General features: G+C 38.6%; 2 protein-coding genes across 3 annotated transcripts; one reads left to right on the top strand and one right to left on the bottom strand.

Moving 5' to 3' along the window:
• The first annotated feature begins 33262 nt into the window (after nt 1-33262).
• On the top strand, nt 33263-38857 carry LOC110868535 (protein disulfide isomerase-like 1-4). Its single transcript, XM_022117729.2, has 11 exons — nt 33263-33951; nt 35528-35657; nt 35805-35970; nt 36053-36171; nt 36274-36354; nt 36439-36525; nt 36640-36783; nt 36869-36949; nt 37505-37639; nt 37722-37778; nt 38556-38857. Exons 1-11 carry the CDS (start codon nt 33359-33361, stop codon nt 38697-38699), a joined length of 1737 nt encoding a protein of 578 aa, XP_021973421.1. The 5' UTR covers nt 33263-33358; the 3' UTR covers nt 38700-38857.
• A 697-nt stretch (nt 38858-39554) lies between these two features.
• Nucleotides 39555-49054, bottom strand: LOC110868536 (4-hydroxy-3-methylbut-2-en-1-yl diphosphate synthase (ferredoxin), chloroplastic). 2 transcript variants are annotated; one of them, XM_035975265.1, is made up of 21 exons: nt 48857-49046; nt 48623-48625; nt 46947-47179; nt 46577-46734; nt 45602-45708; nt 45428-45528; nt 45276-45352; nt 44418-44537; nt 44100-44330; nt 43863-43979; nt 43080-43154; nt 42925-43002; nt 42767-42826; nt 42611-42673; nt 41772-41916; nt 41537-41675; nt 40981-41058; nt 40712-40871; nt 40229-40327; nt 40012-40116; nt 39555-39863 (listed from the first exon to the last, which is right to left on the bottom strand). In XM_035975265.1, the coding sequence occupies exons 3-21, from the start codon at nt 47152-47154 to the stop codon at nt 39762-39764; spliced, it is 2223 nt and encodes a 740-aa protein (XP_035831158.1). In that variant the 5' UTR covers nt 47155-47179; nt 48623-48625; nt 48857-49046; the 3' UTR covers nt 39555-39761. The 2 variants fall into 2 exon arrangements, with proteins under 2 accessions (XP_035831158.1, XP_021973422.1); XM_022117730.2 differs by lacking the exon at nt 48623-48625 and having other exon boundaries at nt 48857-49054.
• Between the last annotated feature and the right edge of the window lie 23035 nt (nt 49055-72089).

Here is a 72089-nt window from a genome sequence, read left to right as displayed (position 1 = left end):
TCAATTTTCATTAACATGTACTGTCCAATCAAATTTCGTTAACATGTTTTATTCTACCGTACTACTGTCGAATCGGATCAAAACATAGAAATTTCAAATATTCATAACATCTCCAAACAGTTTATCATTTAGGGTTTTCATAATTTCATCCAACATATTCATTCTAACCACTACGATACTAGCACTGTTTTTAATAAATCAAGGCATCACAAATCAGAATCATATGTTGTCAAACTCAGGGACCCCAAATCAATTAAATCCACAATCATATGATCAGGTCTTAAATAGACAGTTTGTTCTAGGAATACAAATGCAAAACAAATTTTTTTTCTATCTTACACAAACCAACAATAACAAATTTGTACCAACATACTACTGATATCATCATTATTATGACACACACTGTGAATCCATCAACGCTTAATATTTTTACAATGCAGATTATAAACAAAATTTGTTAACCCAAATATTATGCAAAACTTGGTTTTCGTTTCTCATTATATCATTTCCAAACAAATCTCTAATTAAATAAATTACAAACATATTTGTGAAACCTAACAGTTTCTTAAATCAAGAATCACAATGAGCTCTTAAACAAACATTCAGCCCCAAAATAACTTTCAGTTTTTATTAAATCAGTTTATCTCGATGAATTCATACTTTAACAAAACAATTTATATTATCCTTCGTATTCTATTTTCCTAACTCCAACCACTTTCATATCCAAAATATACAACCAGTAACAATTATATAGTTTTTCATGAACCAAAAATTCACGATTCAACACTATCCCTCAAAAACAACTATTAGCAGTTAATATCTACACAAGAACACACTTCCATTTTGTTCAACTAAAACCACAGAGGATTCAAGACAATAAATAACAAGTTTATACTAACCGAGTGGTTCATGGGTTGACAGAAAATCTGCTGTCGTGGCTGCCTTCGTCGCCGACACCGCCACTGAAAACGTGGTCGTCACCACCAGCTCCGCCAGTAATTCTTCGTCGAGTGCCGGATTTGGTTCGGGATTCTTGTCTGCTTTTGTGTGAGTTCAGGGAAGGTAAGGAGGGAGAATAGGATATGAGGATTTGCCGATGAGTGTGTGACTGTGCATTCGCCGGAGGTGTGTTCCGGTCGCCGGAGATCTGAGAGGGAGGGGAGGAGATGTGCGGCTGCCATCTTTCAAATATGGTTAGGGTTTTTGTTTTAAGAAAATGAGAGGGGGGAGGGGTTAATAAGGTTTTATAGGCTAGGGTTTTAGGAGATGAGTTTTTGGGTTGGGCTTGGCCCAAGTATACTAGCCCGCAAAATATCGTTTGTGTGACTTTTTATGAAAACGGGTTCGTTCCAAAACGCGTAACCAAATATGCTATTTATTATACGTATGTGACGTTAAATATGTTCGGCTCTAAAATGTTTGGTTCTGGTTGACGGTTTAAACGGCACGTTCCTCTCATCGTGGTTATTTAGGTAAATAATAATAATATTAATAACAATAATAATAATAACAATAAAATAATAATAGAGTGCTCGTCTCTCGACGATCAGGGTCAAGGGTTCGGGTTGTCACTTTCTCCCCATGTTACAGGAATTTCGTCCTCGAAATTTAAGCTAAGACATACGATTCGCTCCAATTATAGACTCGCTGATAACCTAGTGTCATACGTACACATACAGTTCACAAAATTTCACAAAATAAACATGTAAGCCACATAGCACATAAGATCACATCGCGTAGATGGTCAAGTAGCATAAGTTTCCAAGAGTTTGTACGTATTTCAAAATTAATTATAACATCCAAGAAACGTACAGGAAGACCCGAAGTGTCACATTATCCCCAAGTTCAAGAAATTTCGTCCCGAAATTTTGCGCGCAGCCACTGACAAGCTAGTGTGATTAAACGTTTTCGTGGGGTGTCACGTCATCCCCTTATTGGCTTGAAATTTCTTCCCGAAATTCAGTTGTAGCTTCAGTGCTGGAAGTAATGTTTGTAAACAACTGGGGATACATGCGCATCAGCTGGTTTTCCGGTTCCCAGGTAAACTCTGGGCCACGGCATGAGTTCCAACGAACTCGGTCTGTTGGTTACACTACGCTCGAGGGTTTTGATTTCTTGATCCTTGATCTCAACCGGTCCCTCAACAAAGCGTAGTTTGTTGCTGATCACTAGTTCCTAAAAAGGAACAACGAATGTTTCATCTGACAGACACTTCTTCAGATTAGGCACGCGAAAGACGTTGTGTACCGCATTTAGTTCTTCAGGCAGGTTTAGTCTGTAAGCAACCTTACCGATCCCCTCGGTAATTTCGAACGGTCCAACATATCGCGGATTAATTTCGTCCCGTTAGCCAAAACGTACCACACCCTTCCAGGGTGAAACTTTAAGTAGAACCCAGTCTCCGACTAGGAATTCTAGAGGTTTCCTACGCTTATCCGCGTAGCCTTTCTGACGGTATGGAACTGCCGCCATGCGTGATCTATTCTGGGCAATCCTACCCGTTGTGTCAAGTGCAAGATATGGGCCGGTAATTTGGCTTCCGCCCAACGCAAAGGTGACTGGCATCTGCGTTCGTGCAATGCCTCAAATGGTGTTGCCTGAATGTCAATGCGGTAGCAGTTGTTGGAAGAGGATTCTACAAAAGGGAAGTGTCACTCGTGTCCAAGGACGATAATACATGTTCTCAGCATGCGTTGGAGTGTTTGGATGGTGCGTTTGGCCTGACCATCTGTTTGCAGGCGATAAGTGGTGCCCATGCCTAACTGTAAGCCAAAGGTTTTTGTATTCAGTCTTAGACGAATCGGATACAGAACGTAGGTTTCGATCAAAAGTGATAGAAGTTGGCACTCCGTGCCCCCACAGCTACTTCTATTAAATAGATGGTTGTAGGTTCGGAAACTTATCGGTTTCTTTGGTTGCGTGTCGTTACTAGCAGACATTTCACCAATGCCTTGGATAGGATAAGATAAGATAGAAGCACCTCGTAGAATATCTTTCAATTGCTGGAGTTGCGGATTATTGTGCACCTTCGTAATGTCAGGTGATACTCTTTCGGGTCAAAATCGTGAGGGGTTTCGTATATGGTCGAGAAAAGCGGGCTTTTGCGACGTTAAAAGGCTGTGCGTTGGAAACCTAGCGCAAGGCGGTTTGCGTTGTAGAAGTACCAGGGTAGAGCCTAGGAGTCGTTCTGATTCCCACTGGTTTTCGGAATAGGTTCAGACGTCGTCGAAAGAAACAATTGTAGGATGGAATAAATTTGAGTGTCGTAACTAGGTGTTGATCGTATCGAGTTCGGAGATCAGTGCTTGTGATACCCGTTACCCCCAGGGTATCCTTGGCTCGTTGCTCCAACAAGTAACATTCGCAGGAAGTAATTCGTCCGAACAGAGATTTGTGCAAGGTAGGATAGGATAAGGATCATGGAATTCGTGAAACATAACACAAGTAGCGAGAATTTGCAAGAAGGATAGTCGCAATCGATGCATTCAAACTTGAGGCAAAACACGAGAGTTTTAGGATCGGCAAATAAGGATTCATCTGATGCCGACGAGGTAGCTGGTCATACACAAGTTGTATGCAGTTAGAATTAAAGAACGTCGCTTGTCGATAAGGAGTGTTACATCGATGTGGTTAGTACAATAAGAAGCAGTTAGAGAGGGATGGTCGTCGTGCGGGTTTGCACGTTTAAGAGTCTACTGAGACGTCTGGCAGGATGTGATTCCTCAAATCAGTAAGAAACCAAGTTCGAGTGGATTGTTCTAAGTCATGCGAATGAGTTTGAAGTGGTGCTTGTGTTGTCGAGGGGTTTCGACGTGAAACTGCGAAAATAGGTTTTCGAGAAAGTACGATTGAAGTAACACGTTGCTAAATTTCAAGGGCTAAAAAGTTTGTTGGCTAAAGGTCGAGTTTGCTGAATTCACCAAACTGAAGAGAGATCTGGTCAAGGTTTCTATACGAAGAAACGTGGATGTCGTGATAAATAAACAATAGAAACGAGGATACCATCTGAGGAATAAACGCGGATTCGTACGAAAGCTAATGAAAGGATTCACGGAATCAGATAAGTCGTCAAGGAATAATGGTTCTGGCAAATGGAGGATAAGGTAAGCATCTAGATCACTGTACTCGTCGGTGGGTTGACTGGCTCGTGTCTTCGTCTTGCCACGCTTTCAAACACACCGGTTTGTAAGAAAGATATCACTTTGCTGGGTTTCGGGGCGTGCTATGGTATAAAGTTCAACTTGAATAAAGATTAACCATGTAACGAGGAATTAGGGGGGAAATAGCTTCATGGTCGACGGAAAGGTGATACGATTGTTGGCACTGCAATGAGAGGCATACACCGCGCATGCTTTTCGTGTTCGATACGTGCAAACAGAAACCCGAAAAGTGTAGACTTACTAGAACGCTTCAAGAATCCAGGTGATCAGTCGGGTGAGGGAACAAGTCCCACTACTTAAGGCGGGAAAAGAAATACGCAAGTAAAAAGGATGCGAATGACGTCGTCTTTCGTTCTAATATCCCATGATGTATGTCACACCCCAACCAATGGCGGAAACATCGGGATGAGACGAAGTGTGAAGATTGCTAGAGACATCATAACGCTATTTGTGACAATATTTAGAAATTCCAAATTTCATTTCATTTCATAACTTCAAATAGTCAACATTACAAGAAATTCAAATACAACAAGTTTAACATAACAACATGATAACATAACAAAATTTGATACAACATATTAAACCCTAACGTCTATATGTGTATCTAGGCATCAACGCTACTTCTTTTCTTAGCATCGTCCTCATCAACCTGTAACATGTTTAATATAATTCAATGCAAAAGCAAAGGCGAGTATACAAGTTTGGTACATACATAGCATAAGATAAAAGTGTGAACAATTCCTCATAGCAAGCATGCGATCAAGATAAACATTAAATATGGCATGTGTCTAACATATCAAACCAAGAAAACGCAACTTGCTCATGACATAACCAAAGTTTCAGTAGAGGCGGGTCGTTAATCCTATAGCGCTACATATGTCAAGGTTTGGCTCGTACGAAGTTAATGATAAGTTCAACACATAAGAATCACCCAAATTTAAAGTATCAAGCCATCACATATACAAGCATGTTATAGGAATGTTCATGTGTTTAGACAAAAGTTCATGTGTAAGTTTCAATAGGTAAACATGTTACGCCCCAAAAGTGGTAAAAGTAAAAAGGGGAAAAATGCGAGTATACTCACAAAGTTTGCATATGTTTTCCGATTATCCAATTGTTGACGAGTAGAGATTTAGAGTCCGAATGTATAAGGGTTAAGGTTCAAGTATGTTTAGAGTCGAGATTCGGTGTTTAAAACAACATAAAAATAAGATATGAGAATAACATGGAAAATAATCATTTAGTACATATGATGCTTGTTCTTGACACTAGGAAACTCGAAGGAGTTTAGATGTTTTCATGGAACAAGGTTCCATTAGAATCGTGACAAGTTATCATAGTCTAGGATGATGTAATCTAGTACCCCGACATATGAACACTAGTTCATCATCAAAGATTCGATTATTCGAATAATATATTTAGGTTATATAATATATGTCCAATAGTTCAAGCATGAGGTAGAAGATTAAAATCTTCATTTTGGTACCTCTAAATGTCATAGAAGTCATGTAGGAGGTAGGAAGATCAAGTCTTCCATTTAGGCACCTCTATGTGTTCACCACTACACTTGATGTAAAAAAAACAACCAAGGAGGGTCATGAACATACAATAAAGAATAAGAAATATACACACTAACTAAGAGAAATCATCAAATCATGTGAGGATTGTATGTTTGGACAACCCAAGTTGTTCCATAATCACTCATGTATCAAAGACAAAGTTTGACATGACTTGTGGGTTAAAAACCCTAAACAAAACACCAAGTTTATGAGGTTTAATCCTCTTATTTTAAATGTCTCAACCTTGTTTTTAAGCTTAACCAACCATGGGATAAGTTGTAAGCATTAGGACATAGGTATGAGATGTGTTAGACACAAGTTGCATAGGTTTAAACAAGTTTTTGATGAACATAAAAACAAACAGAAAGTTTATGGACTATTTCGGGGCATTTCCAGGTCTGATTTCTCCAAGGAGAAGTCTAGGAATCGAACCCCATGATTATACAAGCAAGTAGGAAAAAGAATCGAGTGAATCGGATAAGAATTGAGTGAGTTATGCTCATTTTCGTGAAGGGGTGTCAATCTACTCGAACCCTTGCTTTCAGCTACGGTTTGGTGGATGTTTTGTGAGTTTTTAGGGTTGCAAAAGTGGTAGGGAGGCTGGTTATAAGTGGTATTTATAGGGGGGAAGGATTAGGGTTTCAATGGGTTGGGCTTTGGAAGTGTTTAGAAGGGGTTACACCTTGAAACTAGCCCACAAAACCCAACTATATGGGGCTGAATTTTGCTGAATTGGGCTGCCATATTTCTTTATTTTTTTTTATTTTTTAAAACATTATAATGAGTAATTTTGTTAATTAAGTTGTGTAATAATATGCAACAATGTTTCCCCTAACTTGTAACAAGGTGAAATATGAAATAAAACATGATTTAACTAGGTAAAAAGTGTAATGTACAAGTTTTATTTACGAAGCAAGTTCCGTATTTTACAACGATTACGATGAAAGAATGGTTATAAGAACACAAGATTTCCAAAGATAGAATTTCACGTAAGGTTTCTAAATGTAGGATGTTTGAAAACGCAGGGCGTTACAGTCTCCCCTCCTTTAGGAAATTTCGTCCCGAAATTTATTCAAGAGGAAGGCTTGAAAGAGTTTTTGGCATAAAGGTGATCATTAAGAATTGAAACTTGGGAAGTTTGAAAGTTTTGAAAAGTACCAAATTTTGGAGAACGTCAAGGTAGATTTGCAAGGGGAAGTTCTTAAGGATAGTATAAAAAAATCATACTTTTGTAAAACCTGTTTATTGAGAGGAACGAAAAGGTTTGTTACTTTAAATAAAGCAATAGAGGTATACTAAGTATAGTTTCACAAGAATCAAGAATAGGGAGGCTATTTTATAGGTAACGAGGTAAGTTAGGACTCAAATGTTTAAACAAGCTGGATTGCGAACGAGTTTTGTATAAAATAATACGAGTATAGAATGAACGAATGACTCTTAAAGAGTACAAGTATGTGAATAGCATAAGTGTTGGATAGATGAACGTAGTGTGTTAAGGATGAAGTCTCGTCATGAATAATCGGATATAATGCGTTTGTGAGTTGCGTGAAGTTGTATTAGGTCCAAAAGGTCTGCAACACACTGAATTTCTCATGGCACGTTTTACGAAAGTTTGGTAACATGGTGAAAACACTTATATATAGGAAGTACCAGCGGCGTATCCACCATGTTTTAACCACATTACGTCCGTTTCGTTACTTGGGGTCATGTTACGTTCCGTGTCTTACCATACACAGTAGTACACTCTATGGTTCTCATACGCCTATCACTATAATCCCGTGTGCACCCGCGATTATACTGATTGTCGCATGATCCACATAGCTTGTACTAGTTATGTATGAATCAAGGTATACATGAATTTGAAAATAAGAATGTGTACGTAGAAGAATGTCGTATGTAAGCATGTTTATGTTTAAGCATGTATGGGACCCACGTAAGCGAATCCCTCGGATTACGCTCGCGTATAGGTACGAATGTACGAATCATGAGTAAGGATGAAAGTATGAGCATAAGTTTAAGTATGAATACGCATGTATGTATGAGCATAAACATAAAACGTGTAAGTAGTATGTGTATAAGAAGAAGCGTAAAACGTATAAGTAGTATGTGTATGAGTACAAGCATAAAACGTATGAACATAGGTGTAGGTATGAAAAATAAATATTGCGTATATGGTGTACGTTGAGACATTGTAGAGAAAAAAAAAGGTTAAGTATGTAGATACGAACGATATAAATGATGTTATCGCGAGATATCGACTAAAATGTGTATGATGATGTGCATGTATAGTTGTTTAAACAAAACGTTGAGTTTGTCGAATCAAAATTAGATTGAGCTTGGTTTGAAAGGTAGAATATAGTTTGTATATGCAAAGGAACATAAAGTACTCATTGGTCATGCTTAACGTATTTTGTAATGATTGAAATGCTACTTTTGTTTAAAAAAAGGAGTTCACGTATGTTGAAAATTGTCGGTCCCCATGAAGTCTTCTAGCCCACGTGTTTTGAAATTTGGATGACGAGTTAAGCGTTGTAGAGAAGGTTTTTTTTTTTTTTTTAATAACGGGTTTGTTTCATTTGCATCAAAACATGAAAATTTTGGACTTTGAAAGTTCTTGTGAAAACGTCGACCCTTAGAAAAGAAAAGAAATTTAGTAAAAGAACTTAGTGATTGTTTAAAAATAATTTTAACAAAGGATTTATTGATGTTGGAAAGAGTATTTGGTAAACGGTCATATAACATCTATGAGGTCTTATAAGTAATTGAGAAAGGTTAGTTTGATTTCGATTAAGAGTGGAAGTCTCTAGTATGATGATATAATGTGAACGTGTTTCAGTTAATAAATCAGATGTGAAGTTCGTGGGCAAGAGATTCGTTAGACCGATTAAATTGATAGGTAGCATTTCGTAAGGTTTGGAAATTCGTGTAGTAAAACGGTAAAGACATGATTAAGAATCTCGTGTATATGATTTGAGTGAAAATGGATGGTAGAATAAGAAGTACGTTTGATAAACAATGTATTTTGAAATCGGTATAAGTAGGTATTTTGAATAATGATAAATGATTTAGGTATAAAACATGATCGGGTTTGCATAATAAAATATTTTGAAAGATAAGTTTTGGGTAACGGTCACCTAAGTAAGGGAATCACCCCTAACTCGTTGGTGAAGTCGTTTTAAGGGAAGAGGGGTGGAGTCAATCGTCAAGGTAAGGAAGTCACTCCAATCTCGATGATACATCTCCACTAGTTGTTACAAGGAATATGAATTTAAATTATATGAAAATCATGCGTATATATCGAAAAGGTTCGATATGTTGTGCGTGTGAAAAGAGAAATCAAAGGTAAACTCGAGGTTGAAAGATTGCATCGTGTATAAAATGAACAATAGAAACACATGTTTGACCAAAGTTTGGAGTGTTCCAAAACGGAACTTTGACTAACCAAAGTGGTCGAAAAGTCTTTTGAATTTGAGGAGCATGTTTTGGCCTAATAGGTAAAATACTCTCGCCGACAAGTCGGTTAACGGTATTTACCCTTCCGGTTACTACATGTCCCAAATCAATCGAAATTTCGAGACTTGGCGGGATTTATGAAAAAATTGCCAAGGAGTGGAACTAGTCGACAAGGTGCGGGTTTCACCCCTAACTTGACGATTTCGTATCCTAAGTGTGGTTGGTACTCGTCGGGTCAAAATTTAATTTCGACGTGTTGACGAGGGTCCACTAGAACTTGAAATTTGAGATTTACCATTAAGATGTGGATTTCACTCCTAGCTTAATCGCGATATCTCGTGTAAAAAAAAATAGGTAGATTGAGAGTCGTTCACCAAATTGTGGGTTTCACGCCTATTTTGGTGAATTCGTCTCATTTGTACAATATGAGTGTTGTCGGATTTAGAATAATCGAGTAAAATGCATGAGGGAAGTGTATGTCGAAGGAGATACACAAACAAGTATAAACACATAAGAAAGCATATCAAGGATGATACTTAAATAATGAAATAAAACAAGTATTAACACATAGAGAAATATGTCAAGAATAACACATAAAGAATCGAACAACGAAACAAGTGTTAACACATAATAAAACAAGCATTAATGCGTAAGAATAACATGTCGAATATTACACATGAGTAACATACATGTTTAAAAGAGCATAAATAAGTAACAAATAAAGTATCATGTAGTAGTCCAAGCAAAGCATACGAATAAGGTTCTAAAACTATAGACTAGGCTAAAGCATTCCTACTTTTCCTAATTCCCTATAGTTATGGCTCTGATACCAATCTGTCACACCCCAACCAATGGCGGAAACATCGGGATGAGACGAAGTGTGAAGATTGCTAGAGACATCATAACGCTATTTGTGACAATATTTAGAAATTCCAAATTTCATTTCATTTCATAACTTCAAATAGTCAACATTACAAGAAATTCAAATACAACAAGTTTAACATAACAACATGATAACATAACAAAATTTGATACAACATATTAAACCCTAACGTCTATATGTGTATCTAGGCATCAACGCTACTTCTTTTCTTAGCATCGTCCTCATCAACCTGTAACATGTTTAATATAATTCAATGCAAAAGCAAAGGCGAGTATACAAGTTTGGTACATACATAGCATAAGAAAAAAGTGTGAACAATTCCTCATAGCAAGCATGCGATCAAGATAAACATTAAATATGGCATGTGTCTAACATATCAAACCAAGAAAACGCAACTTGCTCATGACATAACCAAAGTTTCAGTAGAGGCGGGTCGTTAATCCTATAGCGCTACATATGTCAAGGTTTGGCTCGTACGAAGTTAATGATAAGTTCAACACATAAGAATCACCCAAATTTAAAGTATCAAGCCATCACATATACAAGCATGTTATAGGAATGTTCATGTGTTTAGACAAAAGTTCATGTGTAAGTTTCAATAGGTAAACATGTTACGCCCCAAAAGTGGTAAAAGTAAAAAGGGGAAAAATGCGAGTATACTCACAAAGTTTGCATATGTTTTCCGATTATCCAATTGTTGACGAGTAGAGATTTAGAGTCCGAATGTATAAGGGTTAAGGTTCAAGTATGTTTAGAGTCGAGATTCGGTGTTTAAAACAACATAAAAATAAGATATGAGAATAACATGGAAAATAATCATTTAGTACATATGATGCTTGTTCTTGACACTAGGAAACTCGAAGGAGTTTAGATGTTTTCATGGAACAAGGTTCCATTAGAATCGTGACAAGTTATCATAGTCTAGGATGATGTAATCTAGTACCCCGACATATGAACACTAGTTCATCATCAAAGATTCGATTATTCGAATAATATATTTAGGTTATATAATATATGTCCAATAGTTCAAGCATGAGGTAGAAGATTAAAATCTTCATTTTGGTACCTCTAAATGTCATAGAAGTCATGTAGGAGGTAGGAAGATCAAGTCTTCCATTTAGGCACCTCTATGTGTTCACCACTACACTTGATGTAAAAAAAACAACCAAGGAGGGTCATGAACATACAATAAAGAATAAGAAATATACACACTAACTAAGAGAAATCATCAAATCATGTGAGGATTGTATGTTTGGACAACCCAAGTTGTTCCATAATCACTCATGTATCAAAGACAAAGTTTGACATGACTTGTGGGTTAAAAACCCTAAACAAAACACCAAGTTTATGAGGTTTAATCCTCTTATTTTAAATGTCTCAACCTTGTTTTTAAGCTTAACCAACCATGGGATAAGTTGTAAGCATTAGGACATAGGTATGAGATGTGTTAGACACAAGTTGCATAGGTTTAAACAAGTTTTTGATGAACATAAAAACAAACAGAAAGTTTATGGACTATTTCGGGGCATTTCCAGGTCTGATTTCTCCAAGGAGAAGTCTAGGAATCGAACCCCATGATTATACAAGCAAGTAGGAAAAAGAATCGAGTGAATCGGATAAGAATTGAGTGAGTTATGCTCATTTTCGTGAAGGGGTGTCAATCTACTCGAACCCTTGCTTTCAGCTACGGTTTGGTGGATGTTTTGTGAGTTTTTAGGGTTGCAAAAGTGGTAGGGAGGCTGGTTATAAGTGGTATTTATAGGGGGGAAGGATTAGGGTTTCAATGGATTGGGCTTTGGAAGTGTTTAGAAGGGGTTACACCTTGAAACTAGCCCACAAAACCCAACTATATGGGGCTGAATTTTGCTGAATTGGGCTGCCATATTTCTTTATTTTTTTTTATTTTTTAAAACATTATAATGAGTAATTTTGTTAATTAAGTTGTGTAATAATATGCAACAATGTTTCCCCTAACTTGTAACAAGGTGAAATATGAAATAAAACATGATTTAACTAGGTAAAAAGTGTAATGTACAAGTTTTATTTACGAAGCAAGTTCCGTATTTTACAACGATTACGATGAAAGAATGGTTATAAGAACACAAGATTTCCAAAGATAGAATTTCACGTAAGGTTTCTAAATGTAGGATGTTTGAAAACGCAGGGCGTTACAATGTAGGGGTGGCTCCCCTTCGTCGATTCGTTTTTGTAACTTCTCTATGTGCTGCGTAGAAGGCTTTTCCTGGGCAGGTCTATCGAGTGGACGTCCCTTACGTTGATTTGCAGTCCAAGGATGATATCAGGAAATACGTGGACGAGGACTTGGAATAACTAGTTCCTTGCCCTTAGTGTGTCGTGGTTTCGAATTAGGTTTAGGAGGACTCACTCCTGTTTAACACGTAACATGCTAGACTAGCCTTTGTATGATCCACTGTATTAAATACTAAATATACGCACATATATGCTAATTATACACATACACACATGCGTGTTCACACACATAAGTTATGCATAAGTAAATGTCGTTAGCCTACCATTACCAGGTGAGCATCTGAGGTTGACGAACCTTGCAATCCGGAGTGTGGTGTAGTTGTGGTTTCCATTAAAGAACGGTTATAGTCTGGTTTATTATAAAAATATTTTATTTCCCAAACCAAAATATTTTATATTTAAAACCTAGTTCGCTATAACCAATGGCTCTTATACCAATCTGTCACACCCTCAAAATCCACACGCGGGGTATTACCGCGAGGCGTGTGACGACCAGGATCTTAGCCACTAATTATTTTGAACGGATTAGTTATTGTTAAAAACATTAGCATAATTAGTGACCTAATTTAAATTTTTCAAAACATAGTTTAAGTTCACAACGGAAAGGGGAAGAAAACGCATCATAATTGAAACCACAAGTTTATTAACATGTTACTTACGAACCACGCACTCCATCCGACTGCAACGTCCGTCCAAAGCTGTATCGAGCAACCTGCAAAGCATGCAGTAGAGTGTCAACATAACGTTGGCGAGTTCACGTGTTTGCAGTTTTCCAGTTTTAAATCCAAAAACTTGATTTAACCAGTTAATTTACTCATTTATACATGCCATGGGGAGCTACCCCATAAGTAAGCGACTAAACTGTTTTTCCAATACCGAATACTCATGTGACCGTACGTTTCCGTAAAGTGCCCTGTTTGTCAATGTTCTATCATCATTGACGGATTGCCAGAGTCTATTAGTTCACTCCCGATCCCATACACGGGCACGGTGTGAGGCTGGTAAGACCTAAATAGCGCTATCAACTAATAACCCGTTCGCCTGGCCTCGGCGACTAATCGGTATTAAGTAGTAGGGACTTAAGTGATAGAGTTTCGTTTAGTGTTGCTCGTTGCATTTCTGTATAAACAGTAATTAACTAAGAGTCCCGCACAAGGGGAGAAAAGTAGGTTTGTATCCCTCACAGGGGATAGTGTTGTTACCCGTATCCCACACAAGGAGATAGAAATACCGCATCCCGCACAAGGAGATAGTAAGCAATTCCAAACCAGGAAAAGTTATTTCGTTCCGTTTCCCAACCTCCAGGAACGCATACTTTAAGTAAAAAGTAGTGAACTCACCTTTGCTTTGCTCGGTAGTTAATTTACTTGTGTTATGTTGGTCAACCATACCCTATTATGTTTATTAAATATTTATTAGGTTCGCATGCAAGAAATGTCACGTATAATTCACATGTATCTAACACATAGCACAAATGTTACACCGGTACCCTTTACGTTATTGGGCCTGTCCTAACATACTAGCAGTTAAACAGTTAACAGTAACACACAGTCCAAAACATGATACCACATTGTGCGGCCCAATAACTAAGTAGAGTGGTCCAGTCAAAACCAGGTGGTCTTGACTCGAGATCATGAGGTCTCGAGTCGCAACCGAGAGGTTTCGAGTTGCAAGTAGATGGTCTCGAGAAGTGCATACAGGAGTCGAAACCTTGGGGTCTCGAGTCAGGTCTCGAGTCGAGATCATTAGATCTCGAGTTGCAACCTAGCGGGTCTCGAGTCCCCTGATATGCATGCCCTGGTCTCGAGTCGCAATCTTGGATGAAACAGCTGCTGAGTCGAAACCGCTGATGAATCCACTGGTCTCGACTCGCAACCACTGTGGGATCTTTCTAGAACCCTTATCCAGATCAGTGCCATCCAATCAATTTTCATTAACATGTACTGTCCAATCAAATTTCGTTAACATGTTTTATTCTACCGTACTACTGTCGAATCGGATCAAAACACAGAAATTTCAAATATTCATAACATCTCCAAACAGTTTATCATTTAGGGTTTTCATAATTTCATCCAACATATTCATTCTAACCACTACGATACTAGCACTGTTTTTAATAAATCAAGGCATCACAAATCAGAATCATATGTTGTCAAACTCAGGGACCCCAAATCAATTAAATCCACAATCATATGATCAGGTCTTAAATAGACAGTTTGTTCTAGGAATACAAATGCAAAACAAATTTTTTTTCTATCTTACACAAACCAACAATAACAAATTTGTACCAACATACTACTGATATCATCATTATCATGACACACACTGTGAATCCATCAACGCTTAATATTTTTACAATGCAGATTATAAACAAAATTTGTTAACCCAAATATTATGCAAAACTTGGTTTTCGTTTCTCATTATATCATTTCCAAACAAATCTCTAATTAAATAAATTACAAACATATTTGTGAAACCTAACAGTTTCTTAAATCAAGAATCACAATGAGCTCTTAAACAAACATTCAGCCCCAAAATAACTTTCAGTTTTTATTAAATCAGTTTATCTCGATGAATTCATACTTTAACAAAACAATTTATATTATCCTTCGTATTCTATTTTCCTAACTCCAACCACTTTCATATCCAAAATATACAACCAGTAACAATTATATAGTTTTTCATGAACCAAAAATTCACGATTCAACACTATCCCTCAAAAACAACTATTGGCAGTTAATATCTACACAAGAACACACTTCCATTTTGTTCAACTAAAACCACAGAGGATTCAAGACAATAAATAACAAGTTTATACTAACCGAGTGGTTCATAGGTTGACAGAAAATCTGCTGTCGTGGCTGCCTTCGTCGCCGACACCGCCACTGAAAACGTGGTCGTCACCACCAGCTCCGCCAGTAATTCTTCGTCGAGTGCCGGGCATTTGGTTCGGGATTCTTGTCTGCTTTTGTGTGAGTTCAGGGAAGGTAAGGAGGGAGAATAGGATATGAGGATTTGCCGGTGAGTGTGTGACTGTGCATTCGCCGGAGGTGTGTTCCGGCCGCCGGAGATCTGAGAGGGAGGGGAGGAGATGTGCGGCTGCCATCTTTCAAATATGGTTAGGGTTTTTGTTTTAAGAAAATGAGAGGGGGGAGGGGTTAATAAGGTTTTATAGGCTAGGGTTTTAGGAGATGAGTTTTTGGGTTGGGCTTGGCCCAAGTATACTAGCCCGCAAAATATCGTTTGTGTGACTTTTTATGAAAACGGGTTCGTTCCAAAACGCGTAACCAAATATGCTATTTATTATACGTGTGTGACGTTAAATATGTTCGGCTCTAAAATGTTTGGTTCTGGTTGACGGTTTAAACGGCACGTTCCTCTCGTCGTGGATATTTAGGTAAATAATAATAATATTAAGAACAATAATAATAATAACAATAAAATAATAATAGAGTGCTCGTCTCTCGACGATCAGGGTCAAGGGTTCGGGTTGTCACACATTCTCTTTTCTCATCGTTTTATTTCCTTTTTGTGATTTACCCAAAACTATTATTTATTATTATTATTTTGTAAACAACTCTCAATCAAAAGTCATATCTATTATTTTATTTACCCAATAGGAAACCCTAATTGAGACACCCAAGTAATCCTGCACAACTTCTAAAATTTTCATAACAATCAGAATCAGGATCAGGACCCCTAAAACTCAGGGGGGATATTCCCTACTTGACGTTTATCCTTATATCTCGCTGTCTAAATTAAAAATTATCGTTCCGTTGACTCAGCAGGCCTAAGTAGGTGACGAAGCAGGCCTAGCCTACTTTGGATTCCCCCGCGACACGCAACAGATCCCGGGGATCCTGTCGCGACACGCGGGCGGTTCCAAATCAGGCTATAAATAGAGGGGCCTGGGACTTGATTTCTGGCATTCGTTCGACGTTCAAATTCATTTCCTACGTTGAGTTATTATCCGTCTACTACATAACACACACTAGCACGAAGCGCTGCTACGATACAGGGTATTAACTCGATCACTGCTACGATTCAATATCCGATCGACTGAAACTATCCGTCAGGATGTTTAAGTGCTATCCTTTGTCATTAGTCGTGATTCCGACAGGATGTTTGAGTGCCGCCCAAACTCGGGATAGACTCTGTCATTCGTTGTGAATCCGATGGATGTTTAAGTGATTGCACTTTGTCATTCGTCGTGAGGGTTTTAATGTCGTGAATTTATCGTAAATGCTGTATTAGTTATTTACCTAGTTTCAGGTGCGTTATCGCTTAAATTAGGTTATCAGGCTTATCAGTAGACTAAACAATACCCCATACACTTACAATCAAAGTAGATGCTAATTCTCAGAAGAATCTGAATCATGAAGCTTGTTAATTCAATACTGCATGCTTATAATGTGAGTCATTCTCTTTTTATCAACTGTTTTACAAAACTCCAAATTATTTCCAAAGTTATAATTACAGGGATTAAGTCTTTGTAGTCACCATATTACAGCCGGTATGTGGGGTTTTGTATACATTACTTGATAATCTTCAACATTGGGGCAGCCAATGGGTGATATGACCATAATCACAGACACCACTGGACAGGTGGGCCAGTGGGTCGAGTGATAAAGTATCGTGGGTAGTTGGTTTGATATCAGAAACATTGTAATCGCTCTCAATATTGTGAATTATAACAAATCTGTTTTTGTGCAAACTGAATGAACTCACTCAGTATTTCTCGCTGACAAACCTTTTTAAAATGCGTTTCAGATAATTACAGTAGATTGGAGTAAGGATTAGATCCGGCACTAAAGGACTTCAAGAAGTGGCTTATTTTATTAAGAAATATCGTTTTATTAAAAGCTACCTTTGTAAAACATGAATTCATTTTATCTATTTAATAAATAAAATCCGGTGTTTCTAAACTTTGATATTTTTCCTAACTCACGGTCCTGATGAAATTTCCGCTGCAATGTTTTTCAAAAATAACCACCGGTACCACGGGACTGCTCGCGGCTCCCGATTCCGTCCAGGGTGGGTCGGGGGTCGTGACAAACAGTCTGATAAACGAGGAGCTTTCATGGGACATGGATGAAGTTAGGGTTGAGTTCAGTAAGCTTCATAATTCTTTAAATGATGATCAAAGAGCAGTGTATAACCAGATAACATATAGCTGTTGTTGTCACGAGGTCGTACCGCCCATTCAAGATTCCATATTCCAATTAATCTTACTAAAGATTCCGTTTGCCATATTAATCCTAATTCTGAAATCGCTATTCTTCTAAACGAAGCCAAGATGATTATTTAGGATGAAGCACCGATGGTACACAGACATGCTTTTGAGGCTCTTGACCATACATTGAAAGATGTTTTGAGTGTCTCTGATTCACGAAATTATGAACTTCCATTTGGTGGAAAGGCTATTGTATTTGGTGGTGACTTTAGGCAAATCCTACCAGTTGTACAAAATGGAAGCAGGCAAGACATCGTACACGCCTCTTTATGTTCATCTTACATATGGTCGAGTTTCAAGGTGTTAAATTTGACAACGAACATGTGTTTGTCTGTTGGATCGAGTAGCTCAAACATCGAGGAGATAAAAGAATTTGGTAAATGGCTTCTCGAGATCGGCGAAGGCAATGTTGGTGATTCTAATGATTGTAATTCAAGTATTGAAAGGTGGATTAGCAAGTCTTTATGTGGGTGATAGGTTTTGGAATGTGAGGATGGATGTGTTGTCCAACAATTGTGCTTTCACTGATGGATGGTCTAAGCTTATTAGTGATTTTTCATTAGATACCCGGTGTAATTTTATTTTTTCAATGGCTGGATATGAGACTTTTGAGTTGTCGGTTTTTGATCATGAAACTGGTATTAAAATGTATTTCACGAAGGTGGACGTTGTTGTGTTGGATGATCCTATTTACGGTGATGACGGATTTGATCTACTCCTTGCGGTTAGTGTTATTACGCTTATAGTTAAATATTTATCTAATACGAACTTATTGGTTAATGTTCAATTTAAGAATGTCTAAATTTTTGAATATTATGTTTTTTTCGTGGGAACACAAAGATAAGGTGATTACATATGAAAGTGATGTTGATGAAGATGTTGTTGGTGACTATATGCGGCTTTCATCTTCCTGTGATTCCTATCGGTCTCATGTAAGTGTTCACAACGTTCCTTATATATTATATAGCGGTTTTAATTAGTTGGTTGTATATTTATATGCTTATTATTCACTTTTATGTAGAATGACCCAAAAGGGAAGGCCAAGATTGTATTTGGTCACGAGACTGTATCTCCAATGGTGTTTGTTATATACTAACTTAATTTAATACTTATTTTCAATACATATAATATACTTTTTATTCTATTAGGTGTCTTTGTTTTCCATATTTTTTTGATATCAAAAAAATTATTTCCTCTATACTAACTAACTTTACAAATATATAATCCTTTTAATGAATAAATATATTTTTCATTTTAATATGTTAATTTAATACTTATTTAATGTTTGTTTTCAATATTCAATTTTTTTATAAAACTTTATCGTGTCATTTATACGATTACATATACTGTTGACTTAAACTTTATACATCAACACTTTACATTTCTGTAAAAATTTTACACTTATTGTTTACTTTCAATTATTTAGGCTAAACCAAAGGGTAAGGTATCCAGATCCTTGACATCCACGTCTCATATGCCTTATGGTACACGTTCTAAGTTTCTGAAAGTTGATGATTGTATGGTCCTTCAGGAAATCAGCTTTGCTAAAAACAAACATGTAAGTATTCTACCATTAAATTATCTCTGATTATTTAAACAACCATGTATCGTATTGTTGTACACTTTTTTCTTATTAATATATTTTATATAACAAAAGTTTACATTTCTATATAATTTTTACACTTATTGTTTTAGGCTAAACCAAAGCGTAAGGCATTCAGTTCCTTGACTTGCAAAGCTCATGATGTTGACCGTAAATGCTCTACATCGAAAAAGTTCAAGAAAACTGATGTAATTGAGTTCACAAAGAAAGCAGGAAGCAGACTGGTAAACTTTATAATATGATTTTTTTCCTTAAAAATTTATAATACAAGATACATAACTTATTAATGAATCAGATAATTAATCCTTTTGTTTTTTTTTTCTCAACGTTTACCGACTGATGTTTCAAGCCATCTGTGTCTTTCTATTGACAACTTGCACAATGTTACAGTTCAGAACGAAAAATTTGAACTCACTAAGTTGTGCACTAGAGCCGAGAAGTCTGGGAAGGGGTTCAGGTATGGCTTTAAAAAGTGGCCAGCTTTCTTGAAATTGAATCACATCAAGTTCGGCGCCACTCTTTTCTTTTCGTACGTCAAATCTTCTCAGCGTTTGATGTTGACGAAAGTCGTACACAAGATCACAAAGAAAAGACGCCGTGCCTGAATGTTGGTTATTATGTTTATGTTAGATGGTTAAGCATGAATATTAAATATGGTTTTTGGTTGGTTTGTTTTGTTACTTGGGGATAGTACGGATGGTTGGTTAGTAAACTCTTTTGGTAGTATGTATATGTTGGTTATATGCTGATGATGTGGTTAGTGTGTTTCATTTACCTTTTGAACAAATAGTAAGTAAACAACACTCTATTGTATGAAAGTTGATACTTTAGTCTTAGTGTTCCTGTTAATGGATAACACAACTTTGACATTATTTACTGTCAAAACTTGGTTGTTAATTGTTTCGACGTCAAATGCAGTTTTTGTTATCATATAGATTTATCTCATTAGCCATACACGCAGTTTTTGGTAAATGGCTTATTGAGATCGGCTCCACTCTTTTCTTTTCTTTACGTGCGTCAAGTCTTCTCAGCGTTTGATGTTGACCAAAGTCGTACCCAAGATCACAAAGAAAAGAGGCGGTTCGTGAATGTTGGTTATTATGTTTATTTTAGATGGTTAAGCATGAATATTAAATGTGGTTTTATGGTTGGTTTGTTTTGAAACTTTGGGATAGTACTGATGGTTTGTTAGACAAGTATTTTCTAATATGTATATGTTGTTGATATGCTTATGATGTGGTTAGTGTGAAATGCAATTTTTGTTACCATATAACCTAAATAATAAATAAATTAATAAATAAAAAGTAAATATATTGTCGATTTTGAAAGTTTTATCTAATTTTTAAAATTAACTAACATTTGACTTTTATCATCATTCTTCAAGAATGGTTTTATTTTTCGTATTGATATGATATTTTTGGAATGTTCCACATAATTGTAACATATTATAAGGAAACAATTAAAATTGATTTCTATCAATACATATTTGGAAATATGTATCGTTAGTTATTATATAAATTTTTACAAGATTTGTAATAACATTGCTTTGTTCTATCTTAGTATATGTCACCTGTTTATATATATATATTCTGCAATTCGGTTTTCTGTATGATAACCAAACAGTTTTTTTATATATCTAAGTTTTTTGAATCAAAATCAAGTTACCTGTTCTTGATCATAAAGCAAATCTACAAGGTACGTTTCTTACATTCTGTATGTTTATGAAACCGAATGTTTATGAAACCTATTAATGTCACACCCTCAACAATACCACCTAGGGAGTGTCCCTGATAGGCGTGTGACGTACCAATAACGAGCCACCAATTACATTGAACCCATACAAGTTATAATTAAAATCCCCATTATTAATAAAAACATCTTCAATGAGTTTAAACGAAAACCAATAAGTTCAGCGGAAGCAAATAGTAAACGAAGTTAAGCTGTTTCAAAACCAAAGTATAACATCAAGAAATCAGTCACATAAATCCTTCCTGTCGACCCATGACCACTCCCGCTACTTCAGACAGCAAGTTCTCCAAATCCAAGATACCTAACGACCTGCGAGCATGCAACAAGTGTATCAGACAACGCTGGTGAGTTCATGGTTTTACGAAAACGTTGATTACCAAGTGTTTAGTTAATCCATTGAAGTTGAATCCGAAAGAAATATTTAAAACAATGTTGATAATACCCCAATACAAGACGGCTTCTGATCATTTTGCCCTTTCTCCAATGCTCCTATCAAAGCATTGGTCATGACTAGGTCATTAGTTCAACACCCGTCCTCCCAGGAACGGGGTGAGGTTGCCAAACCTAAGTAGCGCTACTAACTAATACCATGTTACCTTCCTGGTAACCAAACAACACGGAGGGACTTTAAAGGTGATAGGAAGAGTATATTATCCAACATTCCCGTTTTTACCCAAAAGACTTGTCCCTCCCAGGAATACCCACTGACTGTCCCAACCACCGGGACGCATGCTCAAGAAAGATGAACTCACCTGTGGTTTGCTCGGTAAATGATAATATGTCTTTACGCGTTAGTTACAAATTAGATCCGTTACGTGCAACCTAATTTACATACAGTATTGGTAAGTATACGAGTAGGGTTTTGCGTAGTCCTAGTGTCCAACAACAGATATTTATTGATTGCAAATTAATACGTTTAGCACACAGTACACATAATAACACATGGTTGAATCTCTACGATCTGTTAGCTCACCTACACACATCAGTTCTAAAATAATCATATAAGTAAATCCCGAACACATGTACCATTCATAACCGGAAATCACGCCATCATACTCAGAATATTTATTATCATAGAATAGGAACAATAATTTGGATCAAATATTTAGAACACACACGTATTCATTTAATACCACTGCCCACTAGAATAGCTAAAAGGATTCCAACACATATTAATTCATAACAATACTTGTCTAATTTATGGATGTAGGCCCACTTTAATATCTCTATACAATTCTTTTTCTTTTGAGAATACCCCATGTGCCAGCCACTAACTGATCATAATTCATGTGATTCATTAATTCAGCCCATAATCTTTAATTCTTCACATGCAACAAACCTATTTTCTTTAATAATCAAGTTCACGTGCATTGAGTTGTAAACCATTTGTGCATGTGCAACAATCTAAATGGCGGCCCACAATCTTCAAACATTATATATATATATATATATATATCGGCCCCTTTTATTTGATGTATGCACAGTTCAAATATGAAGTTATTTCATGTTCACACAAAGCAACAATATTATCCTACTACCACATGATCAGAAATCATAAGGATCCTTTATCACATAAATGAACAACCCTTCCCTTATCCACACAGTTTATAACAAAACTCCATTCACTAACATCATGATTCGGTTCATGCCAATCAGCCCATACATGAATATTATAATTGTCAACATCCAATTTTTACATATCATTCCAAATCCTTTAACCGATCACATTTACTAGATTACATGTAAACACTTCATGTTAATCAAGCACACGTATAAACAAGATCGAACAAATAAGTTTCATGTTAATTAGGCACACGTATAAACAAGATCGAACAAATAAGTTTCAGCACAAATACGAATTACTAACCAATAGTTCGATCTGATGTATGATGTTCTCGAAGGGGGGAAAAGTCTACCACTGCCACCGCCCGATTCGGAGTTCCGAAGGTCCACCGCCGCCGTAGCCGGTGACTTCTCTGCTGCTATCAGTCGTCTTCCCCGCTCGCTATCAGTCGTCTTCCCCGCTCTCGTCTGATCGGAACACATCACCACTGATGTTTCCGGTGCTACCATCACCGGGAATCCCTAACGGCCATCGTCAGTTCCACCGAGTATCACCATGATGTTCTATCTTCCTCGACATCGGACCACGCCGTCGCCGGCTCCATCACCGTCGTCGTACGACGCGGCTACTGCCGTTGTGTTGCACGTCGCCACCACCGAGTGGTGGTGAGCCGTTTGCTCCCCGAGAGTGCAGAGTGAGAGAGAGTGAACGAGGGGTGTGTGAGGTGGGTGAAGCTTGCCAAGAAAACACAGCCGGAATTACTCCGGTGATCGGAGTTCTTGAGAGGGGAGCTGAGATGATGATGTGCGGCTGAATGTGATAGATTAGGGTTATTGTTTCTCCATGCACTAAACCTTACGTATATACTTGAAACAAGGGGGTTAGGCGACTTGAGCTAATGGGCCGCAGGGAGAAGGGGTATGAGTTGGGCTACATGGTGTCGCAAGGGGGAGGGGATGGCGGGTTGGTTTTACTTGTCTGGGCCGAGCATGATTCAACAAGAAGGAGGAAGGATCTCGACCCTTTACGAGGGAGGTGTGCGGCCCGGTTATTTTAAAAGATAACATTGGTGCGCAAGTAAATTTCTTGTCGCGTGTTATTGTTATTTCCTAAATAATAATAATAATAATAATAATAATAATAATAATATTAATAATAATAATAATCATACTAAAATAGATTACTCTTCTCGACGATCACGGTCGAGAGTACGGGATGTCACATTCTCCCCATGTTACAGGAATTTCGTCCCCGAAATTTGAGTCAAGATATAGATTTGTTAATAACCTTACTGTTATACGTAAATACACGTAGTTTCACACAAGTTCACGAAGCGAATCATAAGCGAATCATGCAAAGCACATAGCACATGAAGTCACGTATCAAACAAGGTCACATAGCATGTAAATTCCTGTAATTCTCATAACATGAAAATTTCACGTAGTTTATACTCATTTCACTCAGTAGGAAATTTCTCATACGTTATATCTATTTGCTCAAACGAAATGCCTAGGTGAATACATAGAGTTAACGAAGTTAATAGGGTTTGTGTTCACCGTGTGAAGGTCGGGTGTTACATTATCCCCTACTTGAAAGAATTTTCGTCCCGAAAATTGATATAAAACAATGGCTTGAAGTAAGTTCCGACGAACTCGATCTATAGATACTTTACAACGCCTGGGGGGCTAATCTTGTGATCGGTGGAAATCATGGTATGGTTGTTAGCGTTTTGTTATATCAATTGTCAATCAAAGAAACAGGGAATTAATGAGGTTCGTACAAAGAATCGAGCGAAATAGGGGTCCATTAAACATCCGAAGGATTTGGCCAGCAAATTTGTTGTCTAGAAATAATTTCCAGTAGTGGTGCATGGCGGCATGGCACAACAGGGAGGTTTGTTATGTTGCGGTCGCGCGAGTGTATCATTTGTCCAATACAGAGTTTGGTGGGTAAAGATTAGTGTTGCAAAACGACAAACGCGTGTAACTGTGACTGCTTCACTTCTAACGGCGATGACAAGTGAAAGTGATAAGGTTCGTCTACGGGGATGCGTGGGTATAGTTCTCCTAATCCCATGTTCGTTCGGAAGTTCCATTTAGCGATGCCATCACATGGTTAGCTCTATTGAAACAAGGGTGCACTGGAGGCCCTTGTTTTCGGTCTAATTGGTGCATTCGGTACCGTCTAAGTAATGCCTCCCACTTAAATCCAACGACCACGGTTTCCACCGGAGATTGTAGGTCGTGCAGTTCCTCTCCGTAACACCATTACGCAATTCATCACTCTCTCGTGTTGCATCGGCGTGTAACTGGGACTCTGAATTAAGCCATCATGGTATATCGCTGGATCATCGGTACTCTCGGATAGAAGTGATGCTCCGCGTGTTGTAGGGTTGGGTTTCAAAAGCTGAAAAGACGTTCCGCGACTTTGTTTTCCTAAGGATTCACAGCTCCCGGCTGTGCTAAGGAGGTTGAAGTTGCGAACCCTTCGAAAATCCTATGATGAAGCTGTGATAGTATCCAGCGAATCCAAGGGATTGCTGTACCCCAGAAGGAAATCAGGATTTGCATAAGGTCAATTCTAAAATTCCACCTAACGATGTGGAGGTAAACCAGGTAACTCTTTGGAAGACATGTCAAAAATTTCACGAATAACATGAAGATACTCGATCTTCCTTTCTTAAAGTGGCGAATCGGTGACAGGAGCCAGTATAACAGAGTAGCCCTTCCGTAGGCACTTCTGGGCTTTCACGACTGTGACAATGCCAACAACGGCACCACTACGATGATCTTAAACGGATAAGGATTCCCCACTGGGGAGAGGGAACGCACGATTTTCTTTTTGCAGGGGATTTCTGCTTGATACATAGATAACCAAGTCCATGTCAACGACCGTGTCAAAACTTATAAGAGTATTGGGAAGTAGGTCAATATCGAACACTTGACCCACGAGGTCAAGTTTACAACCAAAAAGAACATGAGAAGCTTCTATCGATTTACTATCAGTTAATTCTACTACATGCTTATTTACAACAAAGGTGGGAGTCAGTCCTAGCTAACGATTTAACCCCAGAGGCGCATAACTCAAATCGGTACCAACGTCGAATAAAATAGAAACAAAAAGATCATTCAAGGGAGACGTACCACTCATGGTTCTATATAAGAGAAGGAAGCAATCTTAAGGGTCGAAATGAGGTAAAAGTCGAGTATCACATCGAAATCTACAAACTACCAAGTTTACACACAATAGGGCAGGACCCTTCCCACGCTCGTTAAGCCTCACTGGGACTTGCATGCTCCTCACGTTATTATTATGTGTGCACCCATAATAATAAGGCGATTTGCATGCTTATCTCAGTGCCTCTTAACTTGCGCTAAAAGGTTCCCCACATTCATATAGCAAGCGAAAGGTTTTATATGATCAAGAATCACAATAGTCGAAGGGTAGTGTCACACTAACAGTTCAAATAACAGGGGTTGGTAATATAAGGGCTCATGCTGTTATGCCAAGTGTGCATTCACGTGCAATGTCATACATAAGTGTACACTAGATATACTATGCAATCGTAAATGAGAAACAAACCTTGCAGTCTGGAGCTGAGTGTCATGGTCGATTTCGGTACTGTTCGGTTATAGTCTGGTTTTATGAAAACGTTTTAAAACCAAGTTCACTATAACCAATGGCTCTGATACCAAACTGTCACACCCTCAACAATACCACCTAGGGAGTGTCCCTGATAGGCGTGTGACGTACCAATAACGAGCCACCAATTACATTGAACCCACCCAAGTTATAATTAAAATCCCCATTATTAATAAAAACATCTTCAATGAGTTTAAACGAAAACCAATAAGTTCAGCGGAAGCAAATAGTAAACGAAGTTAAGCTGTTTCAAAACCAAAGTATAACATCAAGAAATCAGTCACATAAATCCTTCCTGTCGACCCATGACCACTCCCGCTACTTCAGACAGCAAGTTCTCCAAATCCAAGATACCTAACGACCTGCGAGCATGCAACAAGTGTATCAGACAACGCTGGTGAGTTCATGGTTTTACGAAAACGTTGATTACCAAGTGTTTAGTTAATCCATTGAAGTTGAATCCGAAAGAAATATTGAAAACAATGTTGATAATACCCCAATACAAGACGGCTTCTGATCATTTTGCCCTTTCTCCAATGCTCCTATCAAAGCATTGGTCATGACTAGGTCATTAGTTCAACACCCGTCCTCCCAGGAACGGGGTGAGGTTGCCAAACCTAAGTAGCGCTACTAACTAATACCATGTTACCTTCCTGGTAACCAAACAACACGGAGGGACTTTAAAGGTGATAGGAAGAGTATATTATCCAACATTCCCGTTTTTACCCAAAAGACTTGTCCCTCCCAGGAATACCCACTGACTGTCCCAACCACCGGGACGCATGCTCAAGAAAGATGAACTCACCTGTGGTTTGCTCGGTAAATGATAATATGTCTTTACGCGTTAGTTACAAATTAGATCCGTTACGTGCAACCTAATTTACATACAGTATTGGTAAGTATACGAGTAGGGTTTTGCGTAGTCCTAGTGTCCAACAACATATATTTATTGATTGCAAATTAATACGTTTAGCACACAATACACATAATAACACATGGTTGAATCTCTACGATCTGTTAGCTCACCTACACACATCAGTTCTAAAATAATCATATAAGTAAATCCCGAACACATGTACCATTCATAACCGGAAATCACGCCATCATACTCAGAATATTTATTATCATAGAATAGGAACAATAATTTGGATCAAATATTTAGAACACACACGTATTCATTTAATACCACTGCCCACTAGAATAGCTAAAAGGATTCCAACACATATTAATTCATAACAATACTTGTCTAATTTATGGATGTAGGCCCACTTTAATATCTCTATACAATTCTTTTTCTTTTGAGAATACCCCATGTGCCAGCCACTAACTGATCATAATTCATGTGATTCATTAATTCAGCCCATAATCTTTAATTCTTCACATGCAACAAACCTATTTTCTTTAATAATCAAGTTCACGTGCATTGAGTTGTAAACCATTTGTGCATGTGCAACAATCTAAATGGCGGCCCACAATCTTCAAACATTCTATATATATATATATATATATATATATATATATATATCGGCCCCTTTTATTTGATGTATGCACAGTTCAAATATGAAGTTATTTCATGTTCACACAAAGCAACAATATTATCCTACTACCACATGATCAGAAATCATAAGGATCCTTTATCACATAAATGAACAACCCTTCCCTTATCCACACAGTTTATAACAAAACTCCATTCACTAACATCATGATTCGGTTCATGCCAATCAGCCCATACATGAATATTATAATTGTCAACATCCAATTTTTACATATCATTCCAAATCCTTTAACCGATCACATTTACTAGATTACATGTAAACACTTCATGTTAATCAAGCACACGTATAAACAAGATCGAACAAATAAGTTTCATGTTAATTAGGCACACGTATAAACAAGATCGAACAAATAAGTTTCAGCACAAATACGAATTACTAACCAATAGTTCGATCTGATGTATGATGTTCTCGAAGGGGGGAAAAGTCTACCACTGCCACCGCCCGATTCGGAGTTCCGAAGGTCCACCGCCGCCGTAGCCGGTGACTTCTCTGCTGCTATCAGTCGTCTTCCCCGCTCGCTATCAGTCGTCTTCCCCGCTCTCGTCTGATCGGAACACATCACCACTGATGTTTCCGGTGCTACCATCACCGGGAATCCCTAACGGCCATCGTCAGTTCCACCGAGTATCACCATGATGTTCTATCTTCCTCGACATCGGACCACGCCGTCGCCGGCTCCATCACCGTCGTCGTACGACGCGGCTACTGCCGTTGTGTTGCACGTCGCCACCACCGAGTGGTGGTGAGCCGTTTGCTCCCCGAGAGTGCAGAGTGAGAGAGAGTGAACGAGGGGTGTGTGAGGTGGGTGAAGCTTGCCAAGAAAACACAGCCGGAATTACTCCGGTGATCGGAGTTCTTGAGAGGGGAGCTGAGATGATGATGTGCGGCTGAATGTGATAGATTAGGGTTATTGTTTCTCCATGCACTAAACCTTACGTATATACTTGAAACAAGGGGGTTAGGCGACTTGAGCTAATGGGCCGCAGGGAGAAGGGGTATGGGTTGGGCTACATGGTGTCGCAAGGGGGAGGGGATGGCGGGTTGGTTTTACTTGTCTGGGCCGAGCATGATTCAACAAGAAGGAGGAAGGATCTCGACCCTTTACGAGGGAGGTGTGCGGCCCAGTTATTTTAAAAGATAACATTGGTGCGCAAGTAAATTTCTTGTCGCGTGTTATTGTTATTTCCTAAATAATAATAATAATAATAATAATAATAATAATAATAATAATAATAATAATAATAATAATAATAATAATAATAATCATACTAAAATAGATTACTCTTCTCGACGATCACGGTCGAGAGTACGGGATGTCACAATTAATGTATTACAAATTGTTATTATAACATCTCCATCACATTTTTGTTTATGTAACTAATCAGCATGGATTATGTAACATGTTTTTATACTAATAAGCTTATACTATCACATGGTTGATAAGGATTCGTTATGTGTTTTTAGTTGATTTTATTTCATATATGTTTTAAAAAAAATAATCAGCATATATTATAACTAAAATTGATAATTAATTTAATTAATTTGAAAATTCATAATAGATAATCTTATTTGTTTTGTTTACGTTACATGTGTTTGTAGGTTTTTAATATGGCTGAAAGTTCTTCAAGGTATTTTTTTCTTTTTAATGTTATCATTTGTTGCGAATAATACCATTAACAAGTTATATTTTATTAATATCTTCTTTTTTCAATCAGTATTAGAGACCACTCTTTTGTAGACACATGAATGTAGTGGACGAACTTTTACTGGTATTTTCTAAATTCAGACATTAATTATACTTTGTTTTTGTTGTTATCATGAAATACAATTTAAAGTTATGTTATGGTTTATAAATTTTATTTTATTACTATAAAGAAGCAACAAATATATGCATCAAGAGTTGTAACTTGTGCTTAGGACATTTTTCAAAAAAAAAAAACTTTAATTTTTACTTTTAACCCTAAAGGTTTTTACCTTTTTCATTTTAACCCTACATAATTTGTTTTTTAACTTTAACCCAAAACTTTTCATTATTTGCAATTTACTATAGAACTTTTGTTACTTATAATTTTCATCTTTCGCAAATTTTCGTTTTGCATATAGTTCTAAATTTTTCGAGTTAATACGACGCAACATGCATGTGTGGTTCAACGTTTTTACCTCTATTTTTCCATGTTTGACAGGTTCGTCGCAACACGCATATCCTAGGTCGAGTCAGTGTTGGTGGTCGATGACGGTTTTTGACACCGTTTTACGCTCCGCCACAACGCCGGGTGTGCTTTGGGGGTTTTTCAAAGAAAAAATGGTTATGCATATGGTTGTTGTAACGTTAGCTTTGAGGGTTTTCAAAAAAATTGTTTATTTTTTTTTTTACTTTTTACCAAAAAATATATGCATCAAGAGTTGTAACTTGTGCTTAGGACATTTTTCAAAAAAAAAAAAACTTTAATTTTTACTTTTAACCCTAAAGGTTTTTACCTTTTTCATTTTAACCCTACATAATTTGTTTTTTAACTTTAACCCAAAACTTTTCATTATTTGCAATTTACTATAGAACTTTTGTTACTTATAATTTTCATCTTTCGCAAATTTTCGTTTTGCATATAGTTCTAAATTTTTCGAGTTAATACGACGCAACGTGCATGTGTGGTTCAACGTTTTTACCTCTATTTTTCCATGTTTGACAGGTTCGTCGCAACACGCATATCCTAGGTCGAGTCAGTGTTGGTGGTCGATGACGGTTTTTGACACCGTTTTACGCTCCGCCACAACGCCGGGTGTGCTTTGAGGGTTTTTCAAAGAAAAATGGTTATGCATATGGTTGTCGTAACGTTAGCTTTGAGGGTTTTCAAAAAAATTGTTTATTTTTTTTTTTTACTTTTTACCAAAAAATATATGCATCAAGAGTTGTAACTTGTGCTTAGGACATTTTTCAAAAAAAAAAACTTTAATTTTTACTTTTAACCCTAAAGGTTTTTACCTTTTTCATTTTAACCCTACATAATTTGTTTTTTAACTTTAACCCAAAACTTTTCATTATTTGCAATTTACTACAGAACTTTTGTTACTTATAATTTTCATCTTTCGCAAATTTTCGTTTTGCATATAGTTCTAAATTTTTCGAGTTAATACGACGCAACGTGCATGTGTGGTTCAACGTTTTTACCTCTATTTTTCCATGTTTGACAGGTTCGTCGCAACACGCATATCCTAGGTCGAGTCAGTGTTGGTGGTCGATGACGGTTTTTGACACCGTTTTACGCTCCGCCACAACGCCGGGTGTGCTTTGGGGGTTTTTCAAAGAAAAAATGGTTATGCATATGGTTGTCGTAACGTTAGCTTTGAGGGTTTTCAAAAAAATTGTTTATTTTTTTTTTACTTTTTACCAAAAAGTATTCAATAAATTACTTTTAACCCAAAACTATTTGTTTGTTTACTTTTAACCCAAAACTTTTTATCTTTTGCAATCTATCCTCATAACTTTTTTTACTTTCAACTTTGGTCCTTTATGGTTTTCATTTTACGCAAATTTTTCGCTATATGCTTGGTTCTAAATTTTGTGACTTAACACATCGCAACGTGCGTCTTTGGTTTAACGTTTTTACGTTTCGTTCTAAATTTTGCGAGTTAACATCACGCAACGTGTGTGTGTAGGTGAACGATTTTTACATCGTCTTTTTTTCCCCGTTTGACAGGTTTAACATAACGTACGGGTCCTAGATCGACTTAGTTATAACCAAAGAATCCCCGCCGCATTGCGGCGGGTCTCAATCCTAGTTAGAAATATAATTATAACTTATTTTGGATTCGTTGCTTTATCAGGCCATTCCTTCAGACGCTGCATCCAAATTGTGGGGTAACAATAAAGCACCTACAAATGTTGTGATACAAAGTCAAGATGGTCGAACATTTAATGTTTAAGCAAAGCCAAAGGAAAACATTTCTTTTTCCATGGTTGGTCAAATGTTGTAAAACATTTACATCTGAAAAAAGGTTGTTTAGTGCTCTTCAATCCTGTCGAGTTTTCTACATTCAAAATAACACATTTCATTGATGGTGTGATTCAAAGCTCTTTCTGGACATCGCTGTTATCTACAACATGTAACTTTATTGTAAGATTATTTTTTACTTTCATTTTATTTATGTTAATATATTTACTTTTTATGAACTGATTACAAAACTAACATTTTTATTATTTTTGTTATTATTTCTACAGGTCATTCCCGAGTCCATTCTGCCCAACTATTATGATTATACATCAAATCATATAATTTCCATTATAGATATAGGCAACAAAATCTTTCACGTCAAGATTGAAACCCTTGATGGTAAAGTCGGTTTCTCCATTGGTATTGATGTAATTGTTAATCTGTTTCAATTGGAGGTTGGTTGTTATTTAATATTCACAAGAGGTTTTGGAAATTATTTCCATTTAAAAATTCTTGGAAAAAATGGTGTTGAAATTAATTTTGCTGATGTAGATGTTGATGAGGTAACTATACATTTGCTTGCTTCTTTATATATTTAATTATTATATTGTTATTCTAATAAATGTTATATGTGATTTTCAGCATGTAGTTGCACCTATTGATGCAGTTGAAGAGCCAGCTATTGATGAACAAGAAGATGGTCGTGTTTATAAGTTTGTTCGTACGGCTTCTAAAGATTTTGTAAGTTTTAATATTATTCTTGGAACTACTTATATTAAAAATTACATTTTTTTATTCACATAAAAGTACATTGTTATTTTTATATTCTTCTTCTTATTAATTTTATTTTAAAAACAATACAACAGCTGCCTGATAATGTTTCAAGGATGGCTAAACTTGATTCTGATTTAAAACCTATGACCGCCAGACTTCTGCATTTGACTGAGCAAGAGGAGTTTACCAATCGTACCAGACGTGAAAAGAGAGGAGAAGGTTTTCGTTATGCGTTATGCAAATGGTCGAGATTCATGAAACGTGCTCGCATTAACGAGGGTGATACGGTTCACTTTTCTTTTGATGAAACTCATCAAGTCTTGAATGTTGAATTCATTGTACCTCCAAAAAGGAGTATTGATTAGTTGTTTTACATTTAGGTTTTCGATAATTGGTTTTCATATGATATACATTTACTTTGTTATCGTTAATAGTTTTTAACAATGTTTAATGGTTTTGAATTTTAAGTTATTACATCTTATCATATGTTAGTTTACTATTAGTGTTTCTTTTAATGGATAACACAATTTTCACATTATTCACTGTTCAGACTTTATCGATAATTGTTTCGACTTACAATGCAGTTTTTTTTATGATATCCATTCATATAATCAGCCACAGACCGTTTTATCATTTATTCATACACTCTATTCATCATACAATTTATCATTTATTAATATATATGTATATATTTATTTGTTTAGAAAAACAGATTAACAACCCGTAAGTATTCACGGGTTATAACCTAATAAGTTATAAGTAAGAAGTTACAAATACTAACTTCTCATCATATAAACCCACCTTAAATAAGCTAACTCAAACACTATAAAAACAATTTATTAACTTTTATAATACAAGAAAAAACTAATATATTAATTCTTTGATGAAGTAAATATCACTGCAAGAAACCCTCAACCCCTTGAGATCTAACCTCACTTTCAGACAGTGTCTCCACTTCACTTCACTTCAACTCAAGTCAACAATGGCGAATCGCTTAACCCTCATCCTCTTTCTTTCCACACTCCTCATCCTCTCTCACTTCACCCCACTGTCTCTCTCTAAACAAACCTCCCCCGATGAAGACGACGACGAAGACCTCAGCTTCCTCGAAGAACCCGAACCAGAACCTTCACCCACCTCAACCCACGATCCAGATCTCCCAGATTTCGACGAATTCGCCGGAGACGAAGATGACGACTTCGACAACTACAACTACGACGAAGAAGGCGACGACGACTTCGAACTCCCTTCAGATTTCAAATACGAAGAAGATGTATCCAACACGATTGATGATGCTGACGTTGTGGTTTTAACTGAGGGTAACTTTAGTGATGTCATTGAGAGTAACCGGTTCGTGATGGTGGAGTTTTATGCTCCGTGGTGTGGGCATTGTCAGGCTCTGGCTCCTGAGTACGCTGCTGCTGCTACTGAGTTGAAAAGTGAACCGGTTGTGCTTGCGAAAGTTGATGCGCAAGAAGAGAGTGAGCTTGCTGAGAGTTATGAGGTCCAGGGGTTTCCTACGGTTTTGTTTTTTGTTGATGGGGTTCATAAGCCGTATCTTGGTCAACGAACAAAGTTAGTATCTGTTTATCTCTTGTTTTATCTTTTATCTCAATGTGTGTTTGATTAGTCTTTTTTGTTGGCATCAGAGTGTGTAAAATATCGGTCAGAACATCGGTACTGATAATATCGGCGATATTGACCGATATTAGACCGATATTGGACCCATATTTGACCACTATATCACCAATTTTCCTGATATCAGTACCTTTCTTCTTCGTTTTACCAAATTGTATTTCTTCTTATTGCTGCTATTAGTGTTTTAAGTCTTAATTGTTAGTTGTTAGTGTTAAATGTTTTGTTTTAAGTCTTAGTCAGTTCCTAGTTGCTACAATTGTAAGTGTTTTGCAAGTTGCAAAAGGTTAATTTGTTAATGGTAGGAGAGTATACTGAATTGTTAGTGTTAAATTGCTATATATATAAATTCTACATGATACTAAAATTACCGATATCCCACCATGATAACCGACGATATCTCAAATATCGGCTTGGTTTAAAAAAGCGGGAAGCGCACAAAAGCGATGAGGTCTAAAACCGATTTTTAAAAAGCGAAGCGCAAAAGCGGTGAGCTTTTCGTACGCAAAGCGCAAAGTGATTATATAAATTATTTTATATATCCCATAAGTGTTTAGCATCCAATACCTATGATTTAGCTATAATTAAGCTTTATATATGTTTTAAAATGAAAAAAACATAAATGTACAACATAAAAAGCCTGTTGTACAACACTCAAAAGCATAGAAACACCCCATGTACAAAAAGTGTGCGCCTTAGGTCGATTTTCACCCTAAAAAGCGCGCCTCAGTTGCGCTTCTTGTACATCGTGCGCCTTATGTCACACAAGGCGATGGGGTTTGCGCCTAGATGCGCTTTGCGCTTAAGCGCGCTTAAGGCGCGCTTTTTTAAACCAAGAATATTGGTCCTTGACCGATATCTGATATTTTACCGTATTAACTACTTAGGTTTGATATAGTGTATGATTGTTTAATTAGTCAATTTTGTTGGCATGAGAGTGTGTGTGTTTATCAAACTGGAGATGATAATGTGAAGTTGATTAATAAAAGTTACCAGAAAATTTAACTGCCGGTTAAGTGCTAAAAAATAAGTGTGTAAATTATATGGTTGTAAAAGTCGCTTAGCTACGGTCGGTGGGCTTAGCGACGGTCGGTGGGGTACCGGTACCGACGGTCGGTCCGCCGAGGCGACTACGGTATGTAAAATAAGGATGTTATACAGATCTTTCAATGTAATTCGAGAAAGTTATAAGTGACATCAGCAAATTCAAGTCACTTTTCTTGAATTTCATCTGGAATCGTATCAATACACTCTACTTTGTTGCTAATTTTGTTTCTTATTTTCTCTTCAAGTTAACTAATTCACCATTATTATTTTGATTATAATTTACACACTTATTTTTAGTAGTTTAATATTCTAGTAGTTTTTATTAATGAATTTAAGTTATTTTAGATATCAACATAACTATGCTCTTAATAAGCAATCTTACTTAACGGCCCGAATAATGATTTTGTGTTTAGGAATTATAGGAATAGCGGAATCAATGAAGTTGATTTGCTTTTTTGGTGTTTTATAGAGACGCTATAGTAACTTGGATCAAGAAAAAGACTGGACCCGGGGTGTACAACATAACGACTGTAGACGATGCGGAGAAAGTTCTTACATCCGAGGACAGAGTTGTTTTGGCCTTCCTCGACTCTTTGGTGGTATTACTTATCCGATAACAACCTTAATATCTTGTGCTATTGATAGTTTTCCTAGAAATACTACACAAATGATATATTGATATGAAACTGTTACGCTTCTAGATATTTTTCTTTATTTCGAGTTTTTTTGTTTTGTTTTGTTTTCAGGGTACGGAAAGTGAGGAACTTGTTGCAGCTTCAAGGCTTGACGATGATGTCAACTTTTATCAAACAGTAGATCCTAACGTGGCCAAGCTTTTCCACATAAATCCTGATGTCAAACGTCCCGCTTTGGTCTTGCTAAAAAAGGAAGCGGAGAAAGTGACACATCATGGTCGGTTTCTTCACTTTATTCCGCACTTGCGGCCTTTGTTTTTTCCATCGTTTAATTTGTTCTATTTCAATATTTCACGCAGATGGTCTTTTCGAAAAGGAATCAATTAAGGAGTTCGTTTTCGCAAACAAACTTCCCCTAGTGACAACTTTTTCACGAGAAAGCGGAACTTTAATTTTTGAAAGCCCAATAAAGAAACAGGTATATACGATATATCCGTATATGTATAGATCAGCATAATTTGCTACATGAAATTTTTTGACAGCGCACCATATTGTCATAAACCGTACTTTCGGTTGTTAGGTTTTGTTATTTGCAACTTCAAAGGGTTCAACTAAGGTTAAACAAACATTCGAGGATGCTGCAAAGTTATTTAAGGGGAAGGTAATTGGAATTAGCAATTTTATAATTATAAAAATATTTAAGCTCGGAGATTTAACGATTTCACGTTATTTTATTTTCGGGCAGCTTATCTTTGTATTTGTTGAACTGGACAATGAAGATGTCGGAAAACCTGTTGCGGATTATTTTGGCATCACAGGAGACGCTCCACAAGTAACGGCCGTTTTAACTTTTACTTATTGCCGGTTATATAATTTTTTCTTTTTTACTTTTCGCAAGATGAAGTACATTTAATAATAGTATTTACTGCATGTCTTACTTAACTAGGTTCTTGCATATACCGGAAATGATGATGCTAAGAAGTTTGTATTTGACCAAGATTTGACCCTTGAAAACCTCAAGGTTTTCGGAGAAGTCTTTTTAAACGACAAGCTTAAACCTGTGTACAAGTCAGATCCTATTCCCGAGCAGGTAATCTGTTTGGGCCCTTTTTAGTTTTTGTCTTTTTTTTTCTTCAAAGAGTTGAATTTTGATCGGGCGATCGTTGATGATGCAGAATGACGGTGATGTTAAAATAGTAGTTGGGAATAACTTCGATGATATTGTCTTGGATGAATCAAAAGATGTTCTTCTAGAGGTATTTCTAAAAAAATAAGAGTAAAATGCCATTTTCGTCCCTAACGTTTGGTCGATATTGCGGTTTTTGTCCAAAGGTTTGTATTTCCGCATTTGGATCCAAAGGTTTGAAATCTTGCCATTTTCATCCAGCTCGTTAACTCCATCCATTTTCCCCCGTTAAGTCAGGGGTATTTTCGTCCTTTGTTAACTTAATATCCAATTCGGTCTTTTTCACTTTATGTAAATTATGCTAAATGCTTGTACAATGTACATAAAGTGTAAAAAGACCGAATTGCCCTTTAAGTTAACAAAAAAAGACGAAAATACCCCTGACTTCAAAGGGAGAAAAATGGATGGAGTTAACAAGCCGGATGAAAATGACAAAGATTTTAAACCTTTTGGATCTAAATGCGAAAAAACAAACCTTTGGACGAAAGTTGCAAAACTGACTAAACCTCAGGGACGAAAATTGCATTTTACTCTATGAATAATAATAATAATAATAATAATAATAATAATAATAATAATAATAATAATGTTTTGCATCAATTGATTGTGAATCTTTTTTTTACAGATTTATGCACCATGGTGTGGGCATTGCCAAGCTCTAGAACCGACATACAACAAGCTTGCTATGCATTTACGCGATATTGACTCTTTGGTAATAGCAAAGATGGACGGAAGTACAAATGAACATCCCCGGGCAAAGGTATAGTGGCATTATAAAGTCTTGGATACTTATTAGTTGGTATCGGAATTTTCACTCAAACTTAAATTTTTGCGTCTTACAGGCCGATGGGTACCCCACAATTCTTTTCTACCCAGCGGGAAACAAAAGCTCGGATCCTGTAAGTGATATTCGCTGAGATAAATTATGCTTGAGCTATTACATACAAACCGTTTTTAATCCTATCCGATTTATGATAGTGAAAACATTTAGACTTGCAAAATACAAGCTGAAATGAGTAAAATGTCATTTTCGTCTTTTTGAGGTTTGGACAGTTTTGCGTCTTTCGTCCAAAGGTTTTTGTTTTTCGGCATCTGGATCCAAAAGGTTTGAAATCTTGTCATTTTCACCCCGCTCATTAACTCCATCTATTTTTCTCCGTTAAGTTAGGGGTATTCTTGTCTTTTTTATTTAGCAAGGGTATTTTGAATACTTGTACATATGCTAAGCATAAAGTAAAAAAGACCGAATTGCCCTTTAAGTTAACAAAAAAGACAAAAATACCCCTGACTTCAAAAGGAGATAAATGGATGGAGTTAACAAGCCGGATGAAAATGGCAAGATTAAACCTTTTGGATCCAGATACGAAAAAACAAACATTCGGACGAAAGTTGCACAACTGGCCAAACCTCAGGGACGAAAATGGCATTTTACTCAGATGGAATTATAAACTGTAGTTAATATAAAATGAAGAAAATGCATATCTCCGGAAAGCGAAGCGCAAATACTACACACACACACGTGTATCTGTTGTTTTAATTTTGAGTTTATGCGGTTCTCGTAGTCTTCTACTTATAATCGATTATGTATTAAACATTTAAACGGACTCTACATAGATTATCATAAGGGGTTTCCATATATGAGTAATAGATGTGATTAACTTTGTTTGGTATGGCAGATATCTGTGGATGTTGATCGAACTGTAGTGGCGTTCTACAAGTTTCTCAAGAAACATGCTTCGATCCCCTTTAAGCTTCAGAAACCAACTTATACTGATGCCAAAGAAAGCGACACTAAAATCGACCAGAAAGATGAATTATGACTATAGTCTATGTTTGTAGTTTATATGTAGACGTTGCAACATGATTTCTAATACATGAAATGGAAGTTGAAGACAGAATACACAATAATTATTGTAGTGTAAGAGTAGACGTTTCTTGATACCACTTACGAGCTATATTATTGCATGTGTTTCTCTAACGAGTAACCCTTCAGGTCTTAACAATTTTTCATCTCACCTAGTGTGACGTTTTTTTTATTCATTAAAAACGTCTTTATTCCTTGGCGGGAACGCACAACTTCTAATAAACGCGCCTTAAATGCATCATGGTGGTAAGGAGATATCTTCTTAGGCAAGGCAAGGCGACAAGGAGAGGCGAGAGTGCCTTTTAGGTTTTTTTTATTTTATTTTTATTTTTTTTATTAAGGCGTGTTTGCGCATATTGTTACTAGTGTACTATGCTGCTTTCTTCTGTTTTTATAGCAAATTTAATTTTACTGGAATAACTGAGCCAACATAATTAAAGACCATATGATTTTAAAAGCTCACGTCGGCGTGTCGCTAAAAACCTAGAAATTTAAGCTATAAGATGATCATAATGGGATTCTAGTACTATTCTGGAAGGGTACATTTAACTTCCCACTTGTTTACAACAAGTGCTTCTCGCATACTTGATGCGTGCACCTCTTATCTCTGCTCTTAAGTAGCCTATCGCCTTGTGTTTAAAACGCTAAAAATGACACAACTAAAGGTGGTAACGGACAGTAAACTGCCACTTGTTGCTTTGAGCTTTCAAATAAATTCTGGGGTTATGCGAGGGGTGGTATAATGGGCGGGTCAAACATGTAAAGGGTAGAAACAGACAAGTCAAAACGACCATATGGTGTTAGCCAGGGGTGGAAAAAAAATGTTCGGTCAAACATTTTCCATTACAGTATGTAAATCTTTCACTTGATGTTTTCCTCGTACATTACTAATAATAATAATAATAACAAAATAATATTACCTTAAATAATATTGTGCGCCTACGTTTAGTAACATTACAACAATACTTTCCGGTTCTTTATTTAATCCACGCCACATATACTCACTCCTATTAGTCAATTACTCTTCAGCAGGAGGATCGACCCAGCGTCCATGATCTTTGATTAGTTGGATCAATGCATTGGTTGCACCCTCCATTGCAATTCCTCGTTGTACTACCGTCTGAAAAAAATAATAACCACATCACTCTATAAGAATTGTATTCGTAGAAAGTTACAATGATTGGAATTTTACTGGGTACGTTTGTTTATTTCAACTCTCAACCGATTCAAACTATTTCACTCGTTTAGGAAAAAACGAAGTTGCGTACCTTCCCAACGTAAAGATCAATCTTTCCAGGAGCACCACCGACGTATCCGAAATCTGCATCGGCCATCTCTCCCGGTCCGTTGACTATGCATCCCATAATTGCAATCTGTCATAAAAGTATGGACAAAATATAAGTGACAATTATTTTGCTATAGAGATGAACAAAGTTGGTACTCGAATGTTTTAAGTCAGCATGTAGGAAAGGGTTTGATAATTACCGAAACACCAGGCAGATGTGATGTTTTTTCTCGAATTTCCGCACTTATCACTTGAAGATCAAACAGAGTTCTACCACAAGATGGGCATGAGACGTATTCCTGTATTTATTTTTTTAACAAATAAGCAACAAATATATAAATTTATATGTATAAGTATGTATATGTATATGTAGGGTTAGGGCAAAATGAAAACTCCTACGAGTTGTGAGAATTTAGAGAACTCAGCCAAAACGAAGGTTTTTTCGAATTTTTTTTTACCAAAAATCCTCTAAAAAATAAACTTTTCCAAAAAAAATTGTTTTTGTTGATTTACACTACCGTAAAAAACCCTTACAATGGGTGTAAATGCTTATGTCAGCAGCTTTTTACAGCAGCGTAAAAAAGGCTGACCCCGCTCGGAATTTTTTTTTACAGCTGCGTTTGTAACATTTTCATCTACGTGTGTGTAACCAGCCAACCAGCAAAAAATATTACATCCCATACCGTTTTAGTGTTTCGCATCCTGCATCCTTGTAGCAAATTGAAAGACGTATTTCTGAGAAATTCGAAATCTTGATCTGGTGCTTCTAATAAAATACCATCTCCAAGTCCATCAACTAAAAGTGCACCAGCATTTGCACCCGCGTTAATAACCAAATCATCCCTGCCAGTATACAAAACAGCGTTAAAACTTAAAATTAACACACTTATAAAAAGGTAAGAAAAAGACGTGTGTAATTATATATATATATCGACATGGGTCAGTAAATTACCTAGGAATTCCCTTCGGGAACTGTATGTGGTGAAGAACCGGGAAGTTCAATGAATTTTCAGAGAGATACTCGAATAGCCTGTCAAACAAAGACGTCACAGTTTTATATATTTTTTAAACAAAAATAGATATTTTTTTATTGAGTAAAATGCCATTTTCGTCCCTGAGGTTTGGCCAGTTTTGCGGCTTTTGTCCAAGGTTTGTTTTTCCGCATCTAGATCCAAAAGGTTTGAAATCTTACCATTTCATCCGGCTCGTGAACTCCATCCATTTTTCTCCGTTAAGTCAGGGATATTTCCGTTTTTTTTTTGCTAACTTAAAGGGCAATTCGGTCTTTTTCACTTTATGTAAAAAAACCAAATATCCCTGAAAAAGACCGATCTGCCCGTTAAGTTGACAAAAAAGACGAAAATACCCTTAACGGAGAAAAAGTGGATGGAGTTAACGAGCCGGATGAAAATGGCAAGATTTCAAACCTTTTGGATCCAGATGCGGAAAAAACAAACCTTAGGGACGAAAATGACATTTTACTCTTTTTTATTAGTGAAAGTTGATACCTCCTTGCAGTATGCACTCTGCCAGTTTTTTCATCTGAATACGGCAGATCATGAAGAATCATTGTCGCATCAATGCTTTTTAAAATTTCTAGCTCCTCATAGGACTCATCACCACGTACCGACACCACCAAACGTGTGCCTGAGGAAATATCATTTAAATATTTTATATGTCATTTGTAAACAAGAACTGGTCCATACGAATTGAGTGGTGAAAAACTGAAATTGAGATATTTACCTTCTGGTAAAAGCTTATGAGCTCCAGTTGATAACTCGTTCAGATTTACCAAGACTATCGCGTTTGGCAAAGGCTTTGACAATTGTTCTGATAAAGGAGTTATAACTCCCATACTTACATCAATCAACCTTTTAAGAGCTAGCCGCTGATAACAGATAAAAAAAACTGGATTAGTATAGAAATAATATACTTTCCATAATCACATTTGACACATTAATCGTTTTTAAAGAAGATATAAAAAGCAGGGCTGCAAACGAACCAAACGTTCAACGAACAGTTCGTGAACCAGAGGGAAGTTTGTTTGTGCTTGTCCGTTTATTAAACAAACGAAAACGAACACAAAACTCACGTTCGTTCATTTATGTTCGTGAACGTTCGGTGACGTGTTCGTTTATGTTTGATTGTGTTCGATAGTTCATTAGTGTTTTTAGTTTTTATATTTTATTTAAATACTTCAAATTTCCGACAAATAAAATATTTAATAAGTGTCGGTGTATTATATAATCTGTTCATGAACGCTTGTTTGTGTTCGTTTGTTTTCATTTGTGTTCATGAACATTAGTTTGTGTTCATCAAAGTTACTTTTCGTCGTTCGTTGTTTAAAAGTAACAAACGAACATGAACACATTCATTTCCTTAACAAACGAACACGAACATAAAATCTTGTTCGGTAAGTGTTCATGAACAGTTCGTAAACACATATATTTCTTAACAAACGATTCGTTCAGTTCATTTGCAACCCTAATAAAAAGATTTGAACAAAAACTATTTCGGGTTTAACGACCCGGACCCATATGAAACATATCTATCTAGAGAAATTTGATAGAAAGATTTCTTACAGCATCTTTATCGTCTACAGGTGGAAGCTCTCTCAATAAGATAGAATCTACGGTTGCAAGATCCTGAATAAAAAACCATATTTTATGAGCTAACAAACACATATGTCAGGGAACGTTGACGGATTTATTACTCAACGTAACAAAGGATGAACTGACCTTAAATGGCATACCAAGCACAAGTTTTGCAGCTAATGATCGGTAAAAGAGCTCAGGTGTCTGGACATAAATAAAATATATAAAAAATGCAAGAATTAATACAGGACACGCAAGGTAATATAAAGAGTAAAGACTAAAGAAGTAAGAAGGTAATTAACCTTCAGTTGATCCAGTGAAACAGACATGAGAACAGAGCCGTCACGGTGTAGTACGCCTCTGTAATCCACCTCTTCACCCTGCCACAAAAGAAAAAGTCATATATAATATTATGATTAAAACATATTAACAATTTGTAAAAGAGTTGGAAAGCAACCTCCTTTTGCACAGGCAAATCGCCGGTTCTTCTTTGAAAATCGAAATAACGTCTATGTTTCTCTTCAAATGGTGCCTAGAAAAGGAAGTGTAATTAGAATTATAGTAATATAAGGCTTGAAATACCTATTAACTAGTTTTTTTACCCGTCGTACGCGACGTGATAAATTATAGACCACGGTCAATCCGACTCGTTTTCGAACTAAATTTACGTTGAAACGTAGAGTAATCCGAATTCATACCGTTGAATGAAAATGTATCATATTTGACCCGACTTGTTTCCAAATAAAATTTACGTCGAAATATAGACCAACTCAAAACGTACATAAAATAAACACGTGCGGTGGCGTCGTACGCGGCGTGATAAAGTATAGACTACAATCGACCCGACTCGTTTTCGAATTAAACTTACGCCGAAACATATAGTAACTCAGATTTATACCGTCAAACGAAAACGTATTATATTTGACCTAATTTGTTTCCAAACAAAATTTACGTCAAAACGTACTCCAACTCAAAACGTATATAAAAATAAAACATTTTATAATTGACCCAACTAATACCCAAACAAAAATCACATTAAAGCGTAGACGAACTCGAATTCATACAGACACGTAAATAGAAATAAAAACGTAAGAAATTAGTTTTAGGGTAAACTCAAAACTTTAGAAACTTAAAGGGTTGTTTTTGACATTATACCAAAGTAGAAGGGTTGTCAAAGTGTAGAATGGGTCATTCTTTTTAAGATATTATACAATTTGGTAAAACTCATGCAAAAACTTACCACCCCTTGTTGAATTTGCGATGCTTTCATACCAAGATTAGCCAATTTCCTACACGGGTCGATTTCTTCCTCCGGAGGTTCGGTAAGGGAAACCCTAATCGTATCACCAAGACCATCCTGTATATCATACAAATTCAAGCTTATGAAGTTATGATTATATGAACAATGTATATGGTATTATGCTTTATAAAGCTCTTTCTTTTTTGTAAAAAATAAGTAGCATGAAGAATATATGACCTGAAGAAGTGTCCCGATACCAATTGCAGATTTCATTCGTCCGTCTTCACCCTCACCAGCTTCCGTAACTCCCAAATGCAACGGATAGTCCCAACCCTGAACGTACATTTCCGCTACAAGAAGACGGTATGCTTGAACCATGATCACTGGGTTGCTTGCTTTCATTGAAAATACGAAATTATGGAAGTCTAGTTTTCGACAAATTCTTGCAAACTCAAATGCCGATTCAACCTGAAAAAACAATTTTGTATCGCATAAGTGATTGTTAAACGTTAAGGGTAAATCAAGAGAAACTTAATGCATATTATGCATGCTTACCATGCCTCTAGGAGAATCACCGTAGTAGCTCATGATACGATCCGAAAGACTCCCGTGATTTGTTCCTATGCGCATTGCCCTTCCGTATTTCTTGCATTTTTCAACCAACGGGACAAAAACCTGGCGTAACAAAGAATACATTTGCAATGAGTTTATTAACTTTTTAAGTTGAAATTTGATAAAAGATTAATTGTAGGCCTGTAAACAAACTAAACGTTCATGAACTTGTTCGGCGGGAAGTTCGGTTATGTTCATTTATTTAATAAATGAACGAACATGAACACATGTTTTGTTTGTTCATTTATGTTCGTGAACGTCCGTTTATTTACATTTGTTTATGTTTGTTCGTTTATGTTAGTTTCAATTTAAATACATAGGTAGTTATATTTATATAAATACTAGACATAAAAGGAACTTCCTACTATTTATATAAATATAACTAATTGGTAATTGGGCTTTCTAGTAATAAAAATGGGTTTCCAATGGAATTTATCGTAATTAATCACTAATTTACATAAAAAATTACTTTATGCTTGCTTATGTTTAGCCAACTATGTTCATTTGTGTTCATTTATGTTCGTTCATTTGTGTTGTTTATTGTTTGTTAAACTATGTTCGTTTAAGTTTGTTTGTTTATGTTCATTTATGTTCGTGAACTGTTCGTTTAGGTTTTAAACGAACGGACACGAACATGAACATGACCATTTTCTTAATAAACGAACATGAACATGACCGTTTTCTTAACAAACGAACATGAACAAAAAATTGTGTTCGATCATATGTTCGTGTTCGTTCGGTTCATTTACAGGCCTAATTTATCGGGAGTGTGAACAATAGAAAGTCGATCAACTGCTTGACCTTCTCGATATGCTCAAGTTCCTTTTGATAATCGTCATCTGTATACTCCAACGTCTCAAACTGGGCCCGTCGATCAGCTGCAAAGAACAAAGTCAAAAGATTGAACAATTTGAAAGAAAGGTTACGAAAGAAACAAGATGTTAAGTTTGTACCAAAATTTCCAGGGTTGACACGAATTTTATCGAAACATTCAGCAACCCGTAGTGCAACTGAAGGAGCAAAATGAATGTCTGCCACTAGAGGTATGTTATAACTGCAAATGTATATGATGGATGAGATAACCATGGAAAACATAAAGATTTAAGAAAGTCAAAAAGTCAACCTACTTTTTTTGAACAAGGGTGTTCTTGATTTCAAAACATGCATCTGCCTCTCGTTTCCCTTGCACTGTTATTCTAACGAGATCAGCTCCTCTATCAGCTATTTGCATGACCTGTCAAACAGACGATTAACCAACTCAGCAGCCATTACATTGGCAAACCATACTATGATGAATTTGAAAGGATATAAATTTTGTATCTATCGAATGATTTGCTAAAAACAAGTGGTGTCTCCCATCAACATTATATTTCTTATAAGATGAACTAGTTTTTTATCCGCCGCGCGTTGCGGTGGCGCCATACGTGGCGTGATAAATTATAGACTACAATCAGCCAGACTTGCTTCCGAACTAAATTTATGTTGAAACGTAGAGTAATCCGAATTCATACCGTTGAATGAAAATGTATTATATATGACCTGACTTGTTTCCAAATTAAATTTACATCGAAATGTAGACCAACTCAAAACGTACATAAAATAAACATGGGTGTTGGCGTCATACGCGGAGTGATAAAGTATAGACTACAATCGACCCGAATCATTTCCGAACTACATTTACGTCGAAATATATAGCAACTCAAATTATACCGTCGAATGAAAACGTATTATATTTCACCCGATTTGTTTCAAACCAAAATTTATGTCAACGTAGTCCAACTCAAAACGTATATAAAAATAAAACCTTATATAATTGCCCCCGACTCGTTTCCAAACAAAAATTACATGAAAGCATAAACGAACTTGAATTTACATCGCTACGTAAAAAAAAAAGTAAGAAATTAGTTTTAGGGTAAACTCGAAACTTAAGAAACTTGAAGGGGTCAAAGTGGCAATTACAAAGTTATAGAGGTTAGTTTTGGCATTGTCACAAAGTTTACCGACCTTTCTTTTTAAGGTATTATAAGCCACCGACCTTTCTTTTTAAGGTATTATAAAATATATTCCCATCAACATTAGAAGAAACAACAAAAAACAAGAACCTGTTCCACAGTTGCAGCCACATCCTTGGTATCAGTTGTGGTCATTGTTTGAATTCTTATTGGGTGATCACTACCAAGAGCTACATCTCCAACCATTACTGTGCGGGTTTTCCTCCTGACGGTTTTATGTGTGGATTCACAATACTTCTGTACAGGAACTGCCGGAAACAAAGAAATAAGCATTAAAAGATTATTTTCATTCTGATGCAAGCACAAAATGCATATTTAATGCTATAACGCGGGTACGTATTCTTAGTAAATCAACATCCATATGATCAGCTAGAAATTATTATGATTGTTGCAGTTTTGAAAGTAAATGTAACATAAAGGTTATAACTGCAAGCATAAGAGTGAACGGTAAAGCACGTACCCAACAAAGGACTCCCTTCAGAAGCAGGCTGGAGCTCTGTAATATTTGAAGCAGGATTTGCATTTTTGATCACGAAAACCTTAGTTCTGTTAAACTTAACCCTCTTCAGATCTGAAACTTTAACAAAATCTGAGGTTTTTGCAAGCCCTAAACCGTTGCCTCTGCCCTTTAAAGTCATAAAGGAAGCTGGAACAGCTCCGGTTGCCATTGTTGCAAATAAAATCCCACAATCTCTACAATCATGAATAGTAAACCGAGATCAGTGTATTAGATATTGAATGCATACTATTACCATCTCCACCGCATAGATGAAGTCAAAGAAATACAGCTCATATGCGCTATTCCCTTTCTACACACCATAAAAGACCCTTGACTTCTAACTTCTAAGATCAAACAGATTAGTTTATACTTTTGAACCGACTGGAATTTTAACTATTTTGGGAAAAAATAAGATATCTGCATATGGAATTACCATGCACAAAATACATACCAATTTTGATGTTCAAAACTGACAAATATGAATCAGAAGTCACATCATATCTATAATACAGTCGACAGATGAGGTCGTCAACTTACATGGAACAAATTCTTCACAACATCAAATAGAGGATCTAACCGATAATCAAGTCAATAATACAATAATTTAGATTTCAACTTAGTACACTTCACCCAACTTATATAAAACTCATCAATCTCCATATAGTTATTCAACTATATTCCACACAAAATCAAAAACACCTAACACAATTAACCAAATTTAACATTTCGCAAGACGTAATTTTTCGTAAATCGTTAATTCTTCACCAGACCTAACTAAGCACTATATAAATCACTAAATTAACAAGTTTAAGATCAGAATAAAAAACAGATTACAGCGCTCGAGTATCAGTATTGAAATTCGAAAAAAATCAATCTACAGATAACTATTTGCCTATATTCCACACAAAATCAAAAAACACATTACACAATTAACTAATTTTCACCTGACCTAACAAATCATTCAATCAGCAACACTGCTAAGTACATAAATCGCTAAATTCTTCACTAAATTAACAACTTTAAGATCAGAATCAAAAACAAATTACATCGAGATCATCAATATACACCTTCTATTCAAATATCAGTAGCGAAATTCAAAATTCATCAATCTCGATATAATCACTACATAAATTGCTAAATTCTTCACTAAATTAACTAGTTTAAGATCGAAAATAAAAAACAAAATACATCGAGATCATCGATACGCACCTTATGTTCAAATATCAGTACCAAAATTCAAAATTCAACAATCTCGAGATAATCACTACATAAATCGCTAAATTATTCACTAAATTAACGATCAGAATCAAAAACGAATTACATCGAGATCATCAGTACACACCTTCTGCTCAAATATCAGTAGTGAAATTCAAAATTCAACAATTTTTCGAGATAATTATTCGACTATATTCCACATAAAATCGACTATATTTCACACAAAATCAATAACACCTCACACGATTAACCAATTTTAACATTTCGAAAGACTTAATTCATCGTCAACATTAATTCTTCACCAGAACTAATTACCTAACGAATCATTCAATCCAGTACCTAAATCGCCAAAATCATTCACCAAATAAACAAGTTTAAGATCGAAATCAAAAACAAAACACATCGTAATCATCAATACGCACCTTCTGCTCGAATATCAGTAACGAAATCCAAAATTCATCAATCTCGAGATAATTATTCGACTATTTTGACATTTTGAAAGACGTAATTCATCATCAATCATTAATTTTCACCTGACCTAACTACCTAACGAATCATTGAATCTGCTCACTACATAATCGCTAAATTGTACACTAAATCAACAAGTTCTAGAGCGAAATTGAAAACAAAATTACATGGAGATTATTGATACGCACCTTCTGGTGGAATATGAGTAGCGAAATTGAAGCAGAAGCAGGTGATTGTGGAAATTGGTGAAGAATGAGTAGGGCGTTTATAACAACAAACACATGCAAGTGAAGGTGAATCAAGTCAATAGAGGACAGCAACGCCGTTACCCATACTTGACAATTACAAATTGGCGTCTAATGATTTTGTTCAATCGTCGCCATACACATTTCAGGGGCTAAAGTTGTCATTATTTGGTTTTTAGTTTTTTTTTCTCATGCCCCTTTATTTCATCTGATTTACACTTGGGTTTCTGTTTTTTGGTTTTATTTACGCTTTTCACCGGTTTTGTAATACTCGTTAGTCGTTAGTCGGGCAGTAGGATGAGGACTAGTGATTACTAGGGATTAATTGTTAACCGGGATTGTTAATTGAAATTAACTGTTACGCCCCGCTTGTGGTGTGCACATATAATGTCGTTAAGAAATTAATATGTGCCTCTTTCTTAGCAGAAATACCAATATGTCTGAGTATGTCAAAAAAAGATATCCCTAACCAAATCATGTTGGTACTTGAACGCTGGGAGTTCTCTACAGTGAACTGCATGCTCCCCAAAAGAATCCAAACACGTCGTATGACAAACAGGGCATGTCTCATCAACTGAAAATAAAGGAATCATGTGTCACACCCCAACCGATGGCGGAATCATCGGGGCGCGGCACTGAGGGAAACAGATTGTCCAGAAGTTTCCACAACAACTATTATTACAAATTCAGTTAAATGATACGTCCCATACCGTATCCCAAATAAATAAACAAGTTATCATAGAAAGCAACTAGGCAAATAAATTCCGTTCCGACAACTCAGATTCAATTATTATTACAGACAATTGTTTATTATTTCTAGACTCCTTAGCCTCGATTTCAACACCATGCGCCTAAGCATCCTAGCAACTTAAGCACCTGTCACATACGTTAAAATAAAGTCAATACATATAACGTAAAGGTGAGCACACAAGTTTGATAATAGCATATAGAGTTCGAATAGTTTACGCATAACCAGGCACGTACACAGAGGAAAACGATGCATGTTAATTATCGACATGGGACCATCGATACCAACGACTGCGGGTTGACCGTCCGAGACGGTTCGCAATACATGATTACCACCGTAATCCATGCAAGTAATTGTCCTTAACAACCCCCGTGTGAACGGATGCTGAGTCCAAACTATAGTACTACGTTGCTAAGGCAGGTAGATAGCACTCCACGTGTAAACATAATAAACAGCATTCATTTAGTCAAGTAGCACATGCAAATGGTCAGCGTTCAAATAGTTTATGTTTGATTGTGATTTGATAGGTAACGTATGTAACACCCAAAAGTGCTAAAAGCAAAAAGGGATCGAGTATACTCACAGTGATTGATTGTGGATTGAAGGGAGCGCTGAGAGTAGAATTAGCCTGAATAGTTCGATAGCATAACGATAAGTAACGCAGAAAAGTAAACAAGTGTGGATGGATCGAATGGGCTGGTCGATCGAACGGCAGGTTCGATCGAACGGGCTGTTCGGTCGGCAGGTATGTCCGGTTGGACAGTCCTGTTCGACCGGCCGGTAGGCTCGATCGGCTGGACCATTCGAGTGGATTGTTTCTTCCTCTGGTGTGTTTGTGTTTGAGGATTTGAACTTTTGAAGTTTTCGTTGTAGTATTTGAGAACACAGAAGTGTTCTTACCTTTCAAGTCGGTCGATCGAACGGTTCGTTCGATCGGCTAGCTCACTCGATCGGCTAGAAACTTCAGAATTAGTCCTCAACTGAATATCGCTCGATCGAACAGTCCGTTCGATCGGCTGGCATTCCCTACTACGAACGAGTTGTGAAAACGATTAAGTGTTGAAGCATAGTATCTCATGATCCGAACAGTAATGTTCACCAATCGAGTGCCATATTCGATCGAACACTACTTCGTCAATACTATACTTCAAAAGTCTGGAAAAGTGAGACGCCATGTGCTAGCCGATCGGCTGGCCCGGTCGATCGGCTGGTGTGTCCGATCGGCTGGGCTGTTTGATTAGCCTAGCCGTTCGGCCAGCAAGTCTGACCTGGTCGGCCTTTCGTCTAACACTTGGTCGTCTGGTTACTTGTCATTATATCGAGGTAGTTTGATAACGAGTTGAACTATGATACCTTCGTTCTTACTCGTCTCTCCGGCTCGGACAGGAATCACCCAAGTCCGGCCGGTGAACGGTTCGGAACGTTGGTTTAGAGTCTAACCCAAAATCGGTGAACCTTGTATATAGAATCCGAATCTTGAACCTTTTAACTTGCTAAAATGATTAGTTAGCCGGTTCAAGCTCCGTTTCTAGTGGTTTGAAGGCATTGAGTGTAAAAGAGTTGAAAGAAAGTTGGGATTCCTTCTCTCAATCCTTCACAACTTGTGGATGTTTAGATCTTTGATAGATCTTAGCTTGTTTATGTGGAAATCGGTTAGATGTAAGCTAATCATAGTTGAATGAGGCCAAAACATGATGTTCTTCAAGAACACCATGATGACATCACCCAAGAACACTTAGATCTTGGTGATTTCACGGTTAGAATCCAAGTTTTGAAAGATAGAAAGGTGTAGAATCAAGTAATGATAAAAAACGTACAAGAATTAGAGTGAAAACTTACCGGGATTGAGAGAAATCTGAGAAAAGATGAAGAATAGGAGCTGGCCGGTCAGAACTTTCCAAAAGTGGAAATGAAGACAAGGACAGCCCTATTTATAGGCTTCCAAAAGAGGAAAGTGGCAGCCGATCGGCCAGGAGCTCCGATCGAGTGGGCTGCTCGATCGGCTGGCAAGATGCTAGCCGATCGGCTGGCCTGTTCGATCAGGATGCCTCCTGTTCGATCCGCGACACACTTTGAGTATTTTGCGACGATTTTCGACGTTTCGATTTCGATAGACGCTGATACGGATACGATAGGGTTCCCAGTCAAATTACTTTTAATCCCAACCACTATATCTAACATACAATCTTCTATAAGTCACGTCTCGATGTCGTTTTCGATTGAGTTCGATTGCCTTTCGAGTTTCGATTCGATTTTCGATTGATTTGCTTGAATACCACACCAAACATAAAATAAACACGCACAAGTAACACATAAGGCACACACACGTATAACAATACCGCAATTCGCATAATTCGAGTCTCGAGTTCGATGATTGTTAGATCGGTTTGATTACTGATTAGTTAACTTTATCGCATTGTTACTTCCTATCATTCACAGTCGTAGATCGGTTCGCGTTAAAACATAACATTCGATTACTTCGATTCTTGCTGATTACAACACTTACTCCACATAATACAACTAAAACATAAAATAGACTATCTACAGTCAAAGAAAGTCAAAGTTGACTTGGACTTTGACTTTGACTTTGACATTCGAAAACACGGGGTGTTACAGCCTCCCCTTGTTTAGGGAATTTCGTCCCGAAATTAGGCTCGAAGGCTACATAACGCCGCGATTTACCAATTTGATGCTTCAGATCTATTTATTTAAACAACTGCGGGTACTTGGCCTTCATGTCGCTTTCGAGTTCCCAAGTGAACTCCGCGCCTCGTTTGCCTTCCCATCGGACCTTCACGATCGGGATGCGAGAGCGCCTGAGTTGCTTGGTTTGGCGATCCATGATTTCGACAGGCTTTTCCACGAAGTGTAACGTTTTGTTGACCTGAAGATCGTCGAGCGGTACGATTAGATCATGATCAGCAAGGCATTTTCGGAGGTTAGAGACGTGGAAAGTCGGGTGGACGTTACTGAGTTCCTCCGGTAATTCGAGTCTGTAGGCGACTTTTCTAATTCTTTCCAAAATCCTAAAAGGTCCAACATATCGAGGCGCGAGTTTCCCTTTCTTGCCAAATCTGACTACACCCTTCCAAGGGGATACCTTTAGGAGTACGTAGTCACCAACGGCGAACTCAAGGGGCTTGCGTCTTTTATCGGCGTAACTTTTCTGTCTGTTCCGAGCTTTTACCAAGTTGTCTCTAATCTGGTGGATTTTGTCAGTCGTTTCTTGTAGAATCTCGGGACCGGTTAGTTGCGAGTGACCGATCTCGTGCCACACAATAGGCGATCGACATCTTCTACCATACAAAGCCTCGAAAGGTGCCATTTGAATGCTGGCATGATAGCTATTATTGTACGAGAATTCCACCAATGGCAGGTGTTTGTTCCAACTACCACCAAAATCTATAACACACGCTCGGAGCATGTCTTCAAGAGTACGGATTGTTCTTTCAGCCTGTCCGTCGGTTTGAGGATGGAATGCAGTACTCAGATTAAGCGACGTACCAAGGGCCGCTTGAAACGTTTCCCACAATCGCGAAGTGAACCGAGCGTCACGGTCTGAAATGATATCACGAGGCGTACCATGATTACAAATGATCTCGTCGGTGTAGATTTGGGCTAGTCGTTCCACCTTATAGTCTTCTCGTATCGGCAAAAAGTGAGCTGACTTCGTGAGACGATCAACTATAACCCAAATACTGTCGTGACCTGATGGCGTGGGCGGAAGTTTCGTTATGAAATCCATAGCTATACTCTCCCACTTCCATATAGGTATCGGCGGTTGTTCGAGTAAGCCAGAAAGTCTTTGATGTTCAGCCTTGACTCTTGCGCAAGTTAAACAGCTTCCAACGTAAAGAGCGATATCCCTTTTCATACCCGGCCACCAGTACTTATAACGAAGATCCTGGTACATCTTATCTGCACCGGGATGAATAGAATACCGGGATTTGTGGGCTTCATTCATGATGATCTTTCGCAAATCGGTCCGCTTAGGGATCCAAATTCGGTCCAGATAGTAGAATATCCCATCTGCTTTGCTTACTAACTGAGCTCCATCGTGATAGATCCTTTCTTTCTTCAATGTGCGCTCGTTAAAGCAAGCATGTTGAGCTTCGCGAATAAGGGTTTCGAGGTTGTGCTAGGCTTGGATGTTTCGAGTACTGAGCACGTAACTCTTTCTGCTGAGCGCATCAGCAACCACATTCGCCTTGCCTGGGTGATAACGAATCTCACAGTCGTAATCATTGAGAAGTTCTACCCATCGGCTTTGACGCATATTAAGCTCTCTCTGATTAAAGATGTGTTGTAAACTCCTGTGATCAGTGTAGATTGTACACTTAGTGCCATACAGGTAGTGTCGCCAAATCTTCAATGCAAAGACAACCGCGCCTAGCTCGAGGTCATGGGTTGTATAGTTCTTCTCGTGGATCTTGAGCTGACGAGATGCGTAGGCTATATAACCTTGTCTCGCTGCATGAGGACACAGCCGAGACCAAGGTTAGAAGCATCACAGTAGACAATGAAGTTGTCGCTTCCGTCGGGCAGCGTAAGAATTGGTGCGTTGCACAGCATATGTTTGAGAGTTTGAAAGGCAGTCTCTTGTGCGTTTCCCCACACAAAAGGCTTGTCCTTATGCATAAGAGCGGTAAGCGGTACAACGATCTTGGAGAATCCTTCAATGAATCGTCGATAATAGCCCGCTAGTCCGAGAAAAGAACGAACTTCTGACGGGTTCTTAGGCGTAATCCAGCTTTTGACAGCTTCAATCTTCGCAGGATCGACATGGATACCCTGACTATTCACAATGTGACCCAGAAATTGAACCTCCTCCAACCAGAATTCGCACTTGGAGAACTTGGCATAGAGTTGGTTCCCCTGGAGTAACTCGAGAACCCAACGTAGATGCTGCGCGTGTTCGGCTTTCGTTTTGGAATAAATCAAGACATCGTCGATGAACACGATGACGAACCGGTCAAGATAAGACTTACACACGCGATTCATCAGATCCATAAAAACCGCGGGTGCGTTGGTTAGACCAAAGGGCATAACAACAAATTCGTAATGGCCATAACGGGTTCGAAAAGCAGTTTTGGGAATGTCTTCCTCTTGAATCCGTAGCTGATGATATCCTGAACGCAAATCGATTTTAGAGAAACATGCTGCACCTTGTAGCTGATCAAACAAATCGTCGATTCGGGGCAAGGGGTATCGGTTCTTAATGGTTAGCTTATTCAATTCCCGATAGTCGATGCACATCCGGAACGACTCGTCCTTCTTTTTGACGAAAAGGACTGGCGCGCCCCAAGGAGAGGTGCTTGGGCGAATAAAGCCTTTTTCGAGTAATTCCTGGAGTTGGTTCGAGAGTTCCCTCATTTCGGATGGAGCGAGTCGATAAGGGGCTTTGGCAACGGGGTTAGCTCCAGGAATGAGGTCGATACGGAAGTCGATATCACGACTTGGTGGTAGTCCGGGAAGATCGTCAGGGAACACCTGAGGAAATTCACGAACCACTGGAACTTCTTTGACTTCAGCTTTCTTTTTCTTTCCCTTCTCCGCTACTACAATGTTGGCCAAGAAAGCTTGGTATTCCTTGCGGAGATACTTGCTGGCTTGAATACACGACATAAGCTTGAGACCTTTCGACGCTGTTTCACCGTATACACATAGAAGATCACCATTCGCGAGTGAGAATCGGATCATCTTTTCAAAGCACACAACTTCGGCATGGTTTTCGCGAAGAAAGTCCATGCCTATTATGACATCAAAACTTCCGAGTTGCATCGGAATAAGGTCGATTGGGAAGATGTGATTGTTGAGTTCGAGAGTACAATCACGGAGTACTGAGTTAACGGCAATAGTTCTTCCTGTAGCAACTTCGACTTCGAATGACGAGGATAGATAAGAGCGCTTACGACTAAGGAGCTTCTCGAATTCAAATGACACAAAGCAGTTATCGGCTCCAGTATCAAACAAACATGATGCATAAATACCATTCACAAGGAACGTACCATTAACCACGTTGTTATCCTCCTGAGCCTGGCGGGCATTGATGTTGAAGGTTCGGGCATGGGCTGCTTGATGCTGTTGCTGAGGCTGCTGTTGTTGCTGCTGCTGTTGTTGCTGCTGGGGCTCTTGCTTAACCACCCTGTTTGGGCACCTGTTTGCAAAGTGGTTAGGGTCACCACATGCAAAGCAAACTCGAGCATTGACTGCAGGTGCTGGAGCTGCTTGTTGGCCTTGAGGGGCGGGGAGTAGAGCTTGGTTGGCAGTAGCTTGAACTGGGGCTTGACGAGGACCATAGCGACAGTTCGCAGTGAAATGACCGTAAAGGTTGCAGTGAGCGCAAAAACGACAAGCTAGACCCACTGGATGATGATACGAACATGTCGGGCAGAGTGGGTGAGGGCCTGTGTACGCACGCTTTGCTGGCGGTGCATTGATCACTGGAGCTGAGCGAGGGTGCTGTTGCTGCTGAGCTGGTACAGCTTGTAGGGGAGTGGCGTTTTTCGCGGCAGCACAGCTCTTGTTGTTCTTCTTCTTCCTTCTTGATGACTTGGAGGATTGAGCAGGTGAGTCGGTGGGTGCTGCGATGGCTTGATGCAGAGACTTGGTTGGCTTATCCCAGAAACCAGCTTTTACTCGCTTATCATTGATCTCAGCGGCGAGTAGGTAGGTTTCTTCGATCGTTGCTGGCTTGGCGGCGTGAACAAAGTCGGCTACACAGTCGGGTAGGGCTCGAATGTACTTCTTGATGGCTTGATCTGAGGTCTTGACTTGATCAGGACAGATAATGCTAAGCTGCTTGAAGCGAGCAGTGAGAGCAGCGTTGTCTCCATCCTTCTGCTTGATTCCCCAGAACTCGTCCTCCAGCTTTTGGCGTTCATGAGGAGGGCAGAATTCTTCGATCATAATTGCCTTCAACTCCTTCCATGTTAGCCCGTAAGCTGCATCATTTCCGCGCTTGTTTCGTTCGGCCGTCCACCAGTCTAGAGCACGGGACTGGAAGACGCCTGTAGCATTGAGAGTGCGGAGATGTTTAGGATATCCGCTCTGGCGCAGAGTGACTTCGACCTAGTCGAACCAGTGAAACATGGCTGTAGGACCATCTTCGCCAGTGAACTCTTTTGGTCCGCATGCCTTGAACTGCTTGAAGCTGAAAGCAGCCTTGCTTGAATCCTTAGGGATTTCAGCTCGGGATTCTTCAGACGACTTGCTAGCGTTTTCATACACCTCACTCACAGCTTTCGCCACGGTTTTGGAGATGATCGTAGTGTGTCGATTAAAATGATAGCAGAATCGAATGTCATCCCAACATAAAACAGAGAAAGCAAATATAAACACATAAAATCAACAAGTTATCAGAGTACGCGGTTGCGGTTCTCAGAATTGAAACACATAAAATCGAGAGATAGATTGTCTGCGGCTACTAGACATCGACTACCCAAGGCAATTCGACTATTCACAGTAGACTTGTCTTCACTTTCGACTCTAGAGGTCGTGTTTCTGCCTCGACTCTTGGGCATTCCACACGCGTTTCCTAGGTCATACTTGTGAGTTCAGGTCGTTGGAGTCCATCGAGGCCTTGGTGAGATGAATAAAGTCCAGATCAAACTGCCAAGGTCAGGGTTTCACCCCTTGGCTTAACAATTTCTTCCTTGTTTATAAGAAAATAAAGGAGATTATGCATCAAAATATAGATTTCACTCCTGATTTATTATAATCTCCCTTGTTTGTTGGTGTAAATAATGAGATAAGCATGAATAATCGAATAAAATCAGCATAAGTCAGGCAGTTTGGTCAGGAGTTTGCGGCTTTCACACCTATTCCTAACTGAATCGCCTTCGAGTGCAATGATAGTGAAGAATTGCAGAATAAGCACATAAACTGAGTCTATTGGTTCCTAACTATAGTCTAGGTCTCTAAGACAGCGACCCGGACTAGGTCGTGTCTGCCTAATTCCCTATAGTTATGGCTCTGATACCAATCTGTCACACCCCAACCGATGGCGGAATCATCGGGGCGCGGCACTGAGCGAAACAGATTGTCCAGAAGTTTCCACAACAACTATTATTACAAATTCAGTTAAATGATACGTCCCATACCGTATCCCAAATAAATAAACAAGTTATCATAGAAAGCAACTAGGCAAATAAATTCCGTTCCGACAACTCAGATTCAATTATTATTACAGACAGTTGTTTATTATTTCTAGACTCCCTAGCCTCGATTTCATCACCATGCGCCTAAGCATCCTAGCAACTTAAGCACCTGTCACATATGTTAAAATAAAGTCAATACATATAATGTAAAGGTGAGCACACAAGTTTGATAATAGCATATAGAGTTCGAATAGTTTACGCATAACCAGGCACGTACATAGAGGAAAACGATGCATGTTAATTATCGACATGGGACCATCGATACCAATGACTGCGGGTTGACTGTCCGAGACGGTTCGCAATACATGATTACCACTGTAATCCATGCAAGTAATTGTCCTTAACAACCCCCGTGTGAACGGGTGCTGAGTCCAAACTATAGTACTACGTTGCTAAGGCAGGTAGATAGCACTCCACGTGTAAACATAATAAACATCATTCATTTAGTCAAGTAGCACATGCAAATGGTCAGCGTTCAAATAGTTTATGTTTGATTGTGATTTGATAGGTAACGTATGTAACACCCAAAAGTGCTAAAAGCAAAAAGGGATCGAGTATACTCACAGTGATTGATTGTGGATTGAAGGGAGCGCTGAGAGTAGGATTAGCCTGAATAGTTCGATAGCATAATGATAAGTAACGCGGAAAAGTAAACAAGTGTGGATGGATCGAATGGGCTGGTCGATCGAACGGCAGGTTCGATCGAACGGGCTGTTCGGTCGGCTGGTATATCCGGTTGGACAGTCCTGTTCGATCGGCCGGTAGGCTCGATCGGCTGGACCATTCGAGTGGATTGTTTCTTCCTCTGGTGTGTTTGTGTTTGAGGATTTGAACTTTTGAAGTTTTCGTTGTAGTATTTGAGAACACAGAAGTGTTCTTACCTTTCAAGTCGGTCGATCGAACGGTTCGTTCGATTGGCTAGCTCACTCGATCGGCTAGAAACTTCAGAATTAGTCCTCAACTGAATATCGCTCGATCGAACAGTCCGTTCGATCGGCTGGCATTCCCTACTACGAACGAGTTGTGAAAACGATTAAGTGTTGAAGCATAGTATCTCATGATCCGAACAGTAATGTTCACCAATCGAGTGCCATATTCGATCGAACACTACTTCGTCAATACTATACTTCAAAAGTCTGGAAAAGTGAGACGCCATGTGCTAGCCGATCGGCTGGCCCGGTCGATCGGCTGGTGTGTCCGATCGGCTGGGCTGTTTGATTAGCCTAGCCGTTCGGCCAGCAAGTCTGACCTGGTCGGCCTTTCGTCTAACACTTGGTCGTCTGGTTACTTGTCATTATATCGAGGTAGTTTGATAACGAGTTGAACTATGATACCTTCGTTCTTACTCGTCTCTCCGGCTCGGACAGGAATCACCCAAGTCCGGCCGGTGAACGGTTCGGAACGTTGGTTTAGAGTCTAACCCAAAATCGGTGAACCTTGTATATAGAATCCGAATCTTGAACCTTTTAACTTGCTAAAATGATTAGTTAGCCGGTTCAAGCTCCGTTTCTAGTGGTTTGAAGGCATTGAGTGTAAAAGAGTTGAAAGAAAGTTGGGATTCCTTCTCTTAATCCTTCACAACTTGTGGATGTTTAGATCTTTGATAGATCTTAGCTTGTTTATGTGGAAATCGGTTAGATCTAAGCTAATCATAGTTGAATGAGGCCAAAACATGATGTTCTTCAAGAACACCATGATGACATCACCCAAGAACACTTAGATCTTGGTGATTTCACGGTTAGAATCCAAGTTTTGAAAGATAGAAAGGTGTAGAATCAAGTAATGATCAAAACCGTACAAGAATTAGAGTGAAAACTTACCGGGATTGAGAGAAATCTGAGAAAAGATGAAGAATAGGAGCTGGCCGGTCAGAACTTTCCAAAAGTGGAAATGAAGACAAGGACAGCCCTATTTATAGGCTTCTATAAGAGGAAAGTGGCAGCCGATCGGCCAGGAGCTCCGATCGAGTGGGCTGCTCGACCGGCTGGCAAGATGCTAGCCGATCGGCTGGCCTGTTCGATCAGGATGCCTCCTATTCGATCCGCGACACACTTTGAGTATTTTGCGACGATTTTCGACGTTTCGATTCCGATAGACGCTGATACGAATACGATAGGGTTCCCAGTTAAATTACTTTTAATCCCAACCACTATATCTAACATACAATCTTCTATAAGTCACGTTTCAATGTCGTTTTCGATTGAGTTCGATTGCCTTTCGAGGTTCGATTCGATTTTCGATTGATGTAACACCTCGAGTTTTTGTGTCCAATAATGTGTTAACACGTGTCATTTGATTACACGTGGCAGTGATATTAAATAAAGAACTAATATTGACAAACCTTGAAAGTATATAAATTCGAGGGTTATAAATGTCAAACAAGGGTAAATATACTGTATAGTAACCCAAATTGGTGCTTGTACCCTCAAACGAATAAATCATGGATCGTAAGGAAGCGAAACGCGGAAGAAAGTGAGAGATTACAAGCTACAGGGGTTAACTGTGTCAACATGTTTAATAATACCTCTGAGTGACCCTTTAACGCTCCCGAGGCTTTGTAACAGTATTATACGCTCACTAGAACATATTGTATAAATTCCGTGAAGTTCCGTTATAAAACGAGAAAGTTATGATCAAATTCGTATGAGAAGGGTTAGAAGCGGCAACAATGAAAGTTAAGGCTTTCTGAATAAATAATAAACTAAATGGGGACTTAACAACGCGGGTAAATAACACGAGGTCCTTAGTTGTAATTAACCGAGGGCCAAACCGCAAAGTTACCCCTTCAAACCCGAAAGGTCAGGTAAATCATTACAAAAGATTTCGTTATTAATTACCAGATTCTGATAATCATTACAAAAGATTTAAAAATCCTGAAATTTTAACCTCTCGCGACCCGCGTAAGGGATTGGGTTAAGTTGAGGCGGGCCGCGAGCCACCTAAGATACGCGTCTGATCTTTACACATCAGGCGACCCGCGTAAAAGCAGCATGGATTCTCCATGCGGGCCGCATTAGACGCCCAGATGCAGAATGTTTGTAGTTTCTTGCCTTTTGAGCTTGTGAATGATCAAAACGCCAATAAATGAGGCATGGGCACCCTATACTCGACCCATAGCTCTATGGGACACCTGCCCATCATCCATGACCTGTTGTAGATGTTGTGTGATGATCTTGTGTGCTATGCTTCACTATAAATAGCCACATTTGGCTCATAACATTCACACAACTCAAAAACACTCAACTGATCATTCTAAGAAGCTCTCAAGCATTCCTCTCTGCTCTCTAAGCAAGATACAACTTCTGTAAGTCGTTCAAATCCATTTTGGTCTTATATTTCCATAGATTTAGCTTATAAACTCAACCGTCGTAACTAACGGTTGTCATCACGATAATTCACAAATGGTCCAGTGAATTGTCGGATCAAAAGTAGTTTTGAGTTGGTATTTATGTGGGTAATAAACCCCAAAAAGGGTTCCCTCTGATCACCACTCTAACTATGTCAAATGTCGAGTCAAACGTGCACTTAAAAAGTCAACAGAAAGCTATTTTGCCGTTTTATACATAATCTGTAATGTATTTGTTATGAAACCTGTTTTGACACTCATAAAACATGATATTAAGTATATAAACTTGTTTACGCTCGTTTGAATCGACCATTTGCTATATTGACCCGGTTCGGAGCCGAATGTCGCAAAAGTTTGACTTTTGCTTTGACTTCAGTTCTGACCCGTTTTAGTGAGGTATAGATATGCCTTAGGACTCTCTTAGGACCAGATTACATGATGGTATAGACCTCTGTAATCGGCTCATGAATTGTCCGAGTCTTTTACGCATTTCCGTTAATCGCCTAAAAGTTGACCGTAACGGCCTTTTAAAAATAAAACGAGTATTTCGGACACGTGAACGGACCATAACCTTGCTTACTAAATTATAAGCATGTCCTTAAAGTTTCACGTCAACCCGAGGTCTAGAATGAGAGTTATGCTAAATAGCGCATTTATAAGAAACTTTTGTAATAAACGGCGCAATTAGCATAACCCCTATCTAAACCAAGTTTCCGTCACCAAAACTTTTACCCACTTTTATAAATTAATATTTTGGGAATTTTAAAGATTTTTAATAATTTTTACCTTGCTCATAACCTGCGGTTATGGCTACGGTTCGGTAAATACCGAATATGCCCTTTTCGGCCAAAACATGAGTTCTACAAGGTCTTTTGACCCGATTCCAGTTGCTACTGATTTTAAATAATAAATAAAGTATTTTAAACTTTATAAACTGTTCGGGAAACTCAGATTTCCTGTAGAACTCGAAAAGCTCTTTAAAAGTCTTTAAAATGACCGAAAAGCCCCTACGGGGCATAATATTAACTTAAACTCGTTACAGGCATCACGGAAGGTATCCTACTGATACCACAACCTCTTTAACGCATATTGACTTAGGAAATAAACGTAAGACTCTCATGGTTAACCGTTTCGCCTATTGCGCACACGGTTCGGCTTATGAAACTAGTTTTCATAAAATAGCCGATACGGGTCAAATTATATTATTTGGACCCCAAAATCCAGAGTGTGAACCTTGAACCCATATAAAACAAGTCTCTGAACTTGTTTAGGGCAGAATCACATTCCATTCTCGGTTTTCGCCTTTTCGCGCGATTAAACCATATTTATATTCCGGAACCAACCGGTCTAGGCTACGGCCAATATAAAGACCCGTTAGGATTCTAAGAGGTTAATTAAAACCTTCGTTCCAGATTAGGAGCCCAGTAAAAGCTATCGGTGATTTAATCAAACTAAGGAATAATACTTGCAAAGGTAAATACTTTAACTTATTTCCCCTATACGGGCTTGGGTTACGGTATGTTAATACCGCTTGATTGAGCATTATATTTTTCCATCGCTTAGGTGGTTAATTAAATAATATGATCGGCTCATTTAAACAGTTTTGTTTCTTAAAAGCCTTTGGGGGGTTTAATGACCGTTGTCCCGGATATCCTTGGCATCATTTTACGAAATGGCCACGACCATCGACATCCCGGTGTAGGCGTACACCCGGTATATATTGTCGACATTAAATTAAGAGACGTAGCCGTTGGTTTTTATACTACGGTTTTACGCAATGTGGTGTGTCTATAAATCTTTAACCCGGCACGACCAGGGCTACTGAACGCATAAAAGAACATGTAAAACGTTCACAAGATTTTAATAATTTTCCCAAGTTATAAAAGAGTTTGTGCCTTGTGCATTCAAATCATTTTTAATAAACATTTTCAAATGTGTCAGTTGAATGTATTTACCAGTGTAAACTGACGTATTTTCCCCAAAAAGATTAAGTGCAGGTACTATACAAAATTGGCTGGTATTAGCTTCCTAAGCATCACGAATAGTCTCGCAAACTCGATGCCGTATCTGAATGAACAATATTTTATTATTTTGATCCGCTGTGGATACATTCGACTTCTGTAATACATTTGATATTACAACCAGAGGTTGAAGTATATATTTATCTTTAAGCTTCCGCTGTGCATTTATATAATTGTGTGGTTTGACTATATTGTTGCCAACTACGTCACGGTAATCCCCCACCGGGCCCACCGGTGATACACGTGGTAATCGGGGTGTGACAGGTTGGTATCAGAGCCAACATTGAGTGAATTAAACACTATCCTATTGTGTTTAATCTCAATGACACAATTGCACATACTTGAGTCTAGACAAGAACTTAGGACAAATTCGAATTGTCATTCCAATTTTGTCTTTTTCTTTTATTATTGGTATTTAAAGTTTTATAAAGCAGGAAAAATGCCACCTGTTATATTCCGAGGAAGAGGAAGGGGAAGAAGAGGCAGAGGAGATATCGTGACACATCACGATCACGAAGCTGGACCGTCAGGTACAAGACCTCCTTCAATGACAAGGAGCGAAGAACCACAACGACGAAGAGATCTTTACGAACCTGCGAGGCATTCCACCTCGCACAGCTCGACGCCATCATACCGGCACTCCTTTGGGCCAAACTCAGAAAATGATCCCAACAACCCACAACCTTCCTTCATACCTCTACAACGTTCGGTATCACACCGAAATTACGACGACCCTACTCCATACTTCATAGGTCAGTTTAATCCAGCTGACTACATACAGGAACCTTCAGGCTTTGTTCCATTAGGGCCACAAGATCACTTCTCCGAGGACCATATGGATGAAGATACTGATCCAACTGAACCTGCTCGTGGTACGCCCACGCATCCGATAGAAGTTTCTGATGGGTCATCTTTCCATGGCACACCCTATCAGGGACCAGATAGTTTCCAAGCGTTGTTTGACCGACATGAGTGGTACTACACACCACCTCAACAGACATCACAACAACCGCGACATCCACAGGATCCCTCTGAGGATTCACGCTTCGTGGCAGTTACGCCACCACCTCCGCCACCGGCGCAACCAGTAATGCCTGATCCGCCAAGGCGTAGGAGGACAAATGCTCGTATGTCCACACGAGGAGGAGGGGGTATCCACTTCAGCACCCCTCGACACTCTAGTAGTAGCCACTATCCGCCACTACAAGAAGAAGGACCTTCAAGTCCTATACAGGAGGCGAACTCCGCACCAGCTGCACCAAATTCGCCACCATTTGGGTATGACCAACCCATACCTGCTTACACGGGTCCAACGGCTTACAACCCGTTCGAACCGTCACAACCACATTACAACTACAATTATGAGCGCGACCCATATGTGGTGTCGGCTAGATATAATGCACGCTACCCTGACGGAGCACATGGAAACATGGGAGCTCCGGACTACTCAGCTCATGGGTATCCAATACCTCCCAGACCTCCAGTTCCGCAACAAGCGCCACAACCACGTTTCTCTCCTCCTGAACAGGAAGAGATACTCCATCGACTAGATCGTGTGGAGAGAGAGTTCGAGGAAGAGAAAAAGAGCCACCGAGGATTTCTCAAAGGCTTAGCGAACCTATTAAAGGGCAAAAAGAAGAAACGTGACCACTAGCCCTTAATAGTTGTACTAATGTAATTTCTACTTTGAAATAAGTCCCTGCGTGGACACTTATCATATTTCAGTCCCTACGTGGACTTATCTTTTAGTCCTTGCATGGACGCCTATCTTATATTAGTCCCTGCGTGGACTTGTCACTTATTTTTAAACCTCTATAGAGGTATGTACTAGTTGAAAGACCCATTTAGGGCAATATGTAATTGTATTTGAGATTATGGAATGTATGTTATGAGTTTGTTTTAATATGTATGAAATAAATCAAAACCATTCCTTTTAAATTGATCTGCCTAAATAAAGAATCTTACGAGTGAAACCTAGCCTGGTGTCTCTTAAGATCCGGCCAAGATGGTAGGACTTAATTAAAAGATTCAGATTCCCTGTTAACCGCTGCAAGCATGTTAACAATCATGGCAGATGTGATTCGTTAAAATCACGCGCGTCATTCTTATACAATAATCCTTTAAAGATTTCAAAACCCAACTAAATGATTTATAAATCGTGGGTTAAATCACCCATGAAGGTGATCAATCTTATTTAAACATCCATTAGTGATGTAGTGCCTACGGGCCAACCTTATTTAAAACATCCATTAGTGATGTAGTGCCTACGGGCCAATCCTATTAAAACATCCATTAGTGATGTAGTGCCTACGGGCCAAATCTTATTAAAATCATCCATTAAGTGATGTAGTGCCTACGGGCCAATCATATTAAAACATCCATTAGAGGTGTAGTGCCTATGAGCCGTAATAATTGTCTTATAAAGACAAAAGACAGTGGTGGCCTATGACTCCCTGCCAGAAAAGGGGTAAGAGAACTACGGTTCAAACCTCTATGCCTTTGATTCTCTGAAATCTCGGCTAATATTATAAAACATCCTCGTGATTAGGCTTTATGCCGCCAATATTATTGTTATAGCTAAAATAGGATGTATTCAAATCCTAAGATTTAATGAGTAATAAGTTAACCAAATATGGTCTCTGTTACCATGGTTGACAAATTGTCATAAAAGACAATTATATAATAATCTCCTGAATAAAATTTTGTTATCTTCTGTAACAGATTCAAGTTACAATGGCGGATCCCAACGGAGAGAATAGCCATACAAATGAAGATGACTACGACAATGCGCCAGTGCATTTGACAGGCGCACAGTTAAAGGCTCTAATTGACAATGCTGTTCAGGCAGCTCTGGATCGTCAATATACTGAGTCCCAAGGCAGAACCGTATCAAAACCACCCTCCAAACCAAAGACACACTCCAAACCACCCTCTCAACCCAAGAAGGATGACGACAATCACTCGTCAGCTGAAAATAGTATTCGTCGTGAACGAGAGTACACTGATGCGTCTGGTGCCAAGGGTTGCACCTACAAGTATTTTGTATCTTGTAAGCCCCGGGAATTTACGGGGGAGAAAGGTGCTGTTGATTGTATCACCTGGCTAGATGAGATGGACACTATTGTGGACATCAGTGGGTGCGCAGAGAAGGATGTGGTGAAGTTTGTGTCCCGGTCATTTAAGGGCGAGGCCCTGGCATGGTGGAGGGCGTTGGTGCAGGCATCAGGTAAGTCTGCTTTATACAAGATGCCATGGGAGGAATTTATTGCTCTCATTAAGGAAAACTACTGCCCTCAGCATGAGGTTGAGAAGATCGAGGCTGACTTTGTGTCACTGGTGATGACGAACCTGGACTGCCAGGCTTATTTGACGAGCTTCAATACGATGTCTCGCCTGGTTCCGTACCTTGTGACACCAGAGTCTAGAAGAATCGCCCGTTTCATTGGGGGCTTGGAGCCTGCGATAAAGGCTAGCGTAAAGGCCTCTCGGCCGACGACCTTCAGGTCAGTTACTGACCTCTCCTTGTCTCTCACTTTAGACGCGGTCCATCTGAGGACCCTAAGGAGCAAGGAGGCTGAGAAGAGGAAACGTGAGGATGATACCTCACGAAGATCTGGAAAGAAGCACCGTGGAAACGGTGACGGCAAGAGAGGGGCGGAGACGAAGAAAGATGGGCAAGCTGGTGAAAGGCCCAACTGCAAAATCTGCAAGAAACCCCACTCGGGGAAGTGCAGGTTTGCATCGAATTCACAGTCACAACCAAAGACTCCTTCCTGTGGACTGTGTAAGTCCAAGGATCATAAGACTGTGGAATGCAAGAAGATCAAGGATGCAACCTGCTATGGTTGCAACGAAAAGGGGCATATCAAGAGTAACTGCCCTAAGAACGCCAGGAAGGCGGAGGAGACAAAGAAGACTAATGCTAGAGTCTTCTACATGGATGCAAAGGAAGCAGTACAGAACGACAATGTGCTTACAGGTACTTTTCTCGTAAATAATATATTTGCAAGAGTACTTTTCGATTCTGGCGCTGATAAGTCCTTTGTAGACCAAAAGTTTTGTAAACTATTGAACATGCCGATCAAAACCCTAGATATGAAATACGAGGTAGAGTTAGCAGACGGCACAATAGAAACCGTCTCTACTGTTCTAGAGGGATGTGAAATGTCCATTAAGAACCACTCTTTTCCCTATCTCTACTTCCTTTCAAACTAGCGGGTTTCGACATTGTTCTAGGCATGGACTGGTTATCCCATAATCAGGCCCAAATCATTTGCGGCAAAAGGCATATAGTATTAAAGACTCCGAGTGGTGAACCGCTTACCATTCGAGGAGATACGCAGTATGGATTGCCCGAGGACGTATCTATGCTCAAAGCTTCTAGATGTTTGAACAGAGGCTGTGTCATTTACATGGCTCAGGTGATAATTGAAGAACCCAAGCCGAAGATAGAGAATCTTCCTGTCATTTCTGAATATCCCGAGGTTTTTCCTGAAGAACTACCTGGTTTGCCACCAGATAGACAAGTGGAATTCAGAAGAGAAATCATACCTGGAGCAGCTCCCATAGCTAGAGCACCGTACAGGCTAGCTCCTACTGAAATGAAGGAACTGAGAACCCAGTTGGATGAATTGTTGGAAAAAGGTTTTATCAGACCTAGTTCGTCTCCCTGGGGAGCACCTGTCCTATTTATAAAGAAGAAGGACGGATCGATGCGGTTGTGCATCGATTACCGTGAGCTGAACAAAGTTACCATAAAGAATAGATATCCTTTGCCAAGGATCGACGATCTATTCGATCAGCAGCAAGGAGCGAGCTACTTCTCAAAGATCGACTTAAGGTCGGGCTATCATCAGCTAAGGGTCAGAGATGAAGATGTACATAAGATCGCATTTAGGACTCGCTATGGTCATTACGAGTTCCTAGTGATGCCTTTTGGGCTCACAAATGCACCGGCTGCGTTCATGGATCTCATGAATCGCGTCTACAAGCCGTATTTGGACAAATTTGTCATAGTCTTCATCGACGATATCCTTATATATTCCAAGAACCAAGCTGACCACGAGAAGCACCTCCGTTGCATTCTCGAATTACTACAGCGTGAGAAACTCTACGCCAAATTCTCGAAATGTGAATTCTGGCTGCGAGAGGTTCAGTTTTTAGGTCACGTTGTAAGTGAGCGTGGTATCCAAGTGGATCCCGCTAAGGTAGAGGCAGTCATGAACTGGCAAGAGCCAAAGACGCCTACCGAAATTCGTAGTTTCCTGGGGTTAGCAGGATACTACAGGAGATTTATTGAGAATTTTTCGAGGATTGCTGCGCCCCTGACTTCCTTAACCAAGAAGAAAGAAAAATTTATTTGGGGCCCAAAGCAGCAAGAGTCCTTCGAAATTCTGAAGCAGAAGCTGAGCAACGCACCTGTGTTGACCTTACCTGAGGGTACAGAAGAATTCGTAGTTTACTGCGATGCATCACACACAGGCATGGGGTGTGTGCTTATGCAGAAGGGCAAGGTTATTGCCTACGCTTCACGACAATTAAAGGTGCACGAAAAGAATTACACCACCCATGATTTGGAGTTGGGTGCCATTGTATTTGCACTGAAATTGTGGAGACATTACCTTTATGGTATTAAATTTGTGATTTATTCTGATCACAAAAGTCTCCAGCACCTGTTCAATCAGAAAGAGTTGAACATGAGGCAGCGTCGTTGGATGGAAACCTTGAATGACTATGATTGCGAGATCAGGTACCATCCCAGCAAGGCGAATGTAGTCGCTGATGCCTTGAGCAGGAAAGAAAGGGTAAAACCTATTCGAATCAATGCCAAGAGCATTGAGGTCAAGAACAATTTAATTGAAAGGATATTAGCTGCACAGCGAGAGGCTGTGTTGGAAGCTAATTATCCTAATGAAAAATTAGGAGTAACTGAGGAGCAGTTGACTCTCAGCAAGGATGGAATCCTTAGATTAAACGGACGAATATGGGTTCCGATTTATGGAGGACTACGAGATGTTATCCTCCAGGAAGCCCATAGTTCCAAATATTCGGTCCATCCTGGAGCTGACAAAATGTATCAAGATTTAAAGGCAAATTATTGGTGGATAGGCTTGAAAAAGTCTGTGGCCGCCCACGTAGCAAGGTGCTTGACTTGTGCTCAAGTCAAAGCCGAGCACCAAAAGCCGTCTGGCTTGCTACAACAGCCTGAACTTCCCGAGTGGAAGTGGGAATGCGTAACTATGGACTTCATAACCAAGTTACCCAAAACCAGGAAAGGAAACGATACAATATGGGTCATAGTTGATAGGCTGACTAAATCAGCACATTTCTTACCCATCAAGGAGACGTATAGCTCCGACATGTTAGCCCAACTTTATGTTGATAAGATCGTAGCCTTACACGGCATACCTGTGAGTATTATCTCCGACAGGGATACCAGGTACACGTCTCACTTCTGGAAGAGTTTCCAGCAATCTTTGGGCACTCGTTTGAACTTCAGTACGGCTTACCATCCACAGACGGACGGTCAGAGTGAGCGTACCATTCAAACGTTAGAAGACATGCTTCGTGCATGTGCAATCGATTTAGGCGGTAACTGGGATAAGAATCTACCCCTGATCGAATTCTCCTACAATAATAGCTACCACACCAGCATAAAGGCTGCGCCTTTCGAGGCCTTATACGGTAGGAAATGTAGATCGCCTGTTTGTTGGGCGGAAGTAGGAGAGGTCCAATTATCGGGACCAGAGATAGTTTTCCAGACGACGGACAAGATTGTCCAGATCCGGGAACGTCTCAAGGCTGCCCGCGATAGGCAGAAGAGCTACGCTGATCCAAAGCGTAAGGATTTTCACTTCGAAGTGGGTGAAAAGGTGTTGCTTAAAGTATCACACTGGAAGGGGGTGATGCGTTTCGGCAAGAAAGGCAAACTGAGTCTGAGATACATAGGACCTTTTGAGGTCATTGAACGGGTCGGGTCAGTCGCCTATAAGTTGAACTTGCCTAAAGAGCTCAATGGAATTCACAACGTGTTCCACATCTGCAATCTCAAAAAGTGCTTCGCCGATGAATCATTGGTGATTCCACACACAGATGTGCATATAGATGAGAGCTTAAAGTTTGTAGAAAAACCTTTGTCGATTGAAGATCGACAGGTGAAGAAGCTTCGAAGAAAGCACGTACCGATTGTAAAAGTCAAATGGGATGCTCGTAGAGGTCCCGAATATACGTGGGAAGTCGAAGACACAATGAAAGAAAAATACCCCTATTTATTTGAGTAAATCTCGGGTCGAGATTTATTTTAAGGGGGTGAGGATGTAACACCTCGAATTTTTGTGTCCAATAATGTGTTAACACGTGTCATTTGATTACACGTGGCAGTGATATTAAATAAAGGACTAATATTGACAAACCTTGAAAGTATATAAATTCGAGGGTTATAAATGTCAAACAAGGGTAAATATACTGTATAGTAACCCAAATTGGTGCTTGTACCCTCAAACGAATAAATCATGGATCGTAAGGAAGCGAAACGCGGAAGAAAGTGAGAGATTACAAGCTACAGGGGTTAACTGTGTCAACATGTTTAATAATACCTCTGAGTGACCCTTTAACGCTCCCGAGGCTTTGTAACAGTATTATACGCTCACTAGAACATATTGTATAAATTCCGTGAAGTTCCGTTATATGCGAGAAAGTTATGATCAAATTCGTATGAGAAGGGTTAGAAGCGGCAACAATGAAAGTTAAGGCTTTCTGAATAATTAATAAACTAAATGGGGACTTAACAACGTGGGTAAATAACACGAGGTCCTTAGTTGTAATTAACCGAGGGCCAAACCGCAAAGTTACCCCTTCAAACCCGAAAGGTCAGGTAAATCATTACGAAAGATTTCATTATTAATTACCAGATTCTGATAATCATTACAAAAGATTTAAGAATCCTGAAATTTTAACCTCTCGCGACCCGCGTAAGGGATTGGGTTAAGTTGAGGCGGGCCGCGAGCCACCTAAGATACGCGTCTGATCTTTACACATCAGGCGACCCGCGTAAAAGCAGCATGGATTCTCCATGCGGGCCGCATTAGACGCCCAGATGCAGAATGTTTGTAGTTTCTTGCCTTTTGAGCTTGTGAATGATCAAAACGCCAATAAATGAGGCATGGGCACCCTATACTCGACCCATAGCTCTATGGGACACCTGCCCATCATCCATGACCTGTTGTAGATGTTGTGTGATGATCTTGTGTGCTATGCTTCACTATAAATAGCCACATTTGGCTCATAACATTCACACAACTCAAAAACACTCAACTGATCATTCTAAGAAGCTCTCAAGCATTCCTCTCTGCTCTCTAAGCAAGATACAACTTCTGTAAGTCGTTCAAATCCATTTTGGTCTTATATTTCCATAGATTTAGCTTATAAACTCAACCGTCGTAACTAACGGTTGTCATCACGATAATTCACAAATGGTCCAGTGAATTGTCGGATCAAAAGTAGTTTTGAGTTGGTATTTATGTGGGTAATAAACCCCAAAAAGGGTTCCCTCTGATCACCACTCTAACTATGTCAAATGTCGAGTCAAACGTGCACTTAAAAAGTCAACAGAAAGCTATTTTGCTGTTTTATACATGATCTGTAATGTATATGTTATGAAACCTGTTTTGACACTCATAAAACATGGTATTAAGTATATAAACTTGTTTACGCTCGTTTGAATCGACCATTTGCTATATTGACCCGGTTCGGAGCCGAATGTCGCAAAAGTTTGACTTTTGCTTTGACTTCAGTTCTGACCCGTTTTAGTGAGGTATAGATATGCCTTAGGACTCTCTTAGGACCAGATTACATGATGGTATAGACCTCTGTAATCGGCTCATGAATTGTCCGAGTCTTTTAC

Source organism: Helianthus annuus, chromosome 7 (genome assembly GCF_002127325.2).
Source record: "Helianthus annuus cultivar XRQ/B chromosome 7, HanXRQr2.0-SUNRISE, whole genome shotgun sequence".
Lineage (NCBI taxonomy): Eukaryota > Viridiplantae > Streptophyta > Magnoliopsida > Asterales > Asteraceae > Helianthus > Helianthus annuus.
The sequence above is the reverse complement of the archived record's forward strand: the minus strand, read 5'-3'. Positions and strand labels throughout refer to the sequence as shown.

Coding starts and splice junctions, on each gene's coding strand:
- LOC110868536 (XM_022117730.2), bottom strand. CDS start 47,154: ATGGCAACCGGAGCTGTTCCAGCTTCCTTTATGACTTTAAAGGGCAGA. Junction 45,709..46,576: donor TGGCTGCAACTGTGGAACAG/GTTCTTGTTTTT, acceptor TCTGTTTGACAG/GTCATGCAAATAGCTGATAG. Junction 41,059..41,536: donor AGAGTGCATACTGCAAGGAG/GTATCAACTTTC, acceptor TTTGTTTGACAG/GCTATTCGAGTATCTCTCTG.
- LOC110868535 (XM_022117729.2), top strand. CDS start 33,359: ATGGCGAATCGCTTAACCCTCATCCTCTTTCTTTCCACACTCCTCATC. Junction 35,971..36,052: donor GGAGAAAGTGACACATCATG/GTCGGTTTCTTC, acceptor TATTTCACGCAG/ATGGTCTTTTCGAAAAGGAA. Junction 36,526..36,639: donor TCACAGGAGACGCTCCACAA/GTAACGGCCGTT, acceptor TTACTTAACTAG/GTTCTTGCATATACCGGAAA.